The sequence below is a fragment of the Emydura macquarii genome, unplaced genomic scaffold (assembly GCF_026122565.2).
Source record: "Emydura macquarii macquarii isolate MOO-44397 ecotype Brisbane River unplaced genomic scaffold, CSIRO-AGI_Emac_v2 contig_1477, whole genome shotgun sequence".
In the NCBI taxonomy this organism is placed as follows: Eukaryota; Metazoa; Chordata; order Testudines; family Chelidae; genus Emydura; species Emydura macquarii.
Genome location: NW_027131614.1, coordinates 18,512,009 through 18,584,097, shown reverse-complemented (window position 1 = coordinate 18,584,097; position 72,089 = coordinate 18,512,009). Strand labels below are relative to the sequence as shown.

The 72,089-nt window shown below is 40.1% G+C and overlaps 1 protein-coding gene across 2 annotated transcripts; it reads right to left on the bottom strand.

Annotated features, from left to right (window-relative positions):
• Window positions 1-37,682: 37,682 nt before the first annotated feature.
• BPNT2 (3'(2'), 5'-bisphosphate nucleotidase 2) lies at window positions 37,683-64,949 on the bottom strand. Of its 2 annotated transcripts, none has more exons than XM_067553744.1 (5): window positions 64,294-64,949; window positions 49,264-49,423; window positions 48,032-48,127; window positions 45,542-45,703; window positions 37,683-44,060 (listed from the first exon to the last, which is right to left on the bottom strand). In XM_067553744.1, the coding sequence occupies exons 1-5, from the start codon at window positions 64,690-64,692 to the stop codon at window positions 43,789-43,791; spliced, it is 1,089 nt and encodes a 362-aa protein (XP_067409845.1). In that variant the 5' UTR covers window positions 64,693-64,949; the 3' UTR covers window positions 37,683-43,788. The 2 variants fall into 2 exon arrangements, with proteins under 2 accessions (XP_067409845.1, XP_067409846.1); XM_067553745.1 differs by having other exon boundaries at window positions 45,551-45,703.
• Between the last annotated feature and the right edge of the window lie 7,140 nt (window positions 64,950-72,089).

Below are 72,089 nucleotides of genomic sequence, written 5' to 3'. Positions count from 1 at the left end.
AGTTAGACAAGTTTAATTTATTACTGTATGCTATATTTATTAATCGATTTATTCAACTGCCCCTGTGGATTTAAAATAGTAGTGATATTTAATTTCAGTCTGTTATGCCATATTTCCTTAATTTGATAAGTAAAGATGTGTTAACTCTAATTTAAGTATATTGGATGTATAGTTTGCATAACTGGTATTTTTGAGTTAGACCCATGCCACAGATTGTTATTATTATTAGACTAGGTTTAGTCCTGGAAGCTCCCAAGGCATGCTATTGAGCATGTACAGGGTCCAGCCAGGTGGAGGCACTGCCAATTATAAATTCCTTTAGGAGTAAAGGAACTGCAGCAGAGGGGTGGATAGAGGATTCCTACCTATCCTACATCATCACTGGGATACTCAGGATTTCCTTTGTTGTCAGCAACCTTAGGCACCTGTGCACACAGGTGAGTGTTGTCTGCTCCCAAGTAACCCAGAAAAAGAAGGGGTTACATTAGCAACAAGCAAAACAATTACCAACTGTACCACTAAGTGAATGTGTTATCTGAAGAAATGGTCCATGGGTCAGAGTATTCATTACTCATGACTTCGCTTCTATTTCTATTAAGGCGACAACAGTTTCTCACTCAAATTATAGATGGTTTCTTCTTCTTTTTTATTATACCGGTATCTTCTTTTAACAACTTGGCCTTTTTTAATCATCTTAAAGCAGTATAATAAGCACTTAAACAATCTTCTGCTCCATCTAGGATCTTAAAGGAAATCACAAGAAAAGTAGAAGCATTTAACTATGTGCCTGACCTGAAATTCATTGAAGTGAATGTAAAGACTCCAAATGATATCATCGTGCTTTGGATGAACCCCCTTCGGAGGGACAGAGGATAAAGGATTTAGATGATGAATTGTGGAGTGCAATGAACTAACTATGTTTAGGAGGAGGGGGAGTGAGTGGAGTTCATCCTTTGATTGCCATGAGTCACTAGAAATTATTTCAAATTCCAAAAGAGTTCTTAGCAAAGTTGCCAGTAACTCCACCAAAAGCAAGAATGAAAAGATGAAAGCTTAGCGCTGATAGTGCTGGTTTTATTTAGGAACCCGGCTAACTTTCGATAGAGGTGAGTTATTTTTCTATGTACAAGGAACTTTGAGTAATACACAAACTTGAGATTCACTCTTCTATTATTGTAGTCTGTAGCCAGGAGCTGTGGCCCCCCTCAAAGACTGATGGCGAGGGAGAGCCAAACCCCCTTTGGGGGGAGGAGCCCAGGAATACAGTGACACTTGACCGGAAGCAGGTGGGTGGGACAGGAAATATAAAAGGCAGGCTTTCCCACTCAGTCAGAAAAAGGCGGCCAAGGAAGAAGGATGTCTCTCTCTTGGTGCCGGGGCCTAAACCTACACTCGACTGTTACCCAGAGGAGAAAATTCCAGAGCTGCCCACTGCCTGGGGCCTGGAGGAGCTTCTTAAGCCTGGTGATCCAGAGAAGATCCCTAGATCCCATGACCTAGAAGAGTTACCTAAGCTGCCAACCCCCTGCGGTCCAGAGGCAGCCCCAAGACCCTGCGACCTGGAGGAGCTGTCCTCTGTAGATGATCCCGAAGAGTTCCCGGACCTGCCGTCAAGCGATGAGGCTGAGGGCTTCTGGAACTCCCCTCGGGCAGAGTACTCCAAGGAACTGGGGTACAACTCCAGGGACCAGGTACTCTAGGGAGAGGGTAGGAGGAAGTAGCTCCAGGGTATCCGACTACAGTCCAGCTGAGCTTGTGCTTGCACTAAGGCAGTGTGTTACGGCTGGAGCCCCTCTGACCCAGTGATGGGACACCCCATCACTGACAGGGCCCTGGGCTGGGGCGCAGTGGAGACAGGTGGGCCTGTGACCCCCTCCCCCTTTCCTAACCCGACCTAGGGGTGATCCCCCGCTGAGGGCCAGAGCCTGTTCCCTGCTGTCTGCCCCACCCTGCCTAAAGGCCAGGGCTTTGGGACTGCTTGCTTGCCCCTCAGGGGGTTAGAGACTGTTTTCCCCGCTGCCTGCCCGCCCTGCTGAAGACTGGGCCTTGGACTATTTCCCTTCCCTGTGAGGGGGTAGAGACTGTTCCCGTTCGCCGGCCTGCCCTGCTTTGTGGTTGGGGCCTTGAACTGCATGCTCACTCTCCTAAAGGGCCAGAGACTCCTTTCCCATTTGTTTGGTTCACCCACCTAAGGGCCGGGGCCTGAAACCGGGGCTCGGCCTGCTAAAGGCAGGAGATGGCCCCTTTTATTTTGGACTCCACCCAGGGCGCAGGCACCGGGAGGTGTGGTCTCCCTCGGAGATTGACAGTGAAGGAGAGCCACCGGCCCCGCCCACAACAGGGGACCCTTTACATAGCCATAAACTGGTAAGTACTTAGCATATATATAGGAAGACTGTGTTTAGGAGATTTATTTAAAGAATAACACCTATTATATAAACACTTTACAAAGAGTCAGTCTGGTAGACAAAGGTTTCCTTCTTTTTTTTCCTCAGATGTGGAATTGTCCCCCACCTCAAAAATCACAACTACCAAAGATCCATACAGGCCAACACTTAGTCCTGCACCCCAATAACCTCCATGTATCTATAAGTGACAAATTTAAAGTGTGTTACCTGGTGGCTATGCAGGGCTGGATATCGGAGCTTTCCCAGTTTCATCCAGCATTCATTTCAAACCACGGCGTTGTCTGAGATAATGGACTTTAAAATCATGGCACTTCTAGGTATAGTGAAGCAATTTTAGATAATTTTTAGAAGGTTTTTTTTATTCCCTTAAAGTCCTGTACTTTGGAACACATGGTTATTAAGACACCTCACTTTATAGATGGAAGCATACAAAATCGTAAATATGTGGTATACACAGAAATACACGATGGTGGAAAGAGGTTTTATCAGCAGTTATTTGGAATTACATGAACAATTCACTCTAGTCTTCAACACTCACTAGTAATGCCACTCACCAAAAATCAGGATAGTAAAACCATCATACTACATCTTTTCCATACACCTGTTCATATATATCTATCACACTGGATTTTTGCAGATATTTTGGAGGAAATGTCTCTAGCACCATTGTTTAATATCTGGACATCCAGATAGGATTTTCAGTGTACAGTCTACATCAGTGGTTCTCAACCTTTCAAAACTATTCTTTCCCTTTCAGGAATCTGATTTGTCTTGCATACCTTAAGTTATTCATCTCATTTAAAAACTACTTCCTTACAAAATCAGACATAAAAATACAAAGTTTCACAGCACAATACTACTGAAACAGTTCTTACTTTCTCATTTGTACCATATAATTATAAAATAAATCAACTGGAATATAAAACTGTACTTACATTTGAGCGAATAGTATATAGAGCAGTATAAACAAGTCGTCTGTATGAAATTTTAGTTTGTACTGACTTTGCTAGTGGTTTTCTGCTCCTGTGTACTACCTGGCTTTTGAAAAACTGCTCTCACAATATTGTTAGCTTCGATTCTCAACCAAATCAGTTTAAATGAGCTTTTGAATTTTCAGATATCACACAAGATCATACTACTGAGTCTTCTAACATTTGCCTATTACCAGAGCTGACCGGAAAACAGGTTTTCCATCCTGTGGGAAAAAAAATTTAAAAAAAAAATTCTGAATCAGAACAAAAAGCTGAAATTTTTCATGAAACAAAAATTCCCAATATTTGGTTTCAGGTCAGTCAAAACATTTTGCTAAACTTCAAACATTTCATTTTGATTTTTATCCCCCTTTTTATATAAAAAAGTAAATTTTGAAAAGAAGTAATTTTAAAACAAAAAATCCTTAACTTTTCATACTGAAAGTGTCAACATGTTTTATCCCATTTTTTTCAGAATGAAATTGTCAAAATAGAGAAGAGTTTACATGCCTGCACACACAAATTCAGTTTACTCTAAAAGGCATTTTCTGATGTTTCATTGAAAAATTTCTGACCAGATCTACTCCTTACTAAAATTTGGCAGAAATGTTTTTGGTTTCCCATCTCAATAGCAGGAAGCCAGCTGAAGGACATTGACCTCTGAAATACCAACCTGATCCTATTACAATAGAAGGGAAGATGAGCTGTGAATGCTTGTGCAGCAGAAAAGGGAAATGAGGTAGAAAGAAACCCAAACACAGCTTGCTTGGGGTCTCCTTTTCTCCATATCTGTTGGCATGCCTGGTCTGCTTAATACCACAGGTACTGAGCAACGCCTTCACCAGAAACCACAAATAAAACTGAATCCCCTCCCTTTGGAACTTTCATAAACATTCCGTTAACCCTTTGCCTCAGTCCTGTTTCAGGATATGTCTACACTACCATCAGAAGTTGACTGGAGCCTGTATGGACATATCAAAGCTAGCTTTGAGCTAGTTAGCTTGAATAACTAGAGCAGTGAAGCTGCAGCAGCACTGGTGGCTGCGCAGGCTAATCACTTGAGTACTTCTGCGGAGTCCTGTGCGGGCTTGTGCAGCTCCTGCTGCCCTGGCATCATCGCTATTGGCATGCAGGCTAGTTAGATAAAAGCTAGCTGTATATCTACATGTGTTTCAGTCACTCCTCTGATTGCAGAGTAGATATAGGCTAAATCTCACACATTGTAAAGATTTTCATCCACCTTTAGAACTAAAACCTGGAGCTTTATTGAGATTCAGAATATTACTATTACTAATATTGAGATGAAAGCTTTGCTTAACCATAATGGTTGCAGCCATGGCCTGGGACAAGGAATTTTCAAATGGTGGCCTGGGTCTTGCAAAGACATCTATGCAGAAGGATCCTTGTATCCAGTTATATGGATGCCAAAGGGAGTCCATACCACCACAGGGAGCCACCCAGTGCTTAATTTCTAATGAAAGAGGTGCCAAGCAATTAGGTGCTGGGGTTCAAGCAATTTTTTTACATTCATAACTGATGCAGCAAGCCCAGAAGTGTTGGGACTGTGCCGGGGCTCAGCCCTGGCACAAATTAAGCACTGGATCCACCTGTGCAGGCCCCTTTCCCTGTGTTGGCAAATCAGTATATCTCATAAGATTTCTCAAGCCAAAGAGCTCTGGATTTCTTCTGATCTTTGCTTTCCTATCTTACCCTTAAAGCAGGGAAACCAAATGCAAAGAAGTAACGTCCTTGCATTATTAAGGCTGAGTGTCTATATGGGGACACTCAGAAAAAGAATCCGAATTAATAGAGGTGTGAATTTAAAGTGCATTAATAAATCAGTGCTTGCGGAAATCAAGCATTCAAGGAGAAGGACATTTTTTTTAAAAATTAAGGTTTCTCCTGCATCATAATGTGATCATATGGCACATAGTACTCTTTTCTATGATATACAATATATAATCTGCACTCAGCAAGGAAGTATTACATATGTGCAACATTGATCATTTAACGTTGAAGGGCAAACCTGAATTTTCAGTGTTTGATTTCTCAACTTTAACAATGTATCAACATTAACTTTTGTGATTGTGTACACCCAGGGGATGAATTTAAAGCTCTATAAATGAGGTGTTTTAAAATAAACCAACAACTCTTTTCTTGTACTAAGACAAAAAGTCAGTGCTAGAATCCCACTACCTGGCCTCCATATTGCTTTTTGTGAGCCTTTAGTACCCATGCACAAGGAGGGAGGGAAATGTTACGTGAAATTTTTAGTCACACTGATCCTGTAGACATTTATGCATGTCTTGTAGCTAAATGATATGCAAGACTTTTGCAGTTGATATGAAAGTTTTGCACATCATAGAAAGGAAGGGGGAATAATTTAAACAGGAAACGAGAATGAAAAAAGAATAGCTTTTGCCTGTTTGTCACACAGTTACTATGATTCAGAAATAGGTGACATTTGAAAGGATCATAATGAGACAAAGTTCCTTCAATCACACAATGCCAGTATCTCCGACCTATCACAGCACAGAATACTCATGAAAGCTACAGAGAGGGCTCAAATTGAGGAGGATCGAGGAGGATCCCCACGATTACTAACATTTGAAGACTATAAAAACACTTCTTATATAAAATGTGACTCAAATCATCCTACTTCATATTATAAGAAATGAATCATCATATATTAAGTGTTTGTGGTGAAATGTGTGTGTCGCTGGCAGACCAGGTGCCAGCTCATGGCAGGATTCTATGCCTCAGTGGAACACTGACAAATACATAGATGGAACCAGTTTGGCTCACCTGTGTGTTAGTATTTTAAAACAGGTATTCAAATTATAAAAATGTGCTTAGCATTTAAACTTTACTGAATGCTTGTAAGCAACTGCATGCATTGATCTCACATCCGTATCCCATATTCTAAAGTAATATTTAAGCATTTGGTATTTTAAGCCTCTGTGACAGTGTAAATCAGCAGACAGAAAAGAGACATTAAGGACTACACTACAGAGCTTTGTCATTAAAAGTCAGCTTTAGTTGACAAAACAGTGGAGGTCTACACATTGAAATGCTCCTCCCACTGATGTAACTCCCCTGCTATGCCGACATCATAAAACTTCCTCAACAAGAGGTGTAGGGCTCATATCGGCTTAGTTAGGACGACGCAGTGTCAGTGTAGACACTGCGTTCCTTACATCGGCTTTGGTTTTCATTCTTGTCAATGAAATGTAACAATGGTCCAGCAGACCTGTGAAATTCACAAGAAAGCTGGGCAGCCTAGAGCTCAGCGCCATCCCCACTGCCCCCACTTCCCTGGAGAGCTGAGCGGCTAAAAATGAATACAGACACATAAACAGGACAGCCCAAAGGAACAATGAGACAATATCGGTCAGCATGATAGGCTGTGTTCTCAGCAAACCATCAACCTAAGCTTTGTCCAATTTTTTCTAGGCATCATGGAAAAGGAGAGTTTTGAAGGAAATAATAAAGTAGCTTTGAGGAGGTTTATGGGGAGGTCCTGCCAAGTGTGAGGGGCAGCATGGGAAAAAGCACAAAGGTACTTGTTTGAAAATTTAACCAGTGGGCAATGGAGGCTGGCATCATGGGCCAATCAGACCTGGAGGTTTCCATCTCAACAGTAAATGAGGGATGATAGGTAGAGTGGGGATAGACTGTGAAGGGCCTTGAAATTAAAAAGAAACAGCTTGTATTTGATGCAATTGAGAAGGGGGAGCAAATGGAGGAATTCAGAGAGACAAGTGATATGGCCAAAGTGACTAGCTAGGAAAATGATCTTTGCAGCAGCAGTCTGAATATGATTAGGGCAAGATTGCATTTGTTAAGTCAAGCCCAGAGAAAAGGATGTTGCAGTGATGGAGACATGAGATGATGAGACTTTTAGCTGTGTGGATGGGTAAGAAAGGCCATATCTTAGCGATGTTATGCAGAAAGAATTAGCAAAATTTGGAAATAGCCTGAATGTGGGACTCTAAAGAGAGGTCTGAGTTGAAGATGATGCCCAGGGTGTGGGCTTGAGTAACAGGCGGGTTGGTGAGGTTGTCGGCAGTGCTCAAAAAAGGAAGTAGCAGGGAAGGAAAGGAGGAGAAAATTAAGAGCTCTGTTTTTGCCATGTTGTGCTTGAACTGACAGATAGACAGTCAAGAATAGATGTCAGAGAGACTGGCTGAGATTTTAGTTTGGACAGAAGGAGACAAGTCTGGAGTAGAAAAGTTGATCTGTGAGATATTACCATAGAGATAGTAGTTGATTTTGTATTTGTGGATGAGATTACCCAGAAATAAGGTACAGACAGAGAAGAGAACAGGACTAAGGAGAGGGTGCTGTGGAACCCATGCAGGAAATTATTGGGATGGGGTGAGGAGGATGTTCCCAAAAACATACTGAAAGAGCAATTACAAATATAGGAGGAGAACTGGGAGAGGACAGTCATGGAAGCCAAAGGAGGGCAAGATTTCAAGAAGATGAGCATGATCAATGGTGACAAAGGTGGCTGACAGGTTGAGGAGGATGAGGAAAGGGTACTGATTCTGAGCTTTAGCTACAGGAAGGTTGAGACTTTGGGAAGAGTAATTTCAATGGAATGCAAGGGCAGAAGCCAGACTGGAGAGGAACTCCAGACAGTGACTGAACCCAGGGTATTCAATAAGTTAATAGATGAAAGGGATTTGAGATGATAGTTGGATCCCTTATGCTATCTGAGATTCACTGCCAAATCCTCCTTGCCTTACTTACAGAAAAGTCCCATTGATTTCAGTGGGACTTTTTCATATGTAAAGCAAACAGGATTAGACCCATAGCATATTTTATGAGGTATGCTGAATCCAGGTACTGAAGGTTTTGGGTTTTCAAATATAAATATTAACACTGAGGAAGACCAAAGGACAATTCATAAATGAAAAGATACTATGCTTCCTGACATATGGCATTTGTTGAAAATGAAAGTGTCTTGGTTTATTTCTCTTCATTTATTTTCACAATACATCGTACAGTTTTCATGAGAATGAATGGGTATGCAGATAAATGTCTGCACAGAGTGCATCTGAGACATAAGGACTGATTTTGAACTGCAGTGCAAGAACCCTTTGAAATGACAGACTATGTAACACAATATTGTAATGTTTTAGAAGTAATATAATGAAATATGTTGCTTTTCGGTTCTCCAAATACACAGCCTCCCCCGCTTGTCAAATAAAAATGCAGATAAAAAACTGTGAATGCATTTTTTCATTTGTTCATTGATACTTTCAAAATTACAGCAAACTTCACATCTGTCTAGTATTGCCTTGACTTGTACTTGTATCTCACACTTCACATCTGTTTAGTATTGTCTTGACTTATACTTGTAGCTCACACTTCTGTAACAGAGAAATAAAGAAGGTAAAAGTCCACAAAGGACTCTGAATCTGGAGGCTGAGCTCAAAAGCCTCTATTCATTGCCAGTCCTCAGCTCTGAGATTTGTGTCAACCTTTTGCTCATTTCTTTGAAAAAGTGCCCCATGTGTTCTCTCAGAAATGAATAATCATTCACAATATGGTAGATAGTATTCAGACTATTGGATCTGCATAAGAGGTGAAAAGGTAGAAAACCAAAGTCTTATGCTGAGGAAGTGGAAATCTGATCTGAAACAAAATGATTTAATAAACCTACTGTATGTGACTGTTTACAGGTGGATCATGATGCTGGGGTGTGGCCAATTTGTATGGCATAGTGTACTAAAAGGCAAGGTACTTACTGTTAACATCCCAGAACACCTTTGTAAGAATGTGTGAGTATGTAGTAAAAATTGAATTGTAAAGGCTAGTTTAACTGTTGTTTGTGCTTTCTGGTCTCCATTTTGAATTCCACATGGTGGTGGAGTGACACCAACATGCTGGTGTGCATTCTGCCATTAGCCAACATAGACCGCTACCTGTGGCTTGTATATAAAATGTATTGGGACATAAACTGGAAATCTCTCCTACATTCCTACATTAATAACAACAAACATGGAGCCAAACACTTACCAGACTCCGGGGCTCCTTCTGCCATCTGTGTTTGTGCTGCGGGTTCCATGGCAGGCTGCTCCTTTTGAGGGGGTCATCAGACAGCTCCTCTAAGCATGGTCCTAGGACATGCTGCAGCTGCTCCAGCAGCAAACCTTCCTCAGGGGTCTGTGTGAGCACAAAAGTCACTTCACTAACTTGATCTGGTGCCTGCAGGCTCCTCTCCCATCCTATATTAGATTCAGGGTTCAGAAGGGTGCCATCCCAGCTGATCAGGCTGTTGTGAACTGCTGGGGTCTCAGTACCCAGCACACTGTCAAAGTCCTCATAAAAGAGACAGGATGGTGGGGAGTTCCCAGAGAAGCAGTTCTCATTCCTGGCTCTCCAGTAGTCGCTCTTAAGCCACTTAGTCTGCTCCATGCTCTGGACACTGGTCCATTGAACCCCCAATGCTCTCAGCTTGTCCACTATTTCTTGGCACCCATGGTCACTTCTGGCACTCTTACTGAAGTCAAACATCCTACCCACCTCACACCATAGATTTACTAGAGTCTGACTGTAGTCCCGCAAACAGATAGCGGCGTGTTTGGCAAAGAACTTCTTGTCAGTGGCCACAGCTAATGCAGGCAGACGGTTCAGTGTGTTTGCAGCCCAGTGGTCAGAATAAAATGGAAGCGTTAAGCGCTGAGCAGCAGGAGGATTGGTTTTGTTTCCTGGAAGTCAGTTGGCTAGTCTTGGGATAGAAAGTCCAAGGAACACTGGTGCAAGGGATAGTGGGATAGTGGCAGACTCTCAAGACGTGAATCTGGGGACCTAGGCCTGAGCTGTGTCCAAGATGCAAAAAGATGGAGTTTGGACTGGGACTCAGGTTTGGACCCAACCCCGCCACCGTGTCCTACAGCACAAAGCCTGAGGGCTTGCTGGAATGAATCAGACAGATGTGTGTGTAGATGAAAGGATGGTTGCGTCCAAGTCTGAGCTTACATTGCAATGTAGACATACCCTCTAGCACGTTTCCTGGACATTGACTTTCACTACGCTATCCCTTCATGGAAATGGAGCTCTTCAGCCCAACTGCCCCAGGCCACCAGGACCAGTCTGATGCCCAAGATACCCCAGTTACTGAAAAGACTGCTCTCCCAGAACTCCTCCCCAAAGGGGTAAAGCTTCTGATTTACAGTGTAACCCTCTCAGCAGCAAGCAGCAGTTACAAAGCAGTTAACACACACACACACACACACACACTTCACACAGAGTTTACTCTTTTACTTAATGGTATAAAGCACAGGGGAGACCAGCTCATACAAAATAAGAAACATTCTAAACCTGTAATCCCCTCATTAGCTCAGCTGTCCTTGGTGAGTCCTTTTTTCTTTGGGGGGGGGGATCAGATGAGTCCAGGGAGGCAGGCAGACAGGGTGTCCCCTTTCCTCATACAAGCTGTTACATGTTGAGTTGTCTGTCCCTCCTGGAGCCCTTTTCCTAGCTTTTACAACCTTGCTCACACCTGCCCCATGCTTCATCTTCCTGTGTGGCTCCTGTTCCTGTGGGTTCCCTTGTTTAAAGTCCTCCTGGTCATCAGAACACCTTTTTTCGGATCCTGGTAAATTTCTCCTCCTACCTTCCACCCTTCGGTCAGAAGGGTTAAGCTAAAACTGGAGTTTAAGGATAACTCTATTTTTAGCATAACCTTTGTGAGGTCTGTACTGTTGGTAACATTAAATATTTCCCCTGGTGCCTGTCTGGTTTGGACTTGCTACAGGCCCTTTCAGCAATGGTTGATCCACATACATATAGGTAGGGCCCTACCAAATTCAGGGTCCATTCTAGTCAATTTCATGGGCATAGGATTTGAAAATTGATCAATTTTCACCATTTCAGATGTTTTCCTCGTAAATTTTACAGTGTTGTAACTGTGGGGGTCCCAACCCAAAATAGGGTTGTGGAGGAGTTGCAAATCTGTTGTAGGGGGGTGGCAAGATTACCACGCTCATTTCTGTGCTGCCTTTGAGAGGTGAGTCTGATCTCTCCTGTGCTGCTGGGAATGCCCCCAGCCGACCTGGACCAGCAGCTAGGGGCCCCCAGCTGAGGTGCTCCCAGCAGCATGGGGGAAATCAGATTTCATGGGGAAGGGCAAATTTGACAGTTCATGACATGTTTTTCATGGCCGTGACACATTTTTCACAGCTGCGAGATTGGTAGGGCCCTACATATAGGCACTCATGATGTCAAAGTTTGTCATAATATAATTTAGCAATATCAGCCAGATTTCATAAGCTGTAGAGACATAGCCCTAGTTCATCACAATGGTCTTCTCCATTGGAGATTTGCACACTCAGCTTTTCTTTCAACATTCCAAAAGCATTGAGTGTTTTGAGTTTACACGTAGTGAATAGACCCTATGTCGCGGGCTGGTACGCTCCCTCCTTCCTAAATAAATTGTATTTATTGAAAATTAAATAAAAGGAAGCCAGATAGCTAAATATGTTCATTTTGTTTTCCTTGCTGAGTTTTAATTTCTCCTTTAACACTGTTGTACCAAGTAATAGCAGACAGCAGTGCTTTGTTTTCCAGTTCCCAACTAAGAATTGTGTTGCTACTAATAAATGTGTTAGTAAAGATCTATGTTCTCCAAAGTCCATACAAAAATATTCTTAAAACCTCTAGAAATAATACAAATAACCTAAATATAAAGTAGTCACTTTGTACTAAGGCTATGTCGATACTTAAAATGCTACAGCAGCACAGGTGCAGCGCTTAAGTGTAGACACTTATGGTTCTGCCATTGCTGAAGTAAATCCACCTCCCTGAGAGGTGATAGCTAGGACAACAGAAGGATTCTTCCATTGACCTAGCGTGGTCTACACAGGCACTTAAGCTGGTTTAAGTACATCACTGAAGGGGTTGGATTTTTCACACCCCTGAGTAACATAACTGGATTGATCTAATTTTCTAGTGTATACCAGCCCTAAGTAAAATCCCCTGTTGATACCAGTAGTTAAATTGTGCTAGGATTTTAAGAAGCATGTCAAGCTATCTTTACAAACCTAGGGCAAGACTCTTGCTGGCCTCTGTCTGAGGGAACATGGATGAGCAAAGATGCAAAGACTGTATCTATTTATCTCTGGGCTTTCTAAGGCCTGCGCTATGCTTAAAGTTTTACCACCTTAACTATGTTGGTAAGGGTTTTTTTTTGGTCTGACATAGTTATGCTTGTAAAAGCCCCAGTGTATACTCAGTATAAGGGGCTTTATACTGGTATAACTTATTTCGCTTTGCTGAACCAGAATAAACTATACTGGCATAAGCATGCACAGTTTAACTGTCTACAGTAGCGGAGTTTTGCTGGCATAGTTAGAACAGCAAAACTTGTAAGTGCGGACAAGGTCTAAGGCACCTCTAAAGATAGTATCCTAGCTAAGCAGTGTCCCTTCTACCAGTCTTCTGGCCACAATAAATCCTTACACTCATGCAACAGATGTTATCCAGCACAAAAGTGGTAGAGAGAATGTAGGGCCATCCCTTCCGTCCTCCTCTCCAGCATACCAGCCGGCAGAGCAGGGCAACATTTTATGCACTTGTAAGTGGGAAGATGAGGCCTGCTTCCTCTGCACACCTGCAATCCCTATCATTCATTGTGCCTCCTGGAGCCTCCCACTGGGTCACTGTAGTTCTCCAACATGAGCCTGTGTGCCTAACAAACACAAGCAAGTCCTTCATGGAGAATACTGATTACCTCAATCAAAATAGGAGAGTACTGATGAAAGTTTTAACCCAGTCCACGGCACAAATCTAGCCTCCTTACTCTCTTCATCATATTCCCTCTGTTGTCGGTGGTAAAACCACCATCTGGGACCTCCTTTATCTGTCTTATCAACTATTTCCCAGTCTTATCTGAATACAACCTCCCCCCTGACCCCTTTCAATTTCTTTCCCTTTGCTATTACTCATTTTAACATTGTAACCATATCTAACTAGCTTTCATGAAATATATTATAGATTGAACTGTATACAAAAGAAACAAGTGAACAGGAAGGATGAATGTTCAAGGTAATATCTGAGTAAACAGAGACCTAATGCATGCGTAGACAAAACACAATTTCAAGTGAACATTAAGGTTCATTGTGAAATTCTCAAATTTTCTCATCTTTCTGTAGATTCACATCTTCCCTCCTTCCTAAGCTGTTCATTCATCCACAACCTATTGCATATAGCCCTCAGGGCTAGAGTTTGAATGATATGTAAATGTCCCCAATTCATAGTCAAAACTTTAAGAAATGTAAGGATCAACAAAAGAAAGACTGAAAGTGCTATTGATACTGAAATATAGTGAGGCCTTTGGATTCTTATTGTTACAGTTTACATATCAGTATTTTTTTAAATTGCAGTACTTACTGACGGTTTTTCTAATGTAATCTCATGGTCTGTTATCTCACGAAATTGGCAGTGGCGCTGTGTATATTTTTTTTTACTTCCATAACAGCACTTTTGTCAGAATATTTAAATTAAACTGCACATATAAAAGACCCTACATTCAGTTATATCAAAACCAGGAAATTTAAAAGTGCAGAATGAAACTCCATCCTTGCTCCTTAACTACATTATTTTGCTTAGGTATTGCAGTACAAATAGTGAAAGATCACTGTAGTGTTTGTGATTCAATGGTGCATTATGAATGGAGGAGACTTTTTTATAGAGAAATATTATGAAATCTTCACTTTTTTTTTTTTTTGTACAACGATATGTTGAGTATGGAATTTCACCTTTAAACTCTAGATTTTCCCACTTTGTGTGTTACCAGGTCTTTATCACGTTTATGCTGAACAGTGGAATTGTGCCAGTGGCCCTTATAAACTTCTAATATAGTATCTATTACAGATTTTCAAAGCAGCTTCCTTGGCACAGACTATATTTAAGGACAAAAGGTCCACAGGAAAGAGAATCGGTGGAAGTAGAACAAGGTTTTATATACCAGACTGAGGGGGAAAGTGAGGGAAGTTAGGCGAGGAATGGTTGACTTGAGTCTGAATCCTTACTCAGACCAAACTTCCATTTATTTCAGTGGGAGGTTGGCCCAATTAGGATCATAGGATCAGAACTTCACAATGGTATGAGGAAGGAGAAATCTGAAAGGGGAGGTAGGTCACAATCCTAAAAGAAACAAAATTTCATGGGTTGACATTTTTATTCACAGAGATCCACTATGTTGAGTCCTGAGTCCTAGTAACTAATTACTTTTTATTTCTAGAGAATACTGCTTTTAATGATATTTGAAGGTAGTTTTCTGTGGCTTAATTACATTTTTTCCAAGGTAAAATTCCTGAAAGCCATTAGTGGTAGCATAATTTGCTAGAGAGGGCAGGACTCTAGTTCAGTCTTCGGGTCCTGCAATTAGACAGGTTAAAGGCATGACAGAACAGCATATTGTTCCCATGGTAACTTTTTTTGGCATTGACGCTTCCAAACAAATGACAACACTGGCAAATGTCTAAAGAGCAAGATTTCAAATGTCTCTTGGAAACATTTTGCAAACCCTGTTATTGCCCAAAGGAGAACGGAAATAGAAGAGTTCTGACTAATTCTAGCTCCATTTTAAGTCAATATTTTAAATGACATGACAGTGGTGTAACTGTATGTCATATTTCTATAGATTTGGTAATGTGATTGTGTCTTGTTTACTAAGAATGATATAGGTTAGTTGTATTTACAGGTCATTTGTTTGGGGGTAATTTTATATTTTTAATTTATTTTCAGATTATTTATTTGATGTTTTATTTCTGAGGATTGAAATTTGCTCAGGGGAACTTTGTTGATCATCTGTCAGCCTTCATCAGGCTGAAAGAGAAAACTTTTGAGGTTTTTTTTCTGTATTTTTTTACCATTCTTTTTTGAATTTTTTCAATTCTGAAGTTAACAACAGAGTGTGGCTGGATGCCCAAGGATTGGGGACTATCATCTCTCCCCCCCAGACCCACTCGAGTGCTAGCCTCAGCAACCCCATCCCAAGCCCTTCCTTATATACCCAATGCAGTGGAGCCCTAACCATGCAACTCAATGGTCTGTTCAGGGCCAGGAGGATGGATTGAGTGAGCTGGCTGGGAGTGGGGATGCATGAGTCCCTCTCCTACTGCATGGACCTTATCCAAAAGAAATAATACAACTCTAAGTATAATAACTTTTTCCTCACATAGCTCTGCCTCATGGTCCTGAGGTTCACCATAACCAGAGGGAAATTCCTTCTAGTGGGTCTCCCATGGAGCTATTCTGCAAGGGAATTGGACCAGGGAGTCGTAGGCCCACTGTGGGGATTTCCCTGTCTTCCCAGAAATCCTCCTGAGAGCAGGCTCTGCACCCTTTCCCACAGGAAGGAAAAGTCTGCATCCCTGTCATCTACCTCCTGAAACGAAGGGAAATCTTTGAGAGAGAGAACGCTAGCCGAGACTGCTTTTCACAGTAACCCTCCCACAAGTCTTCATGTGGGAGAGGATGATCTCACTCAATGGCATTAAGGGCTTGTCTACATAGTGTGTTACTGCATGACAAGTCAGAGTGGGAATCTCAGGTACATCAGCTTGCCATGTAGTAACATCCTCCAGGGACACTACCATGGCTCAGTGACAGTCCTGGAACACAGCTTGAGGTACAATGCTTTCAAGTAGTATGAGTCGAATACCGCTGTGTGTAATGGACTTCTTTACCTAATAGCATATACAGCATTTTACAATATGTGCATTTTTATCCCTTCAGTGCTGTTCTCCTCTGCAGCATCTGAGTGGCAGAAGAACGGATCAATACTGTCAGAAGTGCTAACATTGAACAGGAATGGATTGGACACAGCAGGCATAAGAGGTGCATTTTATCCAATGTCCCTGGGCCAGCCGAAGGATTTAATCTATAATACTGCATGAGGAGAAGTGGGCATGATCTAATGGCTTGATAACAGGAGTAGGTCACAGGAACTCCTGATTCTTAATCTTGGATTAGAAACTGATTTATGATACAATTTACAACAAGTCACTTTTCTTCTGAGTCTGTGTCTCCTGCCGTAAAATAAGATTTTTAAAAAAGAGGATCTTTGCTATGAATTATATCTACTGCACGACTCCACAGGTGGCTGTAAGAAGGCTCTGTCCATCTGTTTTCAGAGGAAGTGGATCAGGATGTAAAGATGCCACACTCCCATCGACATGCCATGAACTGAGCTGCCCAGATCTGTGAAGGCCAATAGCCTGTTGCTGGTAGTTTTCTGGGGGTGACAGGGCACAAAATCCATGTTGAAAAGTCAGCCAGAGTGATTCCTGATCCTGCTGTTTCATAAGCGAGTGGTAATGTCTATGCTTAGGAGGTGATTTGCTCTGCTCCAAGGCACATATGTACATCCGTCTCTTGTCACGTCACAAAGCTGACCTAGCTAAGCGGATGGATCCAGCTCTTGTAAATTTCATCTGCTTATGTGGCAGATGGTGCTGTGAGGCAGGAAGAACCTGACACCTGGATTTATGAAAAGCCAGGTTTATCTGGGGGTGGGAGGGGGGGGACATCCAATTTTTTACAAAGCAAATAGAAAGTGTGACACATCCTTGAGCACACCATCTTGTAGCACAGCATCGCCCAGCCGGCCTGCAGCCCCACAGGACTCTGTCTTATGCACATCCACTAGGATTTATTTCCTGATCAAAGTACTTAAAATTAAGATTATCCCTGTGTAGAGCTTATTTATTAACTCTTTTTCAGGATACAAACTCTTTAGCCCCTCAAACCCACCTTTCTACTGGGAGCCTAGGTGCTAATCCAGGCAGCTCTCCTCTCCTAAATTCCTACAGACTCCCGCTGGACGGTAATTTGGAAGGTTTGCCCTTCTTGTATTCAGGAGTGCCACAGCCCTTCTCCTCCATTGTAAATAGTCACTGTCTCCTCAGATCAGGAGTCCCCAATTTTCCTCCTGGAACAGAGTTCTAACTCTGGTCAGTTGCAGCTCTCATACTGCCCTTTTCCTACTCAGTCCTTTCCCCCTAGGCTGGGAGAGGCCTGCAGGTGGCATCCCTGTACTCACTTCTCTGGGAACTTCTCCCTCTAGAAGCACCTTCTTCAGCTGAGTTCTGGTAGCCTTTTATCAAATCCAGGTGATCAGTCAATTAGCTGCCAACTGGGCAGTTAATTACTACAGGTGATCCAAGATTGGTTTGTTTTCCTTAAAGCTCATCACAGGTAGGCTGGACCCTGACTCCACTTAAAGGGGCCAGCCACCGGTGACAGAAGGCCAAAATAGGCACTAGAAGTCAAAGAGAGTGTCCAGCTGGTATTTGCCCAACTGGTTTTGCCCATCATTGAGCCAAACTTTGATGCCAGAGTAACAGGGCCTACTATTAACCGCATATTATTAACCAATAGTTTCAGAAATAAGCATCAGACTGAAGTGTTATAGGAATACAACGTGAGCAGATAGAGCATTTAATCTTTTCTGAAGCACACTGCCATATTTCCAAATGTCTTCTTGACATCTTTGACCAAGCACAAAAAAAAGTCATCTATGCAGAATGACTGCATCAGTGCTGCCTAGGGGAAGCAGTGATGAACAATGCTGAGTCAGAACAGTTACACTGTTACAAACGTAAGTAACATTAACTAAACTAGTATGGGCACATCATTATTTTTTCTAATCCCAAGAGCCATTCTTCTGGCCACTAACAGCAGCAGAAGCCACCTTAGTGGTGTGAGTAATTTGAGAAAAAGCCATTATGATAGACAGATAAGATCTCAGTTACTTTTTCCCCCAAATGAAATCCCATAATGAAGTAATGCACTTGATTTTTGCATACGTCTGCCTTAAACCATAGTTTAACCCTTATTAGGAACAGATCCCTGCTAATATAAGGAAGCTATATCACTTCTTGATAGATAAGGATAATCAAAACAGAAGTAACAATATATTGTTTCTTTGACACACAATTACAAAGATTTTCCTTCTCTGAATTTGATTTACTTTGACTCTGTTTTGTCACAAGTATTATTTTTAAATGCTAAATACAAACAAGATTAAAAAATAAATAAGTGAACTCTCTAATTTATGCAGATATATACTTCTTATTGAACTTGCATTCATTTAAGGCTACTGCTTTAGAGGCAGTTTTAATTTAGGAAATTATTTACAGGATTTCCCATACTGTATTAAGGGCTGATTTGTCTGTTATATTTTTAAACAAATGCTTTATTCAGTCCTTTTCTGAGCTGTCTTCGCAGTCATATTTCTACATGTACATTAAGCCAGATTTTCTTCCTAGGTTTTCCTCAACTCTTCATGGTCTCCTTCAGGGATGATGAAATTTTTAATCTGCCTGGACTCTGGAGTATTTGAGAGCATACCTGACCTGTGTTCTCTAGGACACAGGGTGAAGGCAGAGGCTGAGCTTTGAGCAGCCACTAGGTTCTTACATTCATTATTTACAGTTATTTCACTGTGCAATCCTTTCTCAGTGAGCTCAGTCTTGCAAGGTGCTATGTGCCCTCAATTCCCACTAACTTCAAACAGGAGTTGAGACGACTCTGCCCATTCAGAGTGATATTTGACACTTCACAGGACAGGAACCTAAGTCACTGAATTACTAACTATATACAAAGATGCAGTAGGTTTTCCAGAAATAAGATTTTTCAGTGTGTGCATTTCAATGAGGAAACCCTAATTAACTCATTTACATCAGAGCAATAATTCGTAATCCAATAGCTTTGATGAAGTCTTACAAAAATACTTTCAGTACTGATGTGTATTTCTTTTTTCATGGTATTAATCTAATTACTCAGAGATCCTGTCTACACTTACCTCCGAGATTCGGCGGCAGTCGACGGGAGTTATGCAAGCTATGCAAAAAACTTGCGTAACTCCTGTCGACTGCTGTACTTCCCCTCTATGCAGTGTCTTCACTGCACTGCACCAACTGTGTTCCCATCAATGCAGCGCTACGCCACTTGTGAAGGTGGTCTTAGTATGTCGATTTCTGGATTGACTGAGCTGGTCTTCACTGGCTGCTGATCTGATGGTGACGACTGATGGTCGATCTGATGGTGACGACTTTGCCATCGTCAGTGTAGCCATAGCCTAAGAAGAGTACACTTAGAAACATTTCCACTGATTCAGGGAATACTGAATGACTAAACCTACCTTAAAGGGTTTGAGCCATAGTTCAATTTCCTCTCTTGCACAAGGTTGCAAGAGGTCATAGGAAGGGACAGAGCGTTTTTTTTTTGTGGCTCAGAAACAAATCTTTCATGTATTAACCTGAGGTTCTGCAGCAAGATCCTCATTCCCTTTGTATTTCATTCTGACACACTATGATTCACTTGGTAGAATTTACTCTTAACCAAGTTGACTAGTAAGTGGCTTTTATGCTGACAATGGAGGGGGTTTCTTTCACCTTTCCTCCTGCCCTACATGCTAGACCTCAGGTAAAATTTTCAAAAGCACCTAAGACATCTAAGTCATTAAGTCTCATTTTCAGAAGTGATTTAGGTGCCTAACTCTCATTAAGAGTCTAGATTTTTAGTCCAGTTAGTAGGTAGGTAGGCAGATGAGCAGACAAACAAGGCAAGGTTTAACACTTCACCACCATCACCATGATAAACGGTCTTGAGCCAGTCAATGGCTTCTGAGGCAGCAGTTTTGAGTTTGGGAAGGTCAGTTAAGAGCCCAACATGGAAACAGCAACCAATCAGAATGTGTGCACCATCCTTCACAGCACCAGAGATGCATGGTGGGTTGTCCTTGGTGCCCAGGGGTGACTGGTCTTGGCATGGTGAACCATGCCATGCCTGAAACTATTAAGATGGTTCCAGAGGTGGCGTGGAAACACTAGGCCCTGGTCTATACTTACCTGGTGATTCGGCGGCAGTCGACGGGAGTTACGCAAGCTACGCAGAGTGTTCCCATTGACGCAGCACTATGCCACTTGAGGGTGTGATTTTACTGCATCGACTTCTGGATCGATGAGCGGGTCTTCACTGACTGCTCAATCAATCCAGATAGGTCGATCTGACGGTGATGACTTTGCTGCCATCAGTGTAGACATACCCAAAGCCACAACCTCCTGATACTGATGTGGGAGTTCCTGGCAGTGACAGAAGTGCTCTCCCATTCTGTCTGCCACAATGAACTTATGATGTTACCATATGGATGGTGAGTGTCCAGATAGGATTTCTGCTACACAGTTAGTAGCAGAGTGTATCCCATATATCCCTGAACAACGGCAAGTGTGCATTTGCTGTACTTTGATGACCAGTTTGCTGGCTGTATCCTGATGCTGGATCCTAGATAGGGGAATATTTGCTAGGAATGGTAATCATACAAGTTTTATCGGCATCAGTGTGTCTGCAATAATTCTCATGGTATGATTAAACTGTGTGTCTTCTAGTGTGGATAGAGTTTAACCAAACTGGGGTACAGTATTCTTCAACTGAGTAGCAAAGAGGGAGCCCCAAACTACACAGTGTTTGTGTGTTGGCTCCTCAGATGGACCCTACTTCAGGAGACAGCTTCTGCTCTTGATCTTTCAAGTGACTTTAGCGAGAAGGTATTTGTGAGTGAGTGTACAATCTAGGGTGACCCCTAAAATACATTCCCTTTGAATCATCCGCTAACCATTGACCATTTAAAAGATGTTATGCTGATGGCACTGAGCGTGTCATAAATGGAAGCATGTTGACACAATGTGTGATGGAGTTGATGTCTGTCTCCATTTCTTACAATAGTCACCTATGGCAGCCATATCACTGTTCATATGCTCTGTCAGTCTTTGGAAGTTGAGAACCCTTGATGTCATCTGTGAATATGAACAGCCTGGAGATAGCATTCAGGAGGTCATTGGTGAATGCATTGAAGACAGTTGGTGCAAGCACTGAGCCTTGCAGAAATTCATTCTTCTAAAATCTCCAGTGCTGCTTTTGTGACCCAGAGCCACCTGAAAACATGTACTTCAGAGCCTCAGGTGGGTTGCCATAAGCAGCCATCTGGGAAGAACTCTTGACATTTTGTACAGCAAACCAGTGTGCCAGGTGATGTCATAGGTTGCTGTCAGGTCAAAAAAGAAAGCTCCATTTATCTTCTTTTTTTAAAATCCATTCTCAGTGTACGTAGTGAGTGCTTCAGTTTGGTTGGAAACCTTCCTGATCACCACTCAAAATTTGTTCTGTCAAGGGTGTAATTCTTGGTAGGATCATCCGCTCAAGGATTTTGTAGCTAATAACTCAGGTGTGATATTCGGCAATAGCTGGCTGCAGAAGAATGATCTTTACCTGGCTTTGGTAAAGCTACCACCTTACCTTTTTGCCATATCTTGGGTATCACATTCTCCTGTACGATGCAGGACATGAAGATGGATAATCTTCTGTTGGCTTCCCAAGATTATGTAATAGATCTGGTGATATACTGTCAAAGGCCCAGGATTTCCCTGTTTTCATTGATTTCAGTGCCTTTCTATTTTTTTCTTAGAGAATGGTTGGAAGCTTTTGTCTTGGTCAAGCTGTGAAGATTGCTTGCATTGACACTACTCTTCTTTTATTGACACCTCAACAATTTTATCTTTGACTGCTTTGACTCCATTTCCTCACAGAATTTTTCCTACCTCTTGAGCCTTGTGCTGAAATATCTGGTACAAGCAGCTGCCAGAAAGGATTCTAGACTAGATGGACCATTGTTCTGATCCACTATGGCAATTCTATGTTCTTCTCTATGTGTGGGGTGATGGAGGAGAATGGGGAAAAGTGGCTCTTCACACTACACTTACATGTTTGGGGTTCTGAAAGCTGCCTTCTGTGGTGACCATTAAAATGTAAATATTCACTACTTGAAAATAATTATTTTCCTCTGCTATTAAAATTCAAGGTGTACCAGTAATACCCTGGTAATGCTAAGTACTTTCAAATAGTAAATATCCACATTTAAATATGTTCCCTTTCCCCAACTGGAAGAAACATGGAGGGCACTGAAGATTCCTTTCCTGTGTCCAATCCTACAGGAACCAGGTAAGCAGAACAGTGTTGCCTTTGGCTGTGTTTAACATATTCCTTGTCACAAAGGTTCCTGTGAATTCTTACCATGAGTAACATGGATGATATTGATTCTTTGAACTCATCATTATGGATGATTTTGATTCTTTGATTCTTCTTCTAGCAGGCCTGAAAACTTTGTCCTACAGTTTCTTCCAAATCTCAAGGGATTGTAATAGGTTCTAGGGATGATACTCATTTCCTTACTAGCTATCATGAACAGGCAGGTTGCAAAAATAATTCTTTCTGGTAAATTTATAGGAAGACATTCTGCAATGTCTTAAAAGGGAATCTAAAGGAAATGGATATTCCTAGAAGTAATAGGAAAACCAGGAGAAAAATAACAAACCAAATACTTACAAGGTGAAAGGGACAGAATTGAAGCCTGCAATGGACGGCGGCTGACATGTAGGCCCCAGATCCTTAAAAGTATTTAGGTGGCTCTCTTTCATTGATTTCAATACCTTTGCAGATCTGGTTTTAAAACCTCAAGCTATGGAGGAGGGTTTTGCCTGGATGAGACTATGCTGTCAAATGCCCCTATAAAAAGGAATGAATGTGGACTAGAAAATGTTAGTTAACTGGCTACTACTAGAGATGAGATAGCTCTGGTTGTCATCATAAAGTTCAAGTTACCAACCCCCTGAAGTTTACAGGACTTGGTATAAGATTTCCAAGGTGTTCCCACATCTGTAGCATGATGGTATGCTTCTAGAAAATCTCTCCTTTTTTGTTCAGTATTTAGCCTTCCTGAAATAAATTCTGGATTACACAAACACCTTGCTTCCTGTGATTGAAGTTTACCACCACATACTCACAAGGCTACTAAGATTCACCACAATGGGACACCCCCTTGTCATGGGCAAGAAGAGCTTGACAGCAATAACTGAGATTACAAAACAAAACACAAATGTGTTACAAAGCAAGGAGATTGTGGTGCCTTAATACATGTAGTTCCTTTTGCTAATTACTAAAGAATCGAATTAACAATGTTAATTTTTATTCTAATTTTTATCATGATTTTTTTCAGACTAAAAGTCACAGTTCTTAGTCTGCCTGAGTGCTGTTCAATTTGCCATGGATTAGGGAAAGGCAACACAATAGCTAGTGCCTCATCCCAGAGCAACAACACTTTTCTGTAATAGCCATGAAAGAATGTAAATTACAAAACCAACTTAAAGGCTTTTGCTGCCTCTTGTTGACCACATAAATAGTGAGCCTCAACACCTAACGGGGAGATGCCAAATCAGGAGGTAATATTGTTCATCATGGCACAGGTTTAAAGAATGAGGTTCTACTTCCCCTCTGTGGTGAAGTCTGATAATTCACTGTGTATGAAGCAATATAGCAATAAATGGAGAATAAGAGGAGAGGTTCTTAAAAATGATCACTAATGTCAGCTTTTCTAAGAGGAAAAAAAAAGGGTGAAATTATCAAAAGGAATCAGGAACAATATTTCAAGTTATCAGTGACTTCTGCATATTTCTCTGCCTTCTGTTGGTTTCACCTGTTTCTTTCAGTCACAATATATTAATGTTAAGAAGGCAAAATAATCCTAGTACTGAACTTCCCTTTAAAACTTAAAACTTTTGTTAACTCTAATACTACAGACATGGAAAAGCCCTTGAATATTCAGACTGCCTGACTCTGGTTTAGTTCTGTATCTAGATATGAAAATAAACTAAAGAAGAGCTGAGCCGCTGGGAATATACTCTAATTACACTGTGGCAATGGCCATTAGTGATCTTACACACTTCGGCGTATTTTCTTTTTCATATAAAATGGATCGCTCCGAAGGGGTCACACAAATCCTAATGTGTTAAGGGATAGACATGCACAGTAAAAGCAAACATTAACTCTTCCCAGTAGTGAAGCTGTGAGGAAGGACAAACCCCCCAAAATCCTAGTGTGTCTTTAAAAAGAATCAGTTTAATTTGGGACAACAGACTTATGCACGAATCACAACTGTCTGGTTATCTGACATTATCACTACAGGGCACAGTCCAGGGTGTGAGGGGATTTAGTGATGCGTTTCCATGCATTAACATGTTTGGATTTCCTTTAACGTTAAGGTTAACTCTGAATTTCCTGGCTTGGTAATTTATTTTATTTTTTTATAACTTCCCTGTAATGTATTTTAACCTAAATCATCGCTATTGTATTATCAACCTGTAGCTTATGTCTGGGAAAATACATTTGCTCAGAACTTGAATTATAATTGTTACAGTTTACAATATAGTATCTCAACAGTATTAACAATTTTCAAATAAAGTAAAAGCATAGTTTTTAAAAGGAGATGCAGTAATTACTGAAATGAAGGCAACAGGACTGCCCAATTCTCACCTTTACTGTAGCAATTTAGGAAAAGGATTTGTTACTCTAAAAACCAGTATTTTACTCCAGTACCTCTGATCTTCACATCTGATATTTTTCCATTTATCACCTGTTCTAGGCACATTACATACAATAAAAAAATTGCATCAACACACAATGTTCCTTGTTTGATTAGTCCAAAATGTTCCATTTTTAATCTACAGAAGTTAGACAGTTGCAGGCATGAAAGAACTGTTTGACTTACTGAGCAGTTTTTCTTTGCATATCTAAGGAATAAGAATCCAAGCAACAGAGGAAAATGATCCATCCAACAGCTGCTTTTGGAACATTTCTACACAATGCTTTAAACATTCGACATAACAATGTTCCATTTGATAAAACAAGCACAGGTCTCAGGCAGAAGTGAAAGCACTTGATGTAACCATGGATCTTGGCGCAGAACAAAATTTAAATACCCTAAGAACACCAGACATGGTCAACCTGCTATTTGCATTTTAATTCTGACTCAAGATCCAGCCTAATAGTTAGCTGGTAAAGAGTTGCTACTGGAATTGTGAAATAAATAAAATCAAAATCAGGTTTTACAAGGCATGGTGGAGCATGAAGTTCTGAAAAGACGGTAATATAGCTAAGTCTTTGGGGATATTTTGATGAGATTAATTAATGTAGAGTGCTTTCTAGAAATATCATTCTTTCACTGATCTTTAGACTAAATGTTAATTGTTTTAGAAGTTTTGTGAGTCAAATGAACTTTTGAAAGTTCCTTTGTGAACTGACCATCTATAAAGATCCTGGAGGTCACTTGAGGTACTGGCAGGTTATGGTAGGATTAGAAAGAAGCACTTGAAATTATCTGGGATGGGGAGGAAAAAGCCTGAGGACCTGGCCACATCAGGAATATGAAAAGTTAAAAGTGCAAAATATTCAGAAATAACTGTCATTGTAATGCTCACTGAAATGAATCTAGGTACTTTTATGGTCCCCTGTCACCCGAGTATCTGAACATTCCATAAATACTGGATTTATCCTCACAACACAGCAGCGAAGTACTATTATTTCGATTTTTACAGTTGGAGAAGTATGGCACTGAGGGGTTAAGTGATTTACACAAAGTCACACAAGCAATATGTGGTAGAACTAGGAATTTGAATTTAAATCTCCCGAATCTCATTTCCTTAGTGGATTGATTTTCTCTAAGGAAAAAAATCAGAATTTTTCTGTTAGTAAACAGGTACATGTTTGAATCCTATAGCCAAACTATGAGAGTTGAGAAGAAAGAAAAAGTAAGGTTTCCTTTTCTTGTTCTTTTGAATATTAGTGCTGCTGGAAGATCTAAGGCATGAAGCAACAGAGTGATGCTTTCAAGAAGCAGACATCCTGCTTTGGATCTGACAAAAGTCGGATTCCACAGTAGTTGAAGAAGTGTCTTAATGAGCACCCTCAGGAATTCTCTCTATATAAACAGTCATAAGGGTTTAAAAAGGCTCCTTACTCTTTAAGACTGTTTGCAGTGCTGTTGTAGGTGTGCTGGTCCCAGGATATTAGAGAGGCAAGATGGGTGAAGTAACATCTTTTATTGGACCAACTTCTGTTAGTAAAAGAGACAAATTTTCAAACTTACACTGAGATGAAGAAGATCTCCGTGCAAGTTTGAAAGCTCATCTGTTTCACCAACAGAAGTTGGTCCAATAAAAGATGTTGCTTCACCCACCTTGTCTCTTTAAGATGAATATTTTTCTATCTGACAGTGAACTGAACCCCTCTGCCAGGCAATAAAACGTTGAAGTTGTTCCTGAGATTAAAATAAACATATTTCCACAGTATGTCTGCTTGTTTTGTAGATCATGGAAGTTCATACATATATTCTTTATGTTGCTCAAAATAAAGAAAATCTTCTGTAAACATTTGCATTACAAAATCAGTGAGACTAATAAAACAATACTGGATGAGAGGCCTCTGGCCCGGTCATGCAGATTAAATCTGCAACAGCAAATCTGTTTCTGGTCACTAGGTTCAAACTGAGATATGGAGGCAGTGAGAGAGGTGCTGACACTGCTTGGCTAAAGGTAATCACTGTGGAACTGCTGTTACCGGAGAACATTTAGGGCATGATTCAAGTCCCATTTGTTTTAGTTACTGAATCTCTGACAGTTATCTTCCTCTTTCTCTTCCCTTCTTGTTTATGCATCTGCTACCTCTCTCTCCATCCCCATTCATTTAATTAGCTAGGCATTGATTCCTTCAGGCCATGGGGTATACTTTTGAAGGTCTCAAGCTGTGTATTTTGTTTGTCTTGGGTTTTCTTTAAAATTTTAATGTTTTGTGTTTCCATCATTGATGCCTCATAATAGAGGTCCTAGAAATAGACTAAAACAAAATAAATATTCTTGGTAAAACAGTTAGATCTGCCATGTGCTGGGATGCAATTCAGACCAGTGAGAAGTTGGGTCGCTGCCTGCCCTGTAACCCTGGGTGCCTGAAATGCTTTGCTGATGTGGCTAACACATGGCCACCAACATTCAGGAGACAAGCATGAGTGACTCCATCCTGTACAGCCCTGGTTCAGCACTCTGACCCCAGCAGCCTGTCTACAACACAATACCCCACCCTGGTCTCCACTAGGCTTGGTTACTATTTGCAGGATGACACCAACACACTCCCAGTCCCAAATTTCCCCCAAACTTTCTGCCCTGAAGCATCCATCCTCTCCTAGAACACTCAGAGAAGTAATAGGGTTCATTGCTCCTCTAAAGAGAAAAAAAAGCACATCATATTATTTTAACTGGAGTTAACAATCCCTTGAATTCAAACACAGAACTGGATTGGTTTAAATTAAAAGCAAAAACATTTATTAATGTATTTTTTGCCACTAGCATCATTCTCAGAAACAGCTGAACAATTCTGGATGAAAGTTTCAAAAGAAAAAAAAAGTTAATCCTGAGCCAGACAGACAGCATGGAAAGTTTCATCCCAAACAATTAATGTTTGGCAAAGTTATAAACAACTGAAAACAAGTGGGAAGTGTTGGGCAAATTTAATCATAGATGATGCTACCAGCTCTGCCTTGATAATAATCCAGTTTGTGTAGGAAGCCTGACCCACTGCCTACAGTGTTAAAGACAAGGGACTCCCCATTGAATTAGGAAGATATAGCTCCACTAGTGCATGTGTGTAGATTTTTTTAAAAGTTGCGCTCTACAAACTATGCTGTCATGATGACACAGTTAATCTCTCAAATGTGAACTGAACATAAACCAATGCAGTGCAGTCTATCAGAGTCTGCAGACATCCTGAACAATCGCTCTGAGTGTCAGCTCCCCATCCATCTCAATGAAGCAATTATCACAATTTAAATGTCAGTATTAACTATTTCACTGTGGGCCAATGTGGGCGGAAATGCTAAAATGCTGAGGTAGGCCATACCTGCAGTACGCGGAGGAGAGGACTGTCTGCTTTTTAACACACAGCCAAGGAAATCCTATGTTCCAGGAATACCTCAACAGAGGGTGGGGAGCTGATTCCTCATTGCTACCTGCTCAGAAAAGCCAATTGCTAATGTGCAGGTCCAGTACCATGGAGAAGCAGTTGGCCAAAAAAACCTTGCTTTCTTAGACCCCCATATTCAGCCACAATACAGGCTGAAGAGAACAACTGATTTAGGCTAAACACGTTCACCAAACTTCACTCACAGTAGAATCCAAACCCAATCTTTTTCTAGTTTGTCCTATCCTGATACTATTTTCTGCCTAGCTAGACACATTATCACCAACAGATATGAAGTGAAAATAAGTGGCCCTTGAAGATAGAGCAGCTAAAATTCAAAAGTAAGACCCATTAAATGCCACACAACAAGACAGAGCTCAAGCACAGATTTTGTCTCCAATTCTACTTGCATTACCATATAGAAAGATGGATTCAGGAGTGTCTATGTCCTTCCTTAGGTGCAGAATGTTTAGGGTGCTGAAGAATCATTATCCTGAAATAAACATTCTATCTAGAGTTTTAAGTGTCTAATAATCTATTGATGAGATTGTTTATTGAAAACAAAATTCTGCATATTGATGATATATCAAAGTTTGTTAATGTTACAAGTAACAGTTTCAAAGAACACAAACATGTACACCTTGAAGAAGAAAATAGAGAACAGATAGGAGGCCAGGATACAGTTTTTTGTAGAAATCTCAGTCTAAGTTTCAAAAGTAAATTGTTGGATGCCCAACTTGAAGAATTGAAGGTTTTCAGAGCAGTCAAATGGAGTAGAGATTTTGGCCCTTCCGGTCCTCCATTCTAACAATCAAGTAGTTATTACAATTTAGAATTAAATTAATACCAATTGTCAGCAGTCTGAAGGAGTCCAAGGAATAAATGAATGAATGAACATACTTTGAAGCCAAAACATCCTCTCCTAAAAGTGTCCCCTACATGCCAGGATTGAGCTGCCTAGGAATAGTACTGTGGGGAAACTTGCATTCCTAGTGCCCATGCTATTAGCAGTTTTGTGATTAGGCTAAGGACATCTGTCTCCAATCAGGTTTGCACCTTTCGATGAATTACATTAATTTACATTTTGGGGCAAAATACCATTTTTAATACTCTGTACAATCTAGCTAAAACAATAAGTAGCTAATGATGGTTTCCATCATTATTTCATTATTGTTCCAGATTCGCTCAAGAGGGAAATGTTAACAGAGATGAAGTGTATAACTAGTTTAGTAACATTGTAAGACTGTTGCCCGGGAAGCATATAGTGGAATCCTACTGACTTACCCCAAGACTGTTTTCAGCCAGTCATTGACAAAGATTTATTCTTGATTTAACAATATGAGTAAAATTTTCACTAAAAGAAGAGCCACTTGGAAATATTTCATAGATCCTGTTGCAATTTAAGGGTCTGAGCTTGGAAACCCTTATTCACATTAGTTGTCCCATTTATTCCAATAGGGCCTCTCATGAATAAGGACAATTGAGACCCAGAAGAGTTCGCAGGTCCTCAAACACTGTAAATGTCTTTGAAACATTAATAGTTCTCAATATTTCTCAAGTAAGCCTTTGTGCTTTGTCAATTATATATTTATAATAGGATAATAAAATATATGAGCCCAAAAGAATTAAAAATTAGATTCCCATTACTGCAGAAGCTAATATCTAAATAATTCAAAGCACTTTCAAACACAGTTACAGATCTTTCATTTACAATATGATAATGGGTTTTAATTATTTGCTTTAATTCAGCCAAGTGGCAGGCTGACCCGAGTTAATTTTTCTGTTTCATTTTAAAATAGAAGTATCTAAAGATCTCAGTAGTAGTAAGTTTCCTCTCAAGACTCAATATGTCATATTTTTATAAATCCTCTTGGCTTACAACTAACTGAGCATAATGGTGATTTAGTAGACTTTTCTATTTCAGCAACTATTGATCAATGATTTGTATCCTAAACTCCTTCATTTAAACTCAGATCATGTATTTCAGTATTAATTCCAGTAAGCATCTGTGGCTCCAGATTCTTAACCTTCTAGATATGTAAGCAGAAATGGATCCCAAGCCACAAAATTCAAATCCCCATTCCTAAAAGGCACACGTGAGCACACAGTTTTCCTTGAACAGGCATTTGATTGGAAATTAGATCCCCAAATTCAAGGTTAAATCTAAAGTTTCAACTCTACTACTTAAAACCCATTTTGCTTTTTCAAGTGACTCAGCAGACATATGCTAAGGAAAAACACATTAACTCTTAACTACAAAAAACATAAAGAACCTAAGGTAGTAATAGCCATAGTCATAATACCATCTTAATTAGGAGACTTAAATTTTCCAAAGCATTTCATTTCATTAGTATTAATGCAATTTCACTAGATGAAAGTATCAGATAAGAAAATGGAAATCTGAGTGGTGTTACCCAAAAAGAGTATTTTTCTTTGATGATCCTAATTACCCTTTAAACTAAGAAGGTCTTATGATATATACATAAAAAGATCTCAGTTAATCCTGATTATCTCAATAAATGCATATGCAATATGAGCCTGAGGCTAACATGAAATAAGAAAGGTTCAGTGAATTGCTGGTGTTAACTGATCAAAATGCTGTTATTTATATTATAGAGGGCAGATTGAACGAAAGGCTAATACCTTCTTTACTCTTTATTGTTAAAAACAGCATTAGCCACTTTTAAAAAAATGTTCACTTGTCTTCTAAAATGGCTTGTTATAAAATGACCATGCTCCTGATTAAAACATGGGTGTTCCTTAAGTCTGATAATGCAACTGATTGTTAAGTGTGATACTGCCTTCTATAGAAGTTTAAAGCATAGCGCAATGTCACTCTTTTCTCAGGTGTTTGGCTGAAGGGGTGGTTTGTTTGTGGGGGGAAAGCCTTAACCTTTTACCATGTGAGCATACACATAGGGAAAGTTTGTACTGCAACATAAAAAGTCAGCCCATAGAGTAAGTGCACTTCCAAGTGAAACTTCTTGTAAAGAAAATTCAGTAATGAGTTTTCCATTAAGTTATAAACAGGATAATACAGTAAATGGAAAATTTACTAGCCAGAGCTGAAAGCTACCAATAAAAAGCAAAGAATAACACACACACACACACAAAAATTTGCTCCACGTGGGGACCGGACAGCACCATCTGACACAAAATCATGGTTGATATACGGCTCAATCCTGCTCCCATTCAGGTCTGTGAGAGCATGAGAGACTGGAGCACCAGTGTTATACCACTGATTGCATAACCAATAGAGGTATGCTAGTTTACACCAGCTGAGAATCAAGCTGTAAAATTCTCATGCCAGAGCCATGGTGCCCCAATTAATTAACATGGCTCAGACTTCCAGTTTCAAGTCCTGCTTAAGTCAATGTTCTTCTAATCTAAAAAGAAAAGGAGAAAAGTTTTCTAGGATCTACAAGATAAAATCTTTAAAGAAACTTTATATAAAATGATAGTGCCACTGCTTCTTTTCAATACCAAACCATAAAAATGTAGGGCTGAAAGGAACCTGAAGAGGTCATCTAGTTTCGCTCCCCCTGAGCTGAGGCAGAGCCTAGTAAACCTAGACCACCCCTGATAGGCGTTTGTCTAACCTGATCTTAAAAATCTACAAGGAAAGAGTCCACTATCTCCCCTGGAAGTCTATTCCACCACTTAGTTGTTAGAACGTTTCTCCTAATATCTACCCTACATCTCCCTTGCTGCAGAGTAAGCCCATTACTTCTTGTCCTACCTTCAGCGAACATGGAGAACAATGGTTCACCATCCTCTTTATAACAGCCCTTAACATATTTGGAGACAGTTATCAGGTAACCCTTCAGTCTTCTTATCTCAAGATTAAACATGCCCAGTTTTTTTCACCTTTCCTCATATGTCAAGTTTTCTAAAGATTTGCTCATTATTTATGGCTCTCCTCTAGATTGTCTCCAATTTCTCTGCATTTTCCTAAAGTGTGGGCACCCGGAATTGAACACAGAACTCCAGCTAATGACTCACCATTGCCAAGTACGACACAAGCTACACAAGCTATGCAGTTACACATGCAGAGTATGCTTGCTTAATGCCCGTTGACTGCTGTGCTTCCCTTCTGTGCGGTGTCTTCTCTGCACTGTGCCGATGGGAACCCATTCCCGTCGACGCAGCGCTATGCCACTTGAGGGGGTGGATTTACTGCGTTGACTTCCTGATCAATTGAGCGGGTCTACACTGACCGCTCAATCGATCCAGAAAGATTGATCTGAAGGCGGCGACTTTGCCACCATCAGTATAGACATACCCTAACTTAGTGCCTACATGCTTCTGTGCCTTCATGCCTTAGCAAATTGTCCATGTTTCCACATTTTGTAGGATACCTTTTTGATTTTTCAGGTCATTACAGAGCTCCAGCTGGAGCCATGTTGGCCTCTTATGATTCTTCCTAATTTAACTTTGCATAGGGGTAGTTTCCTGTTGCATCTTTTAATATTGTCTCTTTGAGAAACTGCCAGCTCTCCTGATTATTGATTACTTGCAGAGATGTTACATTTATCTCACTTTCCCTCAAGTACAGCAGACTGTAGCTAGTTTTCAGTATGTGCCCTCCAAGTCAGTTATATGGCATTAGCCTCATAAAGAAGAAATCACATCCAGACTTAATTGTCTTTTTAGAGTACACAGCTAGTTCCATAGTCATAATCACTCAACTCTGACAACACTCAGCAGTTAAACATCTCAAATCAAGCCCCAGGCACTCTCTCTCATCTATGCAACTCCCAGCCCATCTGCTCCAAAACTCACATAAGTCATGTTAAAAGGGCACTACAGAAACAAAATACTTTACCAACTATGTTTCAAAGTACAAACTATCTGTAGTTTGAGAATCATATCTAGTGATCAAACCAAGCTAGGGAAAATAAAAATAATATTCGCACACAAGACTGAACTTCATTTAAAAAAAAAAAAATTCCTCTGTCATAACCCCTGGAAGTTCAGGGGTTAGAGAGAGTGAGAGCATGTGTGGGCTGGGAAAGGAGAGGGAGTTAGAATGTGTTTTGCCTCAAACAAAAATCACACAAGTACATTTGAGCAGTGTTAGATCGCTCTTATTCTCACTATTTATTGAAGCAAAAACAGTCCAATTTAAATGACCTTTGCATAAATGTAGATCTTGGTATGAAAAAGAGGTGGGTTTTTTTGTTTGCTTTGTTTTTAAATTACTGCAACCTTTGGATGAGACCCTGCTGTGCTGTAGACACATGCTTAACTTTTAAGTCAATGAGATTACTGACATGTTTAAAGTTATGGTTCTGCAAAGATTTACATACATTCTTAGTTATTAACTTTCTGTACATGTTCATTGAATTGATGGGAAAATATAGCCCTCTAGTGGGCTAAACAATGTTTCTAGCTTCTTATACAAATAAATGTACTTCTAGATAACAGTTTTTAAAGTTAGGGATTATCTATACTGGTATAACCTCCCCCTATGGACATTCTTGTTCTGGAATAAGAGTGGCTTTTGTATTTAGTTTAGTTTATATTACTTGGGAAAAGGTTTAAGATAGATTGGAGGAAAACAAAAACAAAACAATCCTTTCTGAGTAAGTCCACACAGCAGTTTTTACTGGTGATTTTACTGGTATAACTGTTTAAATTCACCCTTTAAATAACATCAAAATAACCCTTTCCTATGTAGGCAAGGTCTTAGCTTTGCCTTCTCTCTTCCTGCCCAACTGAAAAGTTTTGATGCTGATTCAAACTTATCCAAAGAGATTTCTGCAATTTTGCAATATAAACTGAATTAACTGTGCAAGCAAGGAAGCTAAAAGTTTGCTCCCTACTCTTGAAAGGTAATCCATGTTAGTTTTGTTACTGATTTTTTGATCTTGTGGTGATGGTGGGGGAACCACCATATATAAGAAATACTGTTCATTATTTTGTTGAGCTGTTTATACTATAGATGCAAAAATAATAATAAACTAAACCAGAGGGTAAGTAAGAAAGTAGATATATAGATGAGGGAAAGTACTTTATATAGCCTCAAACACCTGGCAGTAAGGTAATTTGTTAGTAGTTCTCTAATTTTTAATAATCTTACATTTTGGAAGACTTTTCCTCTTTGTTTTGCAAATTTTTGCAATTGCTTTTACTAGCAATTTATTTTCCCTCACTATGAAGCACTTAAACTTAAAAACAAAAAAGCACACACACACACACACACACACACACCACAGTGGTGAATCTCTTCTCTACTATGTCAGTACATTATGTTGGCTTGTAATAGTCCTTGTTGGGCCAGCACAGGGCATTTGCCTCAAACGATGACCACCACTTCTGGGGAACTCTTGTAGTTGGTGTCATGTCACTTAAGACTCACAAAGCACAGTATATGTTTAGACAAAGGATTACTCTATGACAGGATTCTTCACTTCTCCCCAAGGCTCATTCATTTTAACAATCAGTTACATATCCGTTAACTTCTTACAATTAATAGGTCTACTCAGGGTTTGCATTTTCCTTTGTTGTGCAGTAGCATGGCACTGTTGATGTTCTTTTGTCTTTCACAAGCCTTAGGCCTGGTCTATATTAGACTTCTGCCAACATAGTACTGTCGGTCAGGGCGGTGACTAGGTGTAACCACCCACTGACATAGCTACACCAGCAGAAGCCCCTAGTGTAGACACAGTGTACTAGCAAAATTGCACCTTAACCAATATCGCTTGTTTTGCTCAGGGGGTGGTTTTTCCTGTAGTGGTACAAAGGGCAGCTCTGCCAACATAACTGTGTCCACACTAGGAGAACTTTTCTGGTGTGCTATTCCTACACTGGTAAAGCGATTCTAGTGCAGACATAGCCTCATATAGAGATATACAGTAGAGAACAATTTCAGCTTTTTACACACGGGGTGCATAAAGACAGTAATCACTAAGCAATAGTTCCCAAACTGGCCCACGGAGAGCTAGCTGTTTGCATTGCACAGGTTCTCTTTTGTTTCCAGCAGCTAATCACATTAAATGACAACTACAAATACATTAAATACTTTCCTAATGCTACTCTTTCATGTGAACTATTGCTGGTATTGCTCCAGGCATGGTGTTACACTCCCAACCAAGGGACGGTTTTTACACAGGGAGTTTTACGCAACAGGAATGGAACAGGGAAGTGGCTTGTTCAACTGCCAAAGGGAAGCAGCCATCCCCCACTCTGAGTGGTTAGAGAAGCCCTACTCCTCTACAGTACTCTTGCCTCAGAGATACTAAAATAAATGCAAGTCTGCATTGCATACCACTACTGCATTCATTGTCGAGTTTGTTACTTAACCACTTTGAGTAGGTGACTAGAAAACTATTTTTTTGCAGAATTAATATTGTAAGATGTGGAGAGATGTATAAAAGCAACACATATTGGAAACTGGCTGCAGATGCTGAGTATCCAGTTGCACGTTTTTGGTGAGCAGTGCTTGGTCTGGAAACAGTCACCATAAAGACGGGGATAGCCCCTCTTCCTCATTCTCCTGATATTTTTAAACTGGGTACAGAGAGTGCCCAATACAGCACTTCCTTTGCCTCTATGTTTCTTATCCTTCTATTAGGAACTATTTTTCATAGCAGAAATATCCATGAGGTAATCCTCCCTGCACCACCAAAATTCCTGAGCCTCACATTCAAATCAATTAGCAATTCCAGGATATACATTAGTTGACCATTGGCACTATAACTATTGGTCACCTAACAGGAATTCAGACTCCCTGGTCATCAGGGGTGCTCCAACAGCATATTAACAGACACCCTTTTGTGGCTTATTGCAATGAGATGGTATGGCATCTTCTGATCTATTACAATTCTTTTGGTTCATGCAATTATTACAAGTTTTAATCCATGAAGTATGCAGCATTTTTAAAGCAAAAAGATAAGTATTTCTAACATTTAGCAAGACATCAAAGAATTATGGAAACAATCCCATAAAGGATACGATTTGGTCACGGAGATCAAGGGTTCTGTGACTTTCCCGGACCTCCATGACTTCTGGGGCAGGGCTGGAGCAGCTGTCAGTCCCAGAGTAGCTGAGCTGCCAGACTGCTGGAGCAGTTGCAAGCCCCAGCAGCTCTGTCTTCTCTCTTACCCCAGGGTATTTTTAGTAAAAGTCAGGGACAGCTCACAGCTTCCATTAATTTTTGTTTATTGCCCATGACCTGCCCGTCACTTTTACTAAAAATACCTGTGACAGAATCTTAACATCAATCATAATGAAACTTGGTATAAATGAGAAATTACTTCAAGCTTGAAGCTTCAAGTTTGAACAGACTTTCATTTAACTTGTAAATCCAACTGTGTTAGAGAATGCAATCCATGGGGGTCTATCACCTACTGGTTGGTGTGAAATGCTATATTCCAAGGGAATTAATCTTCGCCTCTGCTCTACTGAGAAGAAAAGTTGACTTTAAATGGAAGCTGCTGGTACTTTACGCTTCAGAAAAAAACAATCAGGCTATGAATGACTTCCCAAGGTCACATGGCCAGGTAGAAGTTATGTCTCCCCTCCCCAACTCCAAAACCACTGCAAGGAGTCTGGTTCCCATCTGAAATCGAGACATATGTTTAAAACGAGTGTACCAAAGAGGTGGTTTCTGGAGAATATAATACATGTTTTAAAGGGCATTTCAAGGGTCCAGTTATAGAAACAAAGTTGTGACACTGCTATAGTAGTACTGTATTCAAGACAGGCATCTTGTTGAATGGAGCAATAGGATCAATACTTTAAATTTTTCCATATTAACCATCATAAATGAAAAAAGAAAAATCCAGAGAACGGCAATTTAAACTAAAACCCAAGACAGCAGCAAATAGCTCTGTCAGCTTCAGTGGCTTATCATGTGAGTAAGCTCATTTTATTTATGTTGTACTATTCCGCTGTCACTTGTAAAAGCACAGTACTGTGGGATTTAAATGACAGCAAGTTTCTTCGAGTTTCTAAAGAAATTAATGGCTAGACTCTGTAAGGTTAGAGTATATCAGTGTATACGCTGTGGTATTTGTGTGAACTTACCAAATACACAAATAAAACTTCACACTTGAAACATTATAAAAAGGGAAATTTTTGAGGTGAAGTTGAAAAGAAACATGGACTTTTTGAAAGCAAGAACATGACAGAATGGAACTTCTTAGAAATCTCTTAGGTAATAATACACCAGCCTGAGGAACAAAGTGCACAAACAAAAGCTACTGGCAGTAGGGTTGTCAAATCCAGGCTTTGGTACCAACTTGCCAGAACCCATTGCTAGCACAGATTCCTCAGGATGGTAACCAAGTAGGAGAGTTGGGAATATCTATAGCTGAAGGAGCCTGCCCTTCCCAGTAAAATAAGTAGTACCTGAAAATAACTAACAGAAAAGAAAAAGCCAACCAAAACCCCATATCAACTGAAGTGTCCATTTAAAATGTGAAAAGTGCAACGCCAACAAGACAGTCCAACAGAGCATTTATTTATAGAATTCCTATTCATCTCATACACAATCAGATGAAGCAGATACAGTTTGCTGGGCCATTTGGGAAGATTTCCAGGATGCCAATCCTTGAACTGCTACAGCTTTTCCTACATATACAGTTCACTGAACATTGCTGGAGGAAAAAAGAAGCAGGTATTATGAAGAACATTCAGTGAGGAGAACTAATTTATCTGGAACCAGACCCTATTAGTACAAAGAAATTAACTGAAAGCTTAATAATGCAATAATTAATAATAACTTAGAAAAATTAGCCTTTGATCTTCTAACTCCAAATACCTCCAGTCATATCAAAACTAAATTGAAGCCATGAGAGATAAATGTAACTAAACTTGGTAGACAGTGTTTTCTATTACACAGATATTGGGATCTGCAGAATTTACCTTACTTTACTGTTTGGATAATCTGGCATACTTCTGCCACATGAACCAAAATGGGCATTTTGCTACTGATGATAGTAAGAGTAAGATCTTTGTGTTGAGCTAATGCGTCATAAGCAATGGAGATGCAAGCACCGAAGGAAACAAAACATTAGAGGATCTGTTACTTATATGGAAAGGCTTTTTCAAAACAAAACAAAAAATGTTTAATTTTACATCCTGTCAGCTAACACAGGCATGTTACACACATGCCACACTAATACTGTAAGCATATCTATTAATATATTATATAGCTATACATGGTGGGAAGTTACATTAATTTACTATGCTCTTCCCACAATTCTCACATTTTCTATTTGTTCAGTTTCATTGCTGACTTTTATAGTAGTATGGGGAACTCTTTTCTAGATTGCATATGTTATTCTGCTGTCATCCATCACTTTTTCCTTTTGGCAGATACACATCTTAGACTCATGTCTCAAAGAAAAATAATTATTGATAAGCCCTGGTCCAAACAGTTTACGGTCTGTCATCCTGCTTCCTCAGACTGCCATTTCATCTCTACATTCTCATTTTCTTGCACTGGCAGAATGGAAGATCATGAAAAGTCAGAGGGCTGCAAATGAAAACTGAGGAATGGCAGGCCAAGAGACAACTGACTGCCCATTAAAGGCTACAGACAGACAAGAACCCAGGAAGGAAGTTTAGCTCAATGCTGCCAAATCACACGCTGAAGAGCCGAAGGAACTAGCATGGCATCTGAAAATAAGGCCCAAGTTAAGGAGTAATTCCAGGCTTTGAACTGCCCTTTGGTATGGATTTGTGGATGGAACATAGCTGCTTACTAGCTCAAATGCAGTCCCAGAAGGTCCTGGCACTTCTTTATAAACAACCACCATAAAGAGGTTGTGGTTCAAGTTCCAGAAACCTCTAGGTGTAATCAGTAACAATATTAGATAATCCCACCTCAGCAATTTAAGAAGTCAGAAGGAGCTGGAAATGGACCAATTTTTTAAATGAAGATAATAAATCAGAAGAGAAAATGTAAAATTCACTTACATCATAAGACTATCATGCATAATTTGGGTCAAACGATCTAAACTGCCAGAGTAATGTATGATTCTTAGAAGTCTTAATATGATCTGAACCCCTCCAAGATAAATCCAGACATTTCCCCCCACCTCCGAAACAAAAATGCAGTTTAGACACTCAAGAAAAATGTTAAATTTGCACGGCTAAAGTCCTAACTTTCTTTTTAGAAAAAAGTTGAGGAAAACAAAGAGGGAAAAATCTCATTAAAAAGTTTAAAGCCACAACATGATAGTGTCAGTGAAGTTGCAGGCCTCAGCTGACAGAGAGTACAGCACTCAAATTCACTTGTAAAATGATTGGAAGGAGGGAAAGAATAGATTGCCTGTTTCTAAAGTGTGTGTTATAGCACTGTTTTGTTAACAGTGGAAATTTTGCTCTTGTACTATTAGCTTAGATACATTAGAACATTATTATGTTGGTTGACCTGATTGATGCTTTTGAACTAAGGAAATGGTATACGATATAACAGAATTGCGATAAGTAACCCAAAGGTGAATCTAAGTAACTATTTTCCCTACTCCACGATTGGTCAGTTTTTCTAAAAACCACCTCCCCGAGCCAATTTATTATATCCATCCATGTAAAGACATTAACATCTATGTAATAACAGTGGGTATAAGAACAAACCAAGCTTTTATAGGATTAAAAATATGTAAAACCAAAAGCCATTTTGTAAGCGCAATATTCAATCCTTTTATTTATTTAGAAATATTTGGCATTCAAGGAATGCAAATTGGAACTTTTGGTACAATGCTATGTAGCATCCATGCCACCTTTTACTGTGAACTACAGTTCTGATACAAATAAGGTATATTACAAATCAAGGTGTTCTAAAGCCTTATCACCTTGGTTGATAAATCAAGTTAAAATAAAAACCAGTGCCCAAATAAAACGTTATCCTGGGCTTCCCTTCTAATAGCTGATAAAAGTTTTAAATTAAAAGTTTAGAGAAGAAGTACTATTGTAGGCCTCAACTGCACTATAAATATCACGATAGCATACAGATGCCATGTTATGAAGCTGAATCACTTTCACATGGACTGTCTGAAGAAACTGACGAGGATAAGATGGCAAGACAAGTCTCTGGATAGTGAGGTTCTCACATGGGCAGGTATTCCAAGCATCCATACTCTGTGCTCACAGATGAGATGGGCAGGCCATATCACCAGAATGTCAGATGAGCAACTGCCAAAGAAGATCTTTTATTGTGAGCTAAAAGAGGGAAAGGAGGCCAGAAGAAATATTTCAGAGACTCCTTCAAGTTATCGCTAAGGCGTTTCCACGTTGACCCAGAGTTTTGGGAAGATCTCGCTCAGGATCGTTCTACCTGGCAAAGTCTCATCCATACTGGAGCCACAGTCTCTGGACAGAGAAGAACTACTGAGGCAGAGCAGAAGCGCCAGCAGCGTAAATCTCACAATAGCAGCATGTCCACTGTTAATCAAGTAACCCATAGCGGCATCTCTTGTTCAGTGTGCAACAGACGGTTCAAAGCTCAAATTGGCCTGATCAGCCACTCACGTGTTCGCAGAAACCAGTGATATCATGGTCATCTTCAAACTCAAAGGACAAATGACAACAATAAATGTTATGTTGCAGCAGCATGCCTAAAGATTGTACTGCCATTGCACAACTTGGTTTGGTAGCCTTATGTGGAAGAGACTGAAGGGTTGGTTGTCACCAAAGTAAGTACCTGTGCTCTAGCCCTTGTAGAGGAAAATGTTACAGTAAGATCCTTTACCATGCTGAGCACATGATTTAGTTCCTGCCACACAGGCAAGGCCAAACTGTGTTTTATCCATCCAGGGCTAATACCATGTTTAGGGACACAGCACAAACATGGTAGAATGGATAGTGTAGACAGAGCCTTAGTTCCATCACTAATACCCAGATGCGCAGGCAGATGTACTTTGTTTAAGTACTTTTAAATACTAACTGGTCTGAGGAAAAGTTATACTTTTCTAATACGAAAACCTCAGGAAGTTTGATTTTAGCCAAGGGCCCAATTCTGCCAAGGGGATGTCTCTTTGGGCTAGATTGCGAGACTCTAGGCACATCCCTGCTTAAAAGGCAGTGTGAAAGCTGCACCAACTCAGGCAGCACCAGGAAGCACTCAGGCATGTTACTCAGGCATGCCTCTGAATCACAATTCCTCCCCAGCCTTCTCCTTAGTCCTACGGGGTAGTAGTTTACTGCTGCCCTATATCCACAATAAGGGCTGGATTCTGAAAGGTGTTGAATACTCTGAACCTGATGCAGCAAAACAGGAGGATGCCATAACTGTAAGCACATAGCAGTCTCACAGACTCAAGACTAGTTGTTATGGCCAGCAAGTGGGGAGGAGGGAGAGCCATAGCTTTGCCCATTCCCTGATCACCTGTTCTGGGGAGAGATTAACCAGGTGAATATCCCCTTTTATTCCCTGGCCTAAGATCTAAGAAGCCAATGTAGGGATGTAAGGGGAGTTATTATCCCATCTTACTTCCTTGCATGGGCATGTAGTCTGACCACAATTTAGCCCAATGCGAGTTAGGTTGGCAGAATCATCCCCAAAATAAGGAGTGTCATACTCATTAGGAAAAGTTTACATGGTCTCCCAACTGAACCTTCAAAAAAAATCTTTGCCATAGTATTATTTAAACACCTTACACCCTTTCTCTATGACACATTCAGCCTTTACTAATATACTAACTACAGTTACTTCTAGGGTTAAATTTAACCCATGTTCTTTAATTAGTAGTAAAAGAGCCAACTTTTTAATCAGGCCTCACGTAGTTTTAAAGTAGCCAGAAGAAAAAAAAAAAATACAGATATTCTCCTCCTGCAAAATAATCTTACTAAAGCTTTGTTAAATAGTTGACTTTTGTTCTTCAGTGAAGTTTGCAATTTTAATTGTCCAGAATAATTCTGCCCACTAAAAAGGGGCATGATCATTTTATTTTGTAGTACAAGGAAGTCGCTGATGTATTTAAGCTCTTGATTTAAGAAGAGCTATAAAGTTACTTTGTAGGCAGTGTCACCCTTCTTTTACCATATAGATGATTATTAAGAATGAAGATTAAATTTTTTACTAGGGGAATATAAATTTTGCATAAATGCTCTACCCTTGTATTGAATAAACTTAGAAATGAAAAAAAGATTTGCATTTAAATGAAAATTTTAGCTTCTTTGAGAAGATGAGACACTTACCCACAGGTATTAAAAAGAAAAAAGTGCATTTTAACTACCTCTATTAAATATTGTTCTTCCACCTCTCCAAGATGACTCCCAGAGTTACATTTTCAGAAGAAAAAGGCCCAAAGTGGTGCAGCTATTTGTTATCTGACCTCAAAGGGCTAGTGTTTTGCCCCATATGAACTGGGCTAAAACTCTGAAGTGGAATAAATTAATGGAATAGAACTGAGTGGAATTAGCTCTCTTTCATACTGAAGCACTGCAATGCTACAGGTCCCACAAAATTTTTCATTTTGGATTATGGGAAAATGTAACAATGCCAAATTCCAGGAATTTACATAGTGAATATGTGGTCATAGGCTGTTCAGAATTATAGTGCGTACAGTGAAGGAGGAAAGAGTACATCTTTTGAAAGGAATTCATACAAGACAACCTTTAAGAAACCAGCAAGTTAATTTTGGAATTCTAAAAAGATGCTCATTTAAATCCACATTGTAAGTGAACCCTCCTTCTTACTGTACCAATAAAATTGGTACATGTGTTTGTCTTAGTGAACAAAAATACATTAAAGGAAATGAGGCTGCTTCTATAGGGACAAACACTGAACTAATCTCACATGAGAGAAAAATCTAGCATGCGCATTTAACATTGCAAACGGAAATCAAGAACAAGAATTAATTGTTAAAAACCGATATGAGGAACCACTTTCTTTGCTTTTAAAAAAGATATACAGAAATAATTACACTGATTAATAAACCACCAATATTCATGATTTTCTCGTGAATTAAACTGGTTTAACTTTTCAGAAAAATATCACCAAACTAGTACAGAACATGTCTTATCATTCATAAATACTATTGTGTCAAAGATGAACTGTTGTTGCATACACATTTGTGTCTGCTTTCTTGTGCTTTTTATCCAAGGGAATACGGAACACATGGTCACAGGTTTCCTGCTAGGTGATTTACAGGGTAACCAAGTGACTAATAAATCAATCCTTTCTTCTACCTGATTCAATATCGAGCTGCTACAACTACTGTAACATAATGTGAAGGGTTCGAAGAATCCATCTGAAAAGTACCTCTTACATTATTATAAGTATCCATCTGGATTTTCTTTTAGTTCACCTGTATTCACAAATATATACTGTGTATGCACCTTGAGTATTACCATATGGGAAAGTCTCAAAAGATAAAAGATGAAATGAGGTATGAGGCAGTTCAGTTGCCTTCCTAATTTCTGAATTCGTAACCGCCACCAATGAAGAAACCCGATGCTATATGTAGTCCCCCAAAATACATTTTGAGTTGCCTTGGCTCTCTGTGCCTAGTTCTCTAGCAGGCTCTTCTCACACCTGTTTCCTTAGGCTGAACATTTTGAGGATGCAGAAGCATTTGTGTACCCCTCAGCAGTTATGTTTATTTATGTGATGCCTTCTCCAGATCTGGGAGTTTGTCAACCAATGCTTTATGATTCACATTGATACTGGCTAGGAGTCCTCCATCATTGCCATCTGAACCAGTATAACTGATTTCTTCACCAGTCAGGGTAGTCATGTGACCACCCAATGCTTTCAGCACAGCATTCCCGGCGCATATATCCCACTTCTTGATGTATGTCACATGAATATACACATCAGCTTTTTCTTGTTTCTTGTCAGATACCTCAAGGAGGGCTAAAACTTTATAGCCTAGAAGATTAGAAAGGTAACACCAATTAATGAAAACATCAACTTTCCTAATACATCACAAAATAACGACATTTATTAGCAATTACATGTTCACTTAGCAGTAAAGCGTAACAAAAATGATTTGGTTAACTGTGTCACGTTTGTTCAGAGTGTAATGATGGATACTGCAGAAACCTTCACCTTCTGTCACGCTTCCTGCAAGGTGCTGAAATAAGATTTTTCCACTACATGTCACACTTGAAACTAACAAGCCCATTTTGAACATGATCATTTCCTCTACTGCTTTGTCAGATATACAGACATATCAGGAGATGTATCAACAGAATCACACTGTGTATGTGTTTAACTAAATGATAACATTTCACTCTTGGGCTTGTTTGCTTTACTACAATTTTAGTGCTTAATCGCCACTTTACTCTCAAATGCACCATTTTTTAAATTCTAGCTGGCATGCATATCAAACATATTTCCAGTTCATAAAAATCTCTACGTGTAATGTGATTTCTTCATTTTATTGATCAACTTCATTCTTTTACAAAGCTCCCTACTCGCTCATTTCACGGTACAGCTAATCCTCTTCATTCATGCTAAACCTTTCCCCTTTTTTATATGCAACCAAATGGAATGGAATAAGTGCTGTGTCAATTAAACTTTCATCTCTTTTGCTAATCATAACCCAACTTCTTTAGACTCATTCTCTTACCCAGGACTACTCATCAATATGAGATATTATTAACTGCATCTTTTCTAAAAGATACAGCAGTCCATATAAAGAAATTGGAAGATGCCCATTGTGAAATTCAGAAATTACCTGTATTTTACAGGAGCAAAAGTGGGTAATTATTTTACTCTTGTGCTTCCCCCTCATCTAGGCAAATTCTGTCTATACCATACATCAAATGTTGCCAAGACACAGCATAAAAAAAGCTAACCAATTTGTTTGCTGCTTGTTGTTAAATCTCCTGGGACTGACTATTAGATTTTTTTTTTTTTTTTAAATCACTGAACTCCTTTTTCTTAATTTTCAGTTTGTACATCTGAAACTGTATGGTTATTTTATTGTTTTGTCATGCCAGTAAAATAGTGTAACAATTCCTATTTCTGATCATGGTTACCAGTCTTTTCTTAACATATCAGACAGTTTCACTCTGATCTCTTCTAACATTCGGCATAGAGTAAGTGTCACCCAAATGCTACTCTTTCCATGTACCCAATACTCTCTTTTTGTTGTTTCATGTTGTGCCTAATATTTACTCCTTTTCCTGCCAACTAACCAGTGCTTTTTAATCACTCAGTTCTCACCTCACAATCTGTGGGTGCTGCAAAAAAACTGAAATAGGTTTAAATTTGGGTTCTTGGTGCATGAAGTACAGTACTTCTGCTTCAAATTACTTTTTTGTCACTTCTCCAGTTCAATAACCATTTTCTTACTAAGTAATCCACAAGCAATAAAACGTCTGGGATACTTAAAAGTAACAAACCTGCTCCACCTGCTGGGATGATCACAGTTTTATTTCCAAATGTTTGCCGTGCAACCTGCTCTACTTTTCCTGCATGAGAGCGAGACACAATAATTCTTGGAGTTTTCTCATTGTAGGAGGAACGAGCTTTTACATTTGACCCACCGTTCACCATTGCCCAGACTACAAAAGAAAAATACATTCCATTAGTGGCTTTGGGAGGCATCTGCTCTTTTAGGGATACAATTAAAGAGATGCTCAAAACCAACCTTTGGTAGGCTGTACTCAAAAGCTATTACAATCTGACATTTATTTGGTGTTCTAGCTGGTGATTTCAGCACAGCAGAGAGGCTGAGATTATGTGGTCAGAGATTGACCTAATTTGTAATCTTTAAAGTGGACTCTCCCCTATTAATTCATGTATATGTGGTAGAGAAGGATCATGAACAAAAAGTGTTATGGCACTTCCAGTTTGGAAAATGACTCCCTTCACCCCCTAATCTTGAGTAATAGAATTAACTGTGTGTGTACATTTTAAAAAATCTTATTTGGGTGCCATTCTTGAAGATTTTTAATGGGGTATCCTTGCGGATTCCTTTATATGACGAAAGAATGTGGCAAATTCTCAAAGAAAATGACAATTTTTGTTTGAAAGAAAATCAGCACTTCGATAATAGGTGTAGCAAGTGCTTCAGAAAAAGCCAAGATACATACAAATGTGAAAGTAAAGTGCTAATGGTTAAATGCTAACTTTAATCCCAGTTTAAGAATATAATACTTAGGGGGCAAAAAAATCACAACACTGAATTTTCAATAGGTAGAAAACTCAGTTCTTCTGAACAAGCTTAGCTGTGGTAGTCAAAGCTATTACATAACTTCTGTGGACTCTAGAGGTCAGTATGGCCTAAGGGAAAAGGTAAAGGTGTAATCAGTCTCTGTTTTAACTATGGAGGAATGCAAGACATTTCCTTCAAATATACTCAACACTTGCTTTGTTGTTTGAACCTTTCAGAAGTTAATGGCAATCCCTTGTCCTTGAATGTAAACATTTAAACTCACATCCATCCTCATCAGTGCTTTAAGTGAGACAAAAGATTCTGTATGTGAGTGCCACATATTTGGAATACACAGATTCTCCCCCTACCCCCCAATAAAATCTTGTGTTTAAAACGATTGTGAAAGATGGATACATGTCAGTTATTAACAGTGGTGCCTGCAGTCATACGCACGTTATGCAGGTGTGTACACCTCTGGCTGTGGCGAGGAAGAGCAGCACGGGCCAACCCCACTGCCCACTCAAGTTTGGCAATCATGATGGAAAGACTGCAGGGCCAAAATTGAGTGAGTGGCAGGAAACTGCCATGCCTGAAGCAGGAGCAGCTCTTTGGATTGAACAAGTGCTGCAAGGACTAACCTTTGGGGGAGAAATATCTTACTAGACAAGAATGTAATTTGTTAATAAGCATAGGCTACAGATTGTGTCTTATGATTTTCTTTTACCTGCAACCTTATGCTTCCAAAACTTTACACTTGCTTTTATTTGAATCTTTATCTCAAGCTCTATTAAATAAAGTTCAAAGTGGTTTTATTCGTAAACCTACTGTGCTAAGGAGTGTACTGAATTAAGGTGAAACCAGTGAACCAAGGTGCACTGCTTCTCTGGAGGCAGTGAATAGGTATACTTTGAGGTATTCAGAAGATAAGGGACTGTGCACTCGAGTGTAATAGAGTGGGATGTGTAAATTGCTGGCTTGCACTGGGACAAAGCGAGGCTCCTGGAGCCCCGAGCAGAACACCTATGCTGCCAGTATCAGATGGCTTTCCGCAGGTGGACACAGATGGGGTTTCCTCCTGCTGTGAGCTGGTGGTAGTGATTCACCACAACCATCTCGGGTAACTTCAAAGTGTCAGGCCACTGCACCTGGCCAGGCCAGGTCAGAAGGCATGGACTTTGACAGGTCAGCTGCTAGCGCCAGCAGCTGCAACAGGGATGGCTCCACAGAGAATTAATCCCTGGTATGACAGGAAAAATTTCTGCAGGTACCTCTGATCATTAAGGTCCTGATACTGCTAGCCTTACTCATGATAGGAAATAATCTGCTCTTGAGAGCAGTCAGATGGACTTCAATGAGACTGCTTGCATGAGCAGGGGGCTACTCAGTATAAGGGGATAGAATACAGGCCTATAAATGTAGTGTTATTTTCTTTAGAGATTGTTCTTAATGTTTCAATGAAGAGAGCTTAATCAACAACTGTATTTTCAGTTTATGTTTCTTCCATGTACTATTCTTCCGTCCCAAAAAGACCATCTTTTCCGGTGTGTTTTTGGGGGCCCCAGTCTTGAAGACTTTGAACATTACCACAATATATGTAAGTAATGATACCTTTTTGTTTTCCTGTATTAGGTATTATTGTATCCATTTAACACTAGATTCTCCCGCAAGTGTAAAACTTTAACTGCACATTAGTGAAAATGGCAGGAAAAAAAAAAAGAGAGAAATATACTGATACCTGTATATGCTGAGAAGGGCTTGTGTATTACTCCTATTACTGGTTCACCATTCACAGCCACACACACCATAGTAGTGACATATTGTCGAAGATCCTCTAAGGGGTGGGAATGGGGAGAGAGGGCAGGAAATCAAACATGAATTGGCTCAACATCACACAGGATAAGAGCACAAAAAACAAAACAAAAAAGCCCTGACTTTATAGACTTACACAGAATGACACATCATAGCCTGTAGTAGCGTTAGTAAATTAATAGATTGTACTGTGATCTTAGCTTTCAAGAAACAGCCTGCATTTTAAATTCAACCCTTTAAAAAGGTATGACTCTACTCTGTCTTTATTTAAGTCACTCCAAAGTTACCAAAAAATGTAAAAGAGTAAAACAACTCCCCAGTATTTCCATACTTTCTATTGTTCAGTAGATGTGTGCTGCGCGTCTACTGGACCCAATTCTGCCACCTGTTCATTAAGCAATATATCCTTACATGAGGGTGCCAGATTTGAGCCTAACACAGAACAAATTCCTCCCACTCTCCACCTCATTTTACATTTTGGTCGCTTTAGAGCTGAATGCTCGTCCGAGGTTTTGAATTTTCATACCCGATTACCATCATACCAGTAAAATATCATCAAGGAAAAAAACCACGGTTATAGTGTTGCTTTAATTACTTATCTGTTTTTATACTGGTTAGGTTTTTAACTGCATTGTATTATATTGTAAATTGTTTGTGCAGCATCATGAGCCTCTGGAGAAGGGGGAAGATTTACAATTATGTGATGCATTTTTAACTTCATGTCCATTCCTTAATTCAAGCCCAGGTACAAGTCAGAAACCTACAAGCAAAGAATGAAACTGGAATTTAAAATATTTTGCTTAGAATAATTTAGCACAAACATGAGAAATGGGTATTAGTCAACTGCACCAATAAGTGACAAACATCAGATGTATTTTAATGTCCACCAAGTCACAGAATCTCAAATTCATTTCAGCCTTTGGACAAACAGTAAAATACAGTGTTAGGCTTTGAAAACAGCTGTTGCCAAGATAACTATCTGGGATCTCCTTTTTAAGAATAGTTCAGCTAATTCACAACAGATCTAATAAGCAACAACTCTTGTATAAAATTTCCCTTGAAAAACCATTTATTACATTTTTGTCTCCTATCTAAAGGAAAAAAAATCAGAATTAAGCATTTGGCTCAGTTAAAAAAAACAAACAAACAAACAGCTACCTGTGTATTCTTGCGTCGCGTCTAATGGATCAATCCACACTGTCACACTTTCTGCTGGGACCTTTTTAGGCTGTATTATTTTCTTTATGTCTTCAGGAATACTGCGATCCCAGGAGATTGCCTCCTTATCAGGTGCATCAATGTGTTCTTCAGTATTTATCTATGTTAAACACAATAAAAGAGAACACATTAACCCCAAAGTGTTGTACTGAGATGATCTATTCAATATTTTTGTGTATAATGGAAATTAATAGCCTTCCCTTTCTCCTTGAGTAATTTCATTTCTAACACAGTGTAGGGGGTAAAAAATCCCAAAACTTTTAATGAGTTTGGAGACCAAATCATACCTCTGAATCTTCAGCTCTGCCAACGTGCAACACAGAATATGTGACAAGCGACCATAACATAGAACTCCTGTATTTTACTGCAAGCCATCCATATTGACAAATCATGGTGTTTTACTACAAACCTGGCTATATTAAATTGTTTTCTAAATGATCTGTTCTAGGAGCTATTCTGGAGGGTGTTCTTTGGCTTGTGTTATACAGGAGGTCAGACTAGATGATCACAATGGTCCCTTCTGGCCTTGGATTCAATGACTATTAATATATAAGGGCTCTGAAATGCACAGAAATTCAAACAGGAGTTAGAAGAGGACACATATTTGAATTCATAGTCACCTGGCTTCCAGCTGAGTGCACTTTCTCCTAGACTACAGGGTATTTGGATGGGGAAACCTCCATTTCTGTCTATGGAACATTGTCTTACTTGGCACTGCAATGGGACAGGCAACCCAATTCTGCTGAGATGAGAAATATTCTGCAAAATCCAGTATGGTTGAAAGCTCTGATTCCAAGTCACTACTGCAGGCTCTAGTTCAGAGGTACCCAAACAAGGACTCAGTAGCCACTTGCCAGGAGCCAGACGTAAAATGGAATAGAGCACAGTACCATCATATTTTCTTTGAAAGCATGTGCAGGAAACACACCAATCTGATTTGAAGTGGCATGGCCATTCAGATTAAGATGGAACACTTTATGCCAGGTGTCATGCTGCCTCGTATGGGACACAGCTAAGAGCACCAATCTCAGCTCAGACTGCCAGAGAACAGAGCATGTATGCCGAATTGGTGGTATATTCTGTCACAGGATTTCACCAAGCCAGTCACAAATGTGTGCTTCCAAAATACTATACTAGTTATTTTGAAGCCTCAGGCAGTCCCCTTCAGGCCCTCTAGCCCCTCATGTAGCACCCAGATAAACCAGACTTCTATCATAAATGATTAATAAAACCGGGAATCACATCGATTCTTCCAATTCCAAAGAATCGGACACACACCTCAGGTCAAAATATAAGTCAGATCTCACCAAAAATGATACTGGTAGCCAATCCTTTAGTAATTAAAAACTAAAGGTTAATTCATATTGAAAAAAACAAACAAACAAAATTATTAAGAGGTTAAACTGAATCACATATATTACAGTTGATTTCAAAGTTTGTAGATCAGGATAATAGTAGTGATGTTAAATGTGCTAGCTTGCAATAAGTCTCTCTGGATCATCCCATACATTGGGGGTCATCAGTTCTTTGTTCAAAGCTTCCCTTTGTTAGAAATGAGAGTCCAGAGATGTGGAGCACAAATGAAAACAAAGAATATTGTCAAAGGGTTGGTCTACACTAGAGAGTTGTGTTGACAAAAGTCAGCTTTTGTCAACAAAACAGTGGAGGTGTACACATTTGAATGCTCCTCCCACCTATGTAACTCCCTTGCTATGCTGACATAATAAAACCACCTCAAGGAGAGGTGTAGGATTTATGTCAGCACAGATAGGGGGACACAGGACCCTTACATCAGCTGTTAGATGTCATTCTTGTCAATTTCAGGCTCCAGCCCAGGGCAGCCTGGTCAATTTCAGGGCTGAGCCATGAAATTGACATAGCTGCCTGGTTCCTGCAGAGAGCAGGGGAAGGGAGAAGCCCCAGACAAAGTTCCCTGGCAGGGAGCGGAGAAGCCCTGGGCTGCTTCTCTGTTTGCTTCCTGTGGGTAGGCAGTGACAATCAGTCAGTGGTGAGAAGCCTGAGCAGCTGGACCCCATTCCCCAGGGGCAAGAAGCCCGGGTGGCTTCCCCCCTGCTCCTGGCAGGGAACAGAGAGGGAAGAAGCTTGGGGCTGCTCCTGGTGGGGAACAGGGAGTGGAGGGCAGCACACCAGGAGCCTGTGGGACTTCCAGCAGAGAGCTGAGAGATCGGTGCTCCTGATGAGGATGCACTCCACCAACCCTAGGCAGGTAGCATGGACATCAGCCACCGCTGTAATTACTGTGTTGGCTGTAAGTCAACTTACGTTAGGTTGATTTATTTTTCTAGTGTAGACAATGCCTTAAACTGTCTTGTGGGTGCTATCCAGAAACACAATAGGTTTGAGATACAAACACATAGCAAATATCCATAACTTCAGCTACCACGATGATAGATGGTTTTAAATAGGATAATAATACTTAGAGTATAACTTTACCATTGATCCCTTACAAGACATACTTTGTATAAGATTTATCACAATTGTGCAAGAGTGGTGATATTTTAGTGTACATATGTGGTCATCTTTCTTTTTATACAGTTTCACACCAGGACCTGTAATTTGTAAAAGATGAACCTCCAAAAAAAAAAAAAAAAAAAAGATGGCAGCCATTGCTTCACTGTAGAATTTTGTGGGATGCCACTGCCCACTTCACAGATCACCAGACAAACTTGTGGGTATAATTAATGAATAAATAAGAAGAAACAGGTCTAAAAAATTGAAGTTTCTTGTTACAAAAGTCAGTTTTTGTTCCTTGTTATAAAAGCCAATTTCAAGAGTAAGAAATTGATTTAAAGTGATACAACTAAGCTTCACAATTCCACAAACAACCTAATCATAGGAACTAAAGTAGGATAAACTTTTATGTTTTTTAAATGGTCTATCTATATATAAGGTGTTAATACCTCCATCCGTTATATGATCACTGGCAAATCCAAATCCCACTGTTATTTCATTAAGACAGCAGATTACTTTAGTCAAATACAGTCTGCTTGTAATTTACAGGTAGCCTTTATCAATTAGGCATATGTGCAGAAGTCAGACTTATCACTTTCACTCCAATGCACCTTTTTACAGGAACTGCAAAGGAGTCAACAAGATTTCATGGTCAACAGTTTCAAATGCCCCTGTTGAAACTAACAAAACCAACATGAATGCCCACTCTGTCCACTGACAGAAGATCAGCCAACTAGATCAGTGAACTAACCACCTGAAGCTAGACTGAATGCTGTCAAGGCAATCAGAAAATTCTCTATGATGCTAGAGTTGCTTTGCCACAAGAAGTTGCTTTGTCACTGCTTTGGGGGGGGGGGGGGAGGGGTTTGGTATACTTGGAAGCAGAAGAAGCTAGAGACATGAATGAATAAATAAATAAATAGTGTGACTCAAAGCCTCTCAGTTGAGGGAATCCTGGTATTTTATTCTCCTAGACTGAGATTATTGATGCTTTCTTCCAGATTACCAGTCACTAGGAACATAAATGCAAGACATAGTTCAGAGCTCCCAGCAGCATGCAATCTCTTTAAAACTCAGCTAGAGAGGATGGCACATGTATCCCCTCATTCACCAACACAGATTTGCTATCATGGAAGTGACTAATCCACTATGATGAAGTAGATAAACTCTGCGGTGAGAAGAGATAAAACTATTTCTAAGCAAAGGCATGACATTGCCTCAGTAATGTTTAATCTCAGTTTGTTTCTAATTAACCTTAATCTCTAATTAACATAAACCTTATTTACTCCAAATTTACCTACAGGTCCTAAGCCCCAGGAGTGTAACATTCTTTGTTGCTGTCACCTGTACTCTTTCTTGTTCTAAGTTTCCTTCAGGTCAGTGCCCTGTGTAAAATAGTTAATAGTTGCTGTCTACTTCCTACTGGACAAGGGTCCCCATCACAAAAAAGGTCACCACTCTAGCTGGTCACTTCTCTGCAAGTTTCAGCAGAAAGGACAGGATTGGATGAGCATAGAGAGTTAATCACCATCTTCTCTCTAAAAGGCATCCCAATCAGATCAGATTTGAGGGACATGGACAAAACAGCATGTGGGAGCTTGCGCTGTTATTTGTGTTGTACCTCGTTTATGGACAGAGGAATTCAATCTCAAAGGTCTCTGTATGGCAATTTAAAATAAAAAATACCAACTGAAATAGTTTTAAATACATTTGAAAAGATAATCACAGAACACATTACCATAATGTTAGGGCCTGAATTAAAGCTCACTGAAGAAAATATATTAAATAGGAAATTCATTTCAGTGCAGAGAACCAGCATAAATCATTAAAGAATGTCTTGGGAGTGAAACCCTTAACAATATATGTCAGTGGAATATTGGGATTCTATATCTTAGCTCACTGTTCTACTTAGGTACTTGCAGGAGACTGCCAAAAAAGGAGACAATGTCACAAAAGTATTGCAACAATGTAACTATCCAAATCAAGAATAGAGTTCTTCCACATAGAGTTGTACTCATCTTGTTCTGCACAGTGCAGTGCCAGTTCACAAGATGACAAAGGAAAGCCTGTCAAGGTTTTAATAGCACTTGGCTCTTTGAACCTACTTCCTTAATACTTACATTTTCAGTGCTAAACTGGTATTAAAAGCATGATTTACTGTCCCAGACTAAACTCCAGTTACATCTTACAATCACTTTTCAGAATGTTTGCAGACACAAACAGCAGGTTTGGAAATGGCAAGTATAAAAATAAAAGGATTTCACAGTTTGTGTGTGGCAAACACTCTTTTGTGTCATGGAACTTTAGAAAAAGGAATTGGGCAATACAGATACAATTTCTAAGAAAACAGTTCCTTATTTCTATGAATTCAAATCAAATTCTTAAATTCTAAAAAGTTAAAATTTAGCTTCAATGGCACTACTTACAAGCTTGAAATTAGGCCTGTGTTTAAGAATCTAGCTTGACTGGGACCTTAATGCTCTATCAATCTTTCTGAGCTTTTTTCCCCTTCATTCTGTCTAGGTCACAAGTAAAAATAGGATGAAACCAAACTCATTTTCTAGTTAACGTTTGGCAAAAGCATAAAAAACCCCAAAATATAACTGGCATAATTCTACAATGATTTGCATTCCCTTTCACATGAGGTGGACTGCTACAGTTAAGGTTTGAGGTATACTGGCAGAATTCATGCCAATGAATATACTGAAAAAGGCAGAGGTCCTGTGGGAAAACATGGCTGCAAATTATATGATCACATACTATCACAATGCATAAACACAAGGAGGCAAAGTACTGGTAACTGTTATTCTGGCATTTTCTAACTTTTCAGCATGTGACTTTACGACCGAAATAACCTTCTTTTAATGCGGTGCTTGTATGTTATCATATGTATTATACTTAAGACAGTAAGCCTTTTGTGGCATACTATGCCTTCATGTCTGAATAGCAACCAGTCTCATGGGGTATTAGTCCCAAGAGGCATCCAAAGGCCCTGGTGTAATACAACTATTACGTAATGATCCTCAGTAAAAAGGTGATCAGGCTTATTGCAGCACATAATAAAAATTAATTGCTACTCCCTACTCCCATTTAACTTTGCTGTAAAAAGTCTTACTGTAATTGGTGTGAATGTAGCCCATTAACATCAAATAGAATAACTTGTATAAATAGTAGATTTTTTTCCCCTCTGTAGAGAATGGAGACTCACTGCACATTTTTTTCCCTAAGAGAAAAAACAAAGATACAAAATTTTCTATTGGTTTTTCTCCCCATCAGATTTCAAGTGCTTTTATTTATAAATCTGAGGTGTCAGAAATCCAAGACTCTTTATATGTTTATTTCATATCCCAGAACTAGGAGGTTTAACTCTTCCTTTTCTATGGATAATGAGGTCCTAACAAGAAAGTCTGCTTCAGGTACTGACTTCTTACATGCTTTTCTTCTTTGTAATGTTCATTAGTGTACTGCAAGATAGACAGTACTGCTAGAAGTCTACTGGCTCACTGGTTCTTATGTCTACTTTGATCAAATGACAAACACTATTTCCTATTATCAAATTAGCCTATTTTTGAACACTGGAAAATTACAATAATACTGAAAATGCAATAAAGGTTTCTGTTCTTTAAATAAACTGACTGAGGCTATGCCTACACTTAAGCTGCTGTAGTGTTTCAGCCTAGATGTTCACTACAGCAGTGGGAGGGGTTCTCCTGTCGCTGTAGTTAAGCCACCTCCCCCACTGGTGGTAGGTAGGTCAATGGAAGAATTCTTCCGTCGACCTAGCACTGTCTGTACTGGAGATTAGGTTGGTGTAGCTACATCTTTCAGGGGGTGGATTTTTCACACCTGCTGGGAGATGCAGCTTTGCCAGTGTAAATTTTCAGTGTAGACCAACTCCGATTAAAGTCCCTATCCTGCAAAGAAAACCATCCCTGGGCCCACGTAGAGAACTACTGACTTCCATAGGGCTTCACATAAGGGTCGGCCCAAATGCTTCTCTTCGCAGGATTGAGGCATTCTCTAAAAACATTCACTAAAAACAAAACAGCACATACTTGCCTTATGCCTGATTGCACATGCCTTATTTAAAAAAAAAAAAAATCTTGCAAATGGTATCTTTGAGTTTTGTTTTCAGACGTGTTAACGAACGATAATTAATCTGAACATCTTAGTTTTACTTGGTCACAAGTCCATCTTAGTAATAATGCTGAGAATTACTATTTCAGATTAATGAAGGAAGTGTAAATCCATATAACCATGAAAAACCTGACTAACTGTGAACAAGTGATCCACCACTATGCCTACAAAGAACATGCAACAAGAGTTACTTGTTCACTACAGAAGAGAAAAATTTGGTGCAGAGACTCATTAGCCACATAGTCAAGACTTGTGCCTTCTGGAAAGAACTGTTTCCAGTAGATATATCAAAAAATGGCATTTTCATGTTTTCTTTGAGACTGTCTATAAAAGCAGATCTTAAAACCTATTTGCATTCAAAGTATCATTTTGGTATATCAGTATTTCTTGCCTACTTGCAGAATTTGGCTAATTTGTTTCCATTATCATAAAAGACATAGTTTTCTTTTTAAACAAAAAAGAACAGGTTCAGTCTCTCTTTATAAAATACTATATCATCTGTTCCTTGGCATTTGGTTTTTTGGTCAAACACAGATGTAATAATAGGAGTTAGACATCCTGTAACAACCTAACTCCTACTACTGCTTCTGCCTTTAACACACAACAACAACAAAAACCAGTGCTAAGGAACATGACATAATATTTTACAACCCTGTTGGGTTGAAGATCAATGGAGCTATGACAACTTTCACCAGCTGAGAACTACACCTACATCTTTGTGTGTCAACCTTTTGCATAGATTACACAGAGTTTTCATCTTCTCTTAGTTCCCACCTATATATCATTACTGGCAATAGTATAAAGAATTATTTTAAATATGTTTCATCTTGTACATACAAGCTGACCTTGATTTAATGTTAGTTTTTAGAGTTGCAGAGAGGCAGAGAAGGAAAGCATATCTATTTACTTTTGAAGTGACTATTCTGGGATGATTCAAAGTATTAATACTGCTAATCAAAACAATGCCTCAAGTTTTTGCACTCATGAACTGGAGGCTAACTTCTGTTCTTTTTAAAGTTGTATCAAACTGAGATCCAGTATCACTGTCTATCGTCAATTCACTCATCAAGGGCATGATCCTGCACTCCTCATTCTGGAATGAAGGATGAATTCAAGAGGGGGAGAAAAAGGAGGTGACAAAATCACTTTTATTTATTTTTTGGGGAGCAAAAGATCACCAACAGTGCATAGCAAGGAATTTACAGATACGTCTGAAGACGAGATTCTTCCTTGAGAAGCTTACAGTCTAAACACGATGTACAAATTCAGGAAAAGAGGAAGGTGGGATAAAAATGAAGAAAACTTTAAATGAACTGAAGTTTAGCATGCTTCTTATCTGTTTTGGGGTTCTTGTTTGCATACATTTTCCATGTATAAAAAAGATTTGCCTTCTAGCTTAATAATAGCCTTAATAGCCTTTTGGAAGAAGTGTTTTAGTATGTGTAGTACATCTTTGAAGTACTAAGTCATAAGATTATGTGCTTACTATCTATATTACATGGCCAGTGTATTGAGTCTTACTTGGTATTCCCATTACCAGAGACATTTCATTACATTCAGTCAACCACTTGACAAGCTAGTCGCCAGTCAGACGACTTCTCCCACAGTTCAGAGTTCATGCATTTTGAGGCAGGTAGGAAAGACATGACTGAAGTCTCTCAAAAGCTCCAGATATCCATTAGTCACCCCTAAAAAAACCTCTTTTCAGTTGCCTGAGGTAACTAAATGTTATCACAGCATTCCCTAAACTAAATATATGAAAGTTTTAGATAGTATTGTGAAGTGCTGCTAATTACGAAGGCAAAAGTGGAGAGATTTGAAGAACAACAAATGATTACTAATTCTGAAGAGGGGGAGAGGCTTCCAAGTTAACATCTACTGAGGTGACAGCGAAGGAATCCAATTCCCCATTTCCATGCACCTTGTGCAGTCACTTACACCTGTACAAAGCAAGCATAAAATGCTACCATTCTGATTTAGTAGCATTTTAAACAGTTTGCACATGTATGTGACCACAGAAGTTCACACCTTTGAGGCAGTCTGATCTCTTTCTTTGCAACCACAGAAAACTCTCATAGCCAAACTAGTGTAGTTCTGTCCTCCACATGGGTGAAAATTGGAGAATCCAGTCAGTGATGCAAATAACCAGTACACGAGAGACCACCTGCATACTGGGGATTTGGAGGGGGGCAGAAGGGGCAAGGAGGAGACTGTGGCACCAGTGGACCCACTGCTACATGGCCCCATTGCCCATTTGTTCCACACATGTAAAAGTATAAGAAAGAGGTTGACTTGCTACTAGATCATGGGTAACTCCCAGCATACAGCCCTCCCATTTGTGTGTGCATCAGCATCAGAATTTGGTCCCAGAGTAACTCAAGCCTTGTAGTTTCTGACTGTCTGAAGTTTCCAGAAAGCAAAGTTATGTTGATTTACATTTGGTTACATATTCAGTATGTTTTCTGTGCCACTAGAAGGACACAGAACTTTATTGTTGTGGTTTTTTTTAAGAGTAAGTTGTGTTGAAACTAATATGCAAGTCCCACTCTTCACGGGAAGTTTTTCTACTTGCCATTGGCAAGAGGCTTTGTCAAGCCCTACATTTGGCTGTGTTAATGTGCTCCACTAGAAGTGTCTGTAATTCAAGAAACAGAGCTGATTTAAATGGAAAGAAAATTAAGACCATAAATGCAGATTCATGATGATGTATTTCAACATTAGTAGATTTTCCTTGAGGAAAAAAGGAGAAAATACCCTGCACTGAGTTCCACTGGATAGAGATGTGTTTTCTTAGATATGTTCTCCATTGAAGGAAGCTTCTTAAACCTACAGGGTCTGTTCATTAACATTTGTGAGACATTAAGAGTATGTCTACACAGCAAAGAAAAACCTGTGGCTGGCCCTTGCCAGCTGACTCGGGCTCTGAGGGCTTGGGCTGTGGGCTATTTCGCTGCTGTCTAGATTTCCGGGCTTGGGCAGCTGGGCCAGCTCTGGGTCTCTGTGAGCTGGGTCTAGTTGCTGTGTAGACATAACCTAGTTATTTAGAGCTTTTGAATAGGGCAAAGATCAGCAAGTTAGCCACACGGGTCTCCACTTTTCAGTATTAGGCATTCAACAGTGAGGAAAGCCTAAGTTACATGACTGGAACGAAACAGGTATCTTGTTTAACTAATTTTGCTTTCAACTTGCCAAATACAAGTAAAAACCTTTAGAATTTGTAGCGATAAACTTTTCAGTTGTATAGCACTTTCCACCAGAGTCTCAAACATTAATGAAATTAGCTTTAAAGGACCTGTAAGAGGTCCTTGTTTATAGAATAGGAAATGGGGGCAGAGAGATAAAGACCAAAAGTGGTTTCTGATTTTGGGTGCCCAACACTAAGGGAGAGCTGACCTCTGTAAACCAAGCTCAAGGTATCTCAAATTGCATGCCAAAGCTTATGTAGACCAAAACGAATTCCTCAACTTACACTTTGTGTTTGTTGGTAAGCGCCAGAACAGAACCCAGATCTCACAGTACACCATCCTCTTTCTTAACCAAATTAATCTCTCTCTTCCCCACAGTGAACCCAGTAGAAAGAATATCATGACTGAAAACCCTTTGCAATTATTCAGAGCTTTTTGTACTTAAATAGTAGCAAGCTTTTCCATAATTCAGTGTCCCTGATATATATAACTTTACTACTAGTGTATAACATTAGATACTATTCAGTCCTTAGCAGAGAGACATAGGTCACAGAGTTGATATCCAGAGCTGTCTCTTTTATTCCTCTTTTCCTCAAATGCTGTTACATTCCTCTGAGTTTTAGCTCACATATAATGCTGCTCTCTCTTTCCCAGATGTAAATCTGACTATGAAGCATCACACAGAATCACAGAAATGTAGTCCTGGAAGGGACTTTGAAAGGTCATCTAATCCATTTCCCTATGCATAGGCAGGACCATGTATATCTAGATCATCCATGATAGGTCTAACCTATTCTCAAAAATCTCCAAGGACAGGGATTCCACAATCTCTCGGTAACCTATTCTAGAACTTATCTATACTTATAGTTAGAAAGATTTTCCAAGTATCTAACCTGAATCTCCTTTGATGTGAAGTAAGCTGATTACTTCTTGTCCTACCTTCAGTGGACATGGAGAACAACTGATCACCATCCTCTTTATAACAGCCCTTAATATATTTGAAGACTTATCTGGTACCCCCTTAGTCTTCTTTTCTCAAGACTAAACATGCCGTTTTTTAACCTCTCCTCAGGTCCATTTTTCAAGCTCTCTTCTGGACTCCTTTCTATTTGTCCACATCTTTCTTAACACGTAACACCCAAAACTGGACTCAATACTCCAGCTGAGGCCTCATCAGTGCCAAGCAGAGCAGGACAATTACCTCCTATGTCTGAGGCCATGTCTATACTGATGGCAGCAAATTCGCTGCTGCCAGATCGATCTTTCTGGATCGATTGAGCGGTCAGTGTAGACCCGCTCAATCGATCAAGAAGTCGACGCTGGTAAACCACCCCCTCAAGTAGCGTAACGCAGCTCAGTGCAGTGTAGATAGCATGCATAAGGGAAGCAGATCAGTCGACGTGAGTTACGCAAGCTACTCTGCGTAGTTTGCGTAACTCCCGTCGACTGCCGCCGAATCTCCAGGTAAGTGTAGACCAGGGCTTAGATAACACATTCCTGTTAATACACCATAGATGGATTACCCTTTGTCACATATACAATCACACTGTTGGCTCACATTTAATTTGTGAGCCACTATAACCTCCAGTTTGTTTTCAACAGTACTACTGTCTAGCCAGTTATTCCTCATATTGTAGCTATTTGATTTTTAATTTCTAAGTGTAAAACTTTGCACTTGTCTTTACTGAATTTCAGTTTGCTTATTTCAGACCAATTCTCCAATTTATTGAGGTCTTCATTGCAAAACCATTCTTTCTAGGTGACAAATCTGAGGAACTGTCCCACATTGAGGTATCAATAGAGGATATTTTGGAATAAACTGATAAATTAAACAGTAATACATCCCCAGGACCAGATGGTATTCACCCAAAAATTCTGAAGGAACTCACATGAAATTGAAGAACTACTAACTATAGTATGTAGCCTATTGCTTAAATCAGCCTCTATACCAGATGACTGGAGGGTAGCTAATGTGACTAATTTTTTTTTTTTTTAAAGCTCAAGAGATGCTTCTGGCAATTACAGTCTGGTAACCTTAACTTCAGTACCAAGCAAACCGGTTGAAACTGTAGTAAATAACAGAATTATCAGACACAGATGAACAAAATATGTTGGGGAAGAATCAACATGGCTTTTGTAAAGAGAAATCATGCCTCACCAATATATTACAATTCTTTTGAGGGTCAACAAGCATGTGGACAAGGGGAATCCAACTGATATAGTATATTTGGACTTTCAGAAAGCTTTTGACAAGGTCCCATTCTAGAGGCTCTTCAGCAAAACAGATTGTCATGGGATAAAAGGGAAGGTCCGCTCATGAATCAGTAACTAATTAAAGATGTGAAACAAAGGCAATTTACACAATGGAGAATAGTGGGGTTCCTCCAGAGATTTGCAGTGGGGCCAATGCCAGTCAACACATTCGTAAAGGATCTGGAAAAGGGGTAAAACAGTGAGGTGAGAAACATCTGCAGACAATATAAAATTACTTAATATAGTTATGTCCGAAGCAAAGAATTACAAAGGGATCTCACTAAACTCAGTGACTGGGCAACAAAATGCCAGATGAAATTCAATCTTGATAATTGCAAAGTAATGCACATTGGAAAATACAATCCCAACTATACATACAAAATGATAGGGTCTAAAATAGCTGTTACCACTCAAGAAAGATCTTAGAGTCATTATGGATATGTCTGAAAAATTTCTGTTCATGTTACAGCGGTAGTCAAAAAAGCTAACAGAATGTTAGGAACTATTAGGAAAAGAATAGATAATAAAACAGAAAATATCATAATGCTACAATATAAATCTATGGCATGCCCTCACCTTGAACAATGTATGCAGTTCTGGTTGCCCCAACTAAAGATATCTTAGATGTGGAAAAAGTATAGGGAAGGGCAACTAAAATGATTAGGGGTATAAAACAGCTTCCATGTGAGGAAAGATTAAAAAGACTGGGACTGTTCATCTTAGAAAAGAGACAACTAAGGGGGGGATAAAGGACTATAAAATCATGAATGATGTGGAGAAAATGAATACAGAAGTGTTATTTACCCCTTCTCATAACACAAGAACAATGAAATTAACAGGCAGCAGGTTTAAAACAAACAAAAGCAAGTACTTCTTCACACAATGCACAGTCAACCTGTGGAATTTGTTGCCAGAGGGTGTTGTGGAGGCCAAAAGTATAACTGGGTTCAAAATAGAATTAGATAAGTTCATGGATAATAGGTTCATCAATGGCTATTACCCAAGATGGTCAGGGATGCAACCCCATGCTCTGGGTGTCCCTAAACCTCTGACTGCCAGAAACTGGGACTAAAGGACAGGCAACAGATCATTCAATAATTGTCCTTTTCCATTCTTTTGTTCTAACGCATATGGCACTGGCCACGGTCAGAAGACAGGATACTGTGCTAGATGGACCACTGGTTTGACCCACTATAGCTATTCTTATGTTCTTACAGTTATTTAGATTTCTAATCCTATCCTCCAAAGTGCTTGCACCCCCTCCCAGCTTGGTGTCATGAGCAAATTTTATAAGCATACTCTCCACTCCATTATCCAAGTCACTGAATGAAAATACTGATTAGTATTGGACCCAATACAGACCCCTGAAGGACACCACTAAATACATCTTTCCAGTTTGACAGAGAACCATGGATAAACTACTCTTTGAACACAGTTTTTTAGCCAGTTGTGCACCACTACATAGTAATTTCACCTAGACCACATGTCCTAGTTTGCTTATGAGAATGTCATATTGAACAGTGTCAAAAGCCTTACTAAAATTAAGATATATTAGGTCCACGGCTGTCCCGTCCCACCCCCCCATCCACCAGACCAAAAACCCTGTCAAAGAATTAGGTTGGTTTGGCATGATTTCTTCTAGACATATCCATGTTGGCTATTTCTTATCACCCTACGGCAAGGTTGCATAAGATAGCATTTGGTACCAGGGCACAGTCATCACATCAAAATACGTAAGCAAACTTTTTTATTTTCTCACTCCACACCAGACCCCTGCAATTCAGATGCGTAATATGCCTCTTTTCATTCAACCTACTGAGAGACAAAAGCCTTTATAGCACTTTGGGGCAGAAGGTATTATTTCATGTTAAAGTGCCTACTGTTTGCAGTACAATCTGTACTGAAATAGTTCAAGCAACAGAAACCTCTAGTGTGGATGCAGTTACAGCACTATAAAAGGTGCCTCATACTGGTATAACTAATCCTGCACAGGAAAGAGAATAAACTATACCTGTACAAGACACCTTTATACCTGTATAACTGCATCCACACTATGGGTTGTACCTCATGTAACCCATGCCTGCTTGCTGTGGCACACTGTCCCCCCCTCTAGTGACAACTAGACCAGCTAGAAATGAATGAGCCTGCAACAGCCTTGCAGAAAAGACATGAGCTCATGGGTTCTCAAACTGGGGATTGCAATGTTATTATGGGGGGTCATGAGCTGTCAGCCCCCATGCATGCAGGGCTCTGCCTGTCAGCCCCAACCATGGTTGACAGCCAGAGTCCTGCAGAGCTGGGTGTCCAGAGAACAGCAGTTGCTGGCCAAGTGCCCAACTCTGAAGGCAGTGCCACCCCACCAGTGCAGAAGTAAGGGTGGGCTGGCATGGGGCTGGGCCATCACTTTGGGGGGAGGGGTTTTGTCACAGCTTGAAATATTTTCAAAGAGGGTGCCAGCAAAAAAAGTTTGAGAACCTGTGTTAGCTCATGCATTAAGCTTCAGAAGTCCCTGGTTTTCGATGCCTTGGACAACAAGCGGGGTCTGCTAGCCTTCCACTAGGATAACTATCACAACAAAAAATAAAATAACACCTCTGACTGAAAGAGTTAGACTAGCAAAAACTTGTGTGCCACTCAGACCTTAACAAGAGAGGGGCCGGCAAGGAAAAGGTAGAGAGTCACCGATCTACAGGATTTCAGGGGCACCCAGTTTAACCAAACAGAAAACTGCCAATACAGGATCCGGTTCAAAGGATTTATGATTAGGGAGGGGTGTGTTTGTGGACTAAGGAGGCGGTGGTTCCAGGGAAGAGATTCCTCTAAAGGGGGGCTGCTGTTCAGCTATGTAGAGAGGGGGCTTGGGATGGGAGACACGTGCTTCATTCTGCCAAGGGAAAGGGGGCCAGGGGAGTGGGAGACCCACCTGCACGCTGGGGAAGGCGTCCTTGAGCAGGTAGAACATCTTGCGATTGGACAGCACGTCCCCGCTGGTCATCTTCTCCTCAGCCCCCTCGCGGGTCTTGCCCTTCGCCTTCTCGTTGAGGGCGTTGCTTTCGCGGACGCGCTTCACCTCCTCACCGCCCTTGACTGCGGCCAGCACGGACACGGCCAGCAGCTCCCGCAGATCCACGGTGCCCTCGGGCAAGGAGCCCGGGGCAGCGTCGGGTCCCCCGGGCCCGGCCCGCTCCGCCTGGTCGCCCAGCACGAAGAGGGCGAGGCGGCCGGCTAGGAAGCCGGAGTAGAGGTGGTAGAGGACGCCGAGCCCCAGCAGGCAGAACACGGCCAGCCCCAGCGGGGAGAGGCGGATCCCCATGGGGGCCATGGCCGGGGGCGCCCGGGCGGGCTGCGGCGGGGCAGGCGCGGAGCGAGCTCTCGGGGGCCGAACGCGGGCGCTCACCAGCGTTCCATAGAGGCCCGCCGCGTTCGGAGCGCGGCCCCCGCACCCAGCCCGGTCGCGGCCCGCGGGTGGCGCCCGCGCGCATGGAATCCCTGGGCTCCCCGACCTGGCGCGGGCTGCGTCTCTCGCTGCTCACTCAGCTGGCTCCCGGGCCGGCTCCACGTTCCCCAGCCAGAGGTGAAAGGCAGCTGCGGAGCGTGTGTATCCGGGTTAGGCTGGCTTCGTGTGGGGCGGGGCCGGTGCGCCGTGAAGAAGGCTGCTGCGGCTGGGGCTTCCGTTGAGCATGCCCGGAGCAGGCGGGGGGCTGGGGACTCAGAGAAGGGGCTAAGGAAGGCGGCGGGGGGCTAAAAGCTAGAGTGAAGTGCAATGCGCAGATAGTCCGCTCCTTCTCAGTAGGAAACACTCAGGATCGCCAGCCTCAAGCAGGCCAAAATCCGGAGTCAAGCCCACGGAAATCATGTTTGGTTGGGTTCCTAAGGATAAATGTTGGATTCTTTTGATTTGGCTTTGAGCCTTTAAGTTACACCCAGGCCATGTTTTCAGGCTTCTGTTACTATGATTAAGGCTCAGATTTAGTCCTGGGTGTTTTTAGTAAAAGTCATGGACAGGTTCCGGGCAATAAACAAAAATTCATGGCCAGTCACCTGTCCATGACTTTTACTAAAAACACCCCTGACTAAATCTTAGCTGGTCCCGGGACCAGCTGCTGCCGGAGTGTGGAGGTGGATTACCTAGGCCGAAGGGGGAATCTCTTCAGTCAGTATAGGTAGTGTCTACACTGAAGCACTGCAGCTGTGCAGCATTTTAAGTGTGGACATGCCCCGAGAATGCCCCCTTTCCACTCATCATAGCTTGAGCTGCAGATAGGCCATGGCTTCAGCAGCTGTCCCTGTAGCCTAGGGCAATGTTCCAAAACTTTTGAAAGCCCCTTCAGTGAAATGAAACCTATAGCTCTCTCCCTTCAGAAATTCCATCATGTGGAACCACGATGACACTCTGTATCTCTAGCACAGTCTGAACTCAGAACCTGTACATTCACAGCACAGATCTATGAAATTCTTTAAGATGCAAGCCTCTGAGGCTGTTACATGTAATTTAATTTAGTGGAGGACTATGAATGACACAGTGAGTGATAGAATTAAAGACTTTATTTAAAACAAACAGGTTTAAGTAAAACCAACAGGATTACAATATAACCATACACTGCATTTATACTCACATTCCAAGATGAAATGGTGTATCCAGAGATCATCAGTCTGTAGATGAGAAGAATGAGTATAATCTTTTCTCGAACACTATCTTGATGATAGAGGAGCAAGCTAATATAAAATTAGTGTACTATCCTTTTTATAATGAATTATAACAACACTCCTTAATTCATTAACACTAAACATACCTTTTACCATATCTATATTTCTGCTACCATAATTAAATATTTTCTACTTTCTCACTGGCTATTTAACAGCATCTAAATTAATGTCTGCATTAATATTATTCCAATAACTATCATTATAGATAGCATTCTTCCAAAACACGCACATTTTGTCTAGAACACTTATTAAAACCCAAACATGTTTACAGTATGACCTGGGGTTATGTCCTAAATTATCTCTAACTTGCCTCTGAATTGTCTCACTTTACTCATATTTTACTAGACCTTATTATTATCAAGCCCAAATTTAGGCTCAGATACCTTTTCTCTACTTATTTTTCTATTTAACACAAGCAAGCATCATCTCTGTAGGCTACACTATTGATGATTATGAGAAGGAAGGGAAGAGAACCTTATGGAAGAGTCATAGAGCGAAATCCTTGCACCGTTGAAGTCAGTAGAAGTTTGCCATTGACCACAATAAGGTCTTTTGGCATTTAGTAGAAAATGGTAACATTTAATTAGATTTTCTCAACCATCTTATAGAATGGTATAGACTTCTATAGGATGGTTAAAAAACCAACAATTATAGAAGTAACTATGTTATTCCCTATTTAATTCTGTGGCTCAATTCACCACTGCCTTTCACCTTTTGTAGTCGTTTACAATGGTGTAAAGTGAGTGTACAATGATATTAAATTAGATTAGCTTTTATATGCGAAATTTGAAATGTACATAAATGTGCAATTTACATTCACTTTGCACAAGAGTAAATGATTACATGAAATAGAAGACAATGGAAGATCAAACTCCATAATTTTATAGAGTAATTTCTTTTGGGCCTTGTTATATTTTTGTTGGTTTATTTACAATGAAATTCTAAAAGATTTTGTCCATAAAGGGATGTGGAGGTATGACCAATAGCCACTCAGCTGGACAGAACCTCAGTACAAGTGTCAAATTAATCAGACAAAAACCTCTCAGGAATTTGACCTTTATCAATTGGTTTTCAGAGGCACCTAAAATTAAACAGTAAATTCTCTGCTTATGTTTGCTTCAGGCGTCTTAGCAGTCTTCAAATACAAAAACAAACAATATCAGCCAGACAGTTCTTATGTATCCTGAGCTCTGTGTTCTGGCTTCAAAATGGCAAACATCCATCTTTGCTGAGTTCCCTAAAAGAAGCTCAGGGTTTTGTTTGTTTGTTTGTTTGTTTGTTTTTTAAATCTCTGAGTCTGATTACCTCAAGTGTAGGTAGGAAACCTATGGCTTCCCCTGGTTACATTCATTTCAGGGAGGCATTCCAAGAATCTCTACAAAAATTCTAGTCCAGAACAACTAGATTCAACCCTCAAATTTACTTCTCAGAATTTTGGACTGAACCCTCAAATGCTTACAGGGAAGGGATGCCTTAAGGCTACAGGCCTCTCCACAGAGCACCAATGACTACCCTCTTAATTCACCCATGCAAGGAAAAGGACAGGGCTGTAGCCCTAACCCCTCACTCCAGTCCAGGAGCTCCACTGAGATTATCGCAGTCGTGTAAGGGAAAAAGACCAAGATTCTTGGAACGCAGCTTTGGAAGGTGAGAAAGGGGGAAGAGTGCAATTTCATGATTTCTCCCTTTCCCCAACGCTTTTAGCAGCTCTGTAGCTCCTGACAATGGAGCAGTAGTGAATCCTTTCATTGGGCCTGATTTTCTTCCCTTTTACATTTATGTAATGCACCTGACTGCATTGGAATTACTTCTAATATGCACTGGTATGAGATGAGAATCAGGCCCTTAATTTTGATTGCTAATGTATGTTCAAGCATGAATCTGCCATCCTTTGCATATTTTAATTGGGGAATGTATGGTTGATATGCTTAAGATATTTTTATATCAATTGATTCAGAATTGTTCTCTACCTCTGCAACCTTTAATGGTCAGCAAAATCTAATTCTACACTAGTCAGTCAAAGTTTTGTAGAAACTGAAATGCAGGCTTTAATGGGAGGTTTTCCAGAGAGTCCAGATGTCACTGGTAGTTATTTAACTTTAGTAGCCTCCACTACCATACATCATCCAATCTGTGATATTACAAATTTCTCTCTGAGCATAGGAGTATAATAGATTAAATGGAAAATTACTCCTCAAAGTATCTTTTATTTAAAAGTTACAACTTTGTAACAATAATAATAGACCTAGTTTAATGTTGTTTCTTGTGGGACAGACTGTCCAGATTATATGCATCATTGAGTTTTGATCATGTATTATTAAACAATTGGCAATTCAGAATTTCACCAGAATAGGAAATGTAATGACGTGTGAAAATGAAGATATGAATAATTCAGTCAGTGTTGCATGTATTGATCTTCAAAATGGCTTTTTATGCCATAGATCATTCTTTAATGAGTAATAAACTTTATAGTTTTGGCTTTAATAAGGAAATAATTAAGTACCAAAATGTTAAATGAACTTGGTACAGAATTTCTTGGCTTGACCCTTTAAAGCCCTATTCTGTTTCCACTGGAATTTAGGGTAAGATTTTCAAAGATGCCTAAGGAATTAAGCAACTAACTGTCATTGAGACTCCATGGCAATTGTGTGCCTGACTCCTATTAGACTCCATCAAAAATCCCAGACCTTATGTCGTTGTTATCCTGATATTACTCTTTCATAGAGCTGGACACGATGGCTGCTGCATGGAAGGTGTGGGATCATGACTGGGAGGATGGGAATCGAGTTATGTACAAGAAGATCTTTCTTAAAAAGTGATCGGCTATAGCAAAAGCACCAATTTATTTGATTTCCATGACCCATTGTTGTGTTCTGTAGTATATTAATTATCTGAATGTTTGAGACTTTTTTTTTTTGGCATGATGTTCTATGGACAGTAATTTGTCAACTGTCAAAAGGAAATCATGTCCTTTTATACTTACACATATGTAACTCTGACTTAAATATAAATACTGTACTACATTGGTCCAGCACTGCTTAAGTTGCCATCAAAGTGGTCACATTTTCCATTGAAAAGTTATTAGAATTGCCCCATTCTGAGTATAAATAATGGGCTGAATTCTCGCCAGCATCTGAATTCCTTTCAACACAGGGAAAGAGGGTGAGTCAACAGGGAACCAGTTATAATGCTCTGGTTTGTGCTGACCTAGCGCCAGTGCTAGTAAGAGCAGGCTACCTGCTGTTGATAGGTATGCTAGGCACAGACCTTACACAAGTGGAAAGTGAGTGTAGCAGTCAGAGCTTTACTTTTCTGCCTCTTTCTGTCCCCTCCTATGCCCCCTATGATGGGGTAGAGGTACAGATGACACAGGAGCCACTTCCATTGGTTTATGCCAGCAGAGAGTTCCCTTCAACAAAGGGAGGCCCATTTGTAGCCTGAATCTGGACCCTTTGCACCACTTAGCCATACTGTAAAATTGGCCCAATACCTATAATAGTGCAATAATGCTAAGTACTTTTCAAAAGGGGAATAGCAATATTTTCAGAACGGCCACTCTCATACAGTCCCCTGGACATGAACATTGCCAGGCACATAAAAAGTATGCCATAGTACACTTTTAATTGCCTGGAGGTAACATAACTTCTGACTGGTAGCTGGTCTTTGTGTTCATCATCAGATCTTTTGTTAACATACTTTTGCTGTAGATATCTCTAATTCCACTTGCTGGTTTAGTAACCATAGGGTACAGACAAGGTCCTCGACACCACTTAAGCTCTTCATAAGGTAGGCAGAAGGGGTCCATTGGCTGATTGACAGTATGAAGGTGCTTGTTCACTCTTAATTGCAGTGTAAACAATCTCTGGGCTGGTCCTGCATAGGCTGGTGCAGTAGGCTATGTTGTGGGATGGCCACAGAGCTGTGCTTACACAGACCCAGTTGCCCGGATATTCTAAGCAGTATGCATGGAGGGGATGCAACTGCTATAGGCTGGAGCAGTAGATGCAGCAAGAGCTGCACAACAGCTCTGCATCTTCATGATAGGCTGGGAGGTGGATTTAACTTCTACACTCCACCCATACAGAACCCAAATACTCACTGTTTATGTTGGTGGAGTGCAATTAATTCATAGCATGGGTATATTGGCAAGTTTACTCTGAGATTGTTAGTATACTGCAGTGCTGCACACATTTCATGTACACTTTTGCCCCTTGAAATAATACGATGCATCCCCACTTAAGTTCAAAGAGGATAGTTTGTCTCAAGGTGTGAGCGCGCACACAGACACACACACCCATGAGGAAACACCTGCTGTTTCTCTTGTACAAATCCTAATCCTGCTTGTTGTCAAGATCCCTCAGTCCACATTGGCTTTGATGGGAGTTAAAGATGCTCAGCAACAAGCAGAATTGGTCCGTGATTAAGGAAGAAGTTCCACTCAAGGGTTTTTCTAGGTGTCCATTCTGCTACTCAGTAAATTTCACAATGAAATTCACACTCCTAAAATGTTTGACACATTTAAAAAATGCAGTAACTAGAGTAAGTCATCCTGAGCCCAGTCACATTCTAATTCTTTTGTTTAAAACCATGGTAATTAGTTGTGTCAAGTCTTTCACTTTATGTCTCAGGTTCGTTTAAATCTAATTTCTAATCTTGTAAATCCTGTAATCAAATTCTCACTAGTTTACATTAATAGTGAATATCTTAAGTGATTATTTGTATTCCTTAATGAGGAATATTTACCTGATTATTTTCCTGGTAGTATCATGATTAAGATTCTTTTTAGAAATACAAAGTATTCTGGATTTAATTAGGAGATAGAAATGAGATTTAAAAGCTAGCCCATGGTGTGCAATTGACAACAAAACCCAATGTTTTTTACAAACTCCTTCAGCTGTAAAGCCAGGTGGATGAAAAGTAGCCCTGGAGACAAGGGAGGCAGGTGTAGAATGTAATTTGACATTAGTAAACTGCAGTTAAAATTTCAAATGCTTTATTATTTGTGTTTCCTGTTAATATGCAGTTATGAAGTGGGAAATGTTTGTTAGATTTTGTCAGAATTTCTGGAGGACTTTTGCTGAACTGTTCATAAGTAAATACAACCATGCTCATGATAAAAATGTCTTTTTGGTTGCTGTTTTATTGGTAATTGATATCAAAATATGGAGAAACTCTCTAATTCCCCACAAGTGCATGGAGAAATAAGAGCTCTCTCTAATATAGCAGCAGTCTTCTTCCGCTGCGTTTATCATGTTGAAAAGGGCTGTCTCAAGATCATGATGTCTGTAAAGGGGAGGGTCCACATTTTCATCATCTTATACCAAGGCATTTTGCCTGCAAGGGGGTGAGGTTGAGTGTCTTATGGTTTCTCATTAAGATCTCTATTGTTCAGAACCTTCTATACACACTACTTCATGGATGGTTTGTTGTGTTATGTGCTGGTGTTGTAAACCGCTTCCTGGTCCATCCTGCCCCACTGAAATCAATGGGAAAGCATCTGTTAACTTTAATGGTGCAGGATCAGACTCTAATTGCCCTTATGGGCATTAATAGAAGTGCTACCTTTTCAAAAGGCACTCTGAAAATGTGCTCACAAATGTGATTGTGTCTACTTGCCTATGCAACATCTTATTTACATATGCAAATTTTTTCCCTGCAAAATGGCTAACTGTGCATAAGAGATTGTGTCCACACTTGCTGTCAAATGCGTATGCAAATGAGTAATCATGCAAATTTCATGAGTACAGTGGGGTCTGTGGCAGGGTGTGTTTGCCCTGCCCTGGACAGGCAGCAGTTAACCCCACTCTCTGGGCTGAGGAAACTACACCCCTTTGCCCTTGCACCAGTACAAAAGCAGTTCAGCTCAGTCTGGTCAGACAGTGGGAGAGGAAGGATGCCTGTTGCAGGCTCCAGCCCCGGACTGTAGAAACTGGAGACTCAGGTGGGCACCAAAAGCCTGTAGGTGTCCAAGAGGGGTCAGGATTGCTAGGAGCTATACACATCGAAGAGCCC

What these genes read in the sequence shown, in the direction of transcription:
- BPNT2 (XM_067553744.1), bottom strand. Translation starts at nt 64,692, where the DNA reads ATGGCCCCCATGGGGATCCGCCTCTCCCCGCTGGGGCTGGCCGTGTTC. An exon ending in CGCGACGCAAGAATACACAG is followed by an intron (nt 48,128 to 49,263) that starts GTAGCTGTTTGT and finishes CCCACCCCTTAG; the next exon opens with AGGATCTTCGACAATATGTC. An exon ending in GCCCTTCTCAGCATATACAG is followed by an intron (nt 45,704 to 48,031) that starts GTATCAGTATAT and finishes TTTCTTTTGTAG; the next exon opens with TCTGGGCAATGGTGAACGGT.